The sequence below is a fragment of the Hypanus sabinus genome, chromosome 14, assembly GCF_030144855.1.
Source record: "Hypanus sabinus isolate sHypSab1 chromosome 14, sHypSab1.hap1, whole genome shotgun sequence".
In the NCBI taxonomy this organism is placed as follows: Eukaryota; Metazoa; Chordata; class Chondrichthyes; order Myliobatiformes; family Dasyatidae; genus Hypanus; species Hypanus sabinus.
Genome location: NC_082719.1, coordinates 44,643,209 through 44,710,397, shown reverse-complemented (window position 1 = coordinate 44,710,397; position 67,189 = coordinate 44,643,209). Strand labels below are relative to the sequence as shown.

General features: G+C 41.1%; 1 protein-coding gene across 4 annotated transcripts; it reads right to left on the bottom strand.

Moving 5' to 3' along the window:
• Positions 1–7,285: 7,285 nt before the first annotated feature.
• rhoh (ras homolog family member H) lies at positions 7,286–56,280 on the bottom strand. Of its 4 annotated transcripts, none has more exons than XM_059988532.1 (2): positions 56,262–56,280; positions 7,286–8,830 (listed from the first exon to the last, which is right to left on the bottom strand). In XM_059988532.1, the coding sequence occupies exon 2, from the start codon at positions 8,703–8,705 to the stop codon at positions 8,139–8,141; it is 567 nt and encodes a 188-aa protein (XP_059844515.1). In that variant the 5' UTR covers positions 8,706–8,830; positions 56,262–56,280; the 3' UTR covers positions 7,286–8,138. The 4 variants fall into 4 exon arrangements, with proteins under 4 accessions (XP_059844515.1, XP_059844513.1, XP_059844516.1 ...); XM_059988530.1 differs by lacking the exon at positions 56,262–56,280 and adding an exon at positions 50,006–50,239; XM_059988533.1 differs by lacking the exon at positions 56,262–56,280 and adding an exon at positions 49,445–49,538.
• Between the last annotated feature and the right edge of the window lie 10,909 nt (positions 56,281–67,189).

The window sequence follows — 67,189 nt, the reverse complement described above, 5'->3', positions numbered from 1 at the left end:
AGGACCAAAGGACACAGTCTCCGAATGGGATATCCGCTTAGAACAGAGATGAGGAGGAAGTTCTTTAGCCAGAGGGTGGTGAATCTGTGGGATTAATTACCACGTATGGCTGTAGAGGCCAGCTCATTTAGAGGGGCAGCTCCAGGGGACTTCGGCTTTATTTGCTGCCTTCTACCTTGTCTGGCAGTCACCCATTTGTTTCCTGCTTTTGGGCTTGTTTGCTATGCACTTGTGTGGTTGTTAGACACTACACTGAATGTTTTTTTAAATAGCTTCAATTGTGTGCGTTTGTGTTCAAAAAGCAGTGATTCGTGTCACTGATAGTTGATGAGAAATAAGCAGCAAGGTAGTTAAGAACTGTTTTGTTCACTGCAGTTTCAAGCATTGAAGCTTGGAGTTGCCAGAAACAGACAGGAGTGAAAATGAAACAATGTCACCACTTCAAGTCAGGAACTACAAAGAATTGGGAGGTATCCACAATCATCTTGAATGTTATCATGACAATAAAGATTTGGAGAATGCAATCGTCAAAAGCATGGTGTGAGGCAGTCCATGATCTGCACTGACTTTGTTCATTTCCACTTAATCAAAGGCACTTCAGCAGGCTTGAATCAGCATGAGAGGTCGTTCATTGGTGACACTGAATGAGGTTTACAAAGAGTTCGGGTGCTTTTTGGCTCTTGTTCAGCAGGCTGCAAACTGCGCTCGGCCAATAAAAAGAAAGATGGTATAAGGTTGCAGCTGAGGTCATTGTGTTAGCAGGACAGTGTAAGAGTAGTCTGGCTTTGGCTCAACAGGCTTAGGCGAGAACAGGTATGGGCAAGCACAGGCAGAGGCTCTAAGTAAGTTTCCCCCTGTTATTACATAGCTAGTGTGCTGAGAATGGGCCCGGAGATACTGTTCTTTGTGCGAGATGTGGGAACACTGGGAGACTTCCACTTTCCCTGATAACTATATCTGTATGATGTGCATCAAACTGCAGCTCCTTTGAGATTCTGTTAAGGAGGTGGACCTGTACCTTGATGACCTTTGGCTCATATGGGAAAATGACAGGACCTCCAGGGAGGTAGTCATCCCTAAGTTGCAGGAGGCAGATAACTGAGTGACTGTTAGGAGAGAAGGGAATAGACAGGCAGCACAAAGTAGACCTGTGGCTATTTCCCTCAGTAATAAGCATTGGATGCTGTTTGGTGGACAACCTGCTAGGGGGAAGCCACAACAACTGCGTCCCTGGCACCCAGTCTAGCTCTGAGGTTCAGAGGGAAGTAGGGAGAAAAGGAGTACAGTAATGATAAGGGAATCCAATATTAGAAGAGCAGGAAGCAGATTCTGGAATGTGAAAGAGACACCAAGATAGTATATTGCCTCCTTGGTGCCAGGGTCAGGGATGTCTCGGAATGGGTCTACAGCATTCTAAGGAGTGAAGGTGAACAGTCAGAAGTCACGTTACTTATTGGTAACAAAAACATAGGTCTGAAAAGGGAAGAAGTCCCTAAGAGAAAATATAGGGAGTTGGGTAGAAAGCTGAAAAGCAGGACCTCCAGGGTAGTAATCTCTGGATTTCTGCCTGTGCCATGTGCCAGTGAGGGGGGAAAAATAGAATGATTTGACAGTCGACTACTTGGCTGAAGGATTGGTGCAGGGCAGGATTCCAGAGTTCTGGACCATTGAGATCTCTTCTGCGAAGTTATGACCTGTTCAAAAAGTTCAGTTTACACCCGAACCCAAGGGGGAGCAATATCCCTGCGGGCAGCTTTGCTAGCGCTGTTGGGGAGGTTTAGCAGGGGGATGGGAACCAGAACGACAGGGCTGAAGATGAGCCAATTAGCATGTAACTATATGCAGTGTGTAGTGAGAATGCGAAGGACAGGCAGATGAGCAGGCAAAATTGCAGTCAGTAGGATGAATTAAAATGTAATGGGGGGGTCAAAATCAAAACAGGTGATGAATACAGGATTAAAGGAGTTTTATTTGAATACATGCAGTATACGGATTAAGGTAGATGATGTTGTAGTGCAGCTAGACTTCCTTAGGTATGATTATGTGGGCATCAGAGATGTGACTGAAAGAAGATCACAGTTGGGAGCTTAACATCCAAGGATACACATTGTATCGAAAGGACAGGCAAGTAGGCAGAGGCGCAGGCTGGCTCTGTTGGTAAAAAAAAAATGAAACCAAATCCTTAGAAAGAGGTGACATAAGATCAGAAGATATAGAATCCCTGTTGGTAAAGTTAAGAAATTGCAATGGTAGAAAGACCATAATGGGATTTGTATACTGGTCTCCCGACAGTAGCCAGGATGTGGCTACAAATTACAATGTGAGATAGAAAAGGCATGTGAAAAGAGCAATGTTGCAATAATCATTAGAAATTTCAATATGCAGGTAGATTGGGAAAATCCATTTGCTGATGGATCCCAGGAGAGGGAATTGGTAGATTGCCCATAAGATAGCTTTTTAGAGCAGCTTGTGGTTGAGCCCACTAGGGGAACAGCAAATCCAGGTTGGGTGTCATGTTGTGATCCAGATTTGATTAGGGAGCTTAAGGTAAAGAAAACTTTAGGAGACAGTGATCATAATATGACAGAATTCGCCGTGCAGTTTGAGGAAGAGAAGCTTAAATTGGATGTATCAGTGTTACAGTGGAGTAAAGGTAACTACACAAGTATGAGAGGTGAGCTGGCCAATGTTGATTGGGAGGGGATACTAGCAGGAAAGATTGCAGAACTGTAATGGCTGGGGTTAACTTGCAGGTTGAATCTGTGGTAAGGAAGGCAAATACAATGTTAGTACTCATTTTGAGAGGATTAGAATACAAAAGCAAGGATGTAATGCTGAGGCTTTATTAGGCATTGGTCAGACCACACGTGGAGTATTGTGAGCAGTTTTGGACCCCTCATCTAAGAAAAAATATGCTGGCACAGGAGAGGGTCCAGAGGAAATTCACGAGAATAATCCCAGGAATGAAAGGGTTAACATATGAGGAGCGTTTGAAGGCTCTGAGCCTGTATTCCCTGGGAGTTCATAAGAATGAGTGAGGATCTCATCGAAACATATCAAGTGGTGAAAGGCTTTAGATAGAGGGGATGTGGGGCGGATGTTCCCACAGTGGGGGAGTCTAGAACCTGAGGGCACAGCATTGGAATAGAGAGACATCCATTTAGAATAGTGATGAGCAAAAATGTCTTTGAGGGCAGTGATTTTTCATCAAGAAACACAGAAAGCAATGGGTAATAAGGAAACCTGATGGAACTTTAGTTCAAGAGCCCTGGAGTGTAAATGTAGGGAGGTCATGACACAACTCTAAAGTGCTGGAAAGGACATATTATACAGTTCTGATTTTAGGAAAATTACATTATTATTGGAGGCGGTCCAGAAAGTTTCATTTGGAAAATGCCAGCTGCAGGATAACTGCCCCACAAGTTAAGCTTTAAAGTTGGGTCTGTGTCATTGGATTTTAGATGAATGAGAGACAACCCTACCAAAACATTTAAAATTCTATAAGGGCCTTGATGCTGGTAGGTGTCCACTCCCACTTTCCCCCCGGAGAATTCGGAACCATAGGGCATAGTCTCAGAATTAAGGTGATACCCATTTAAAAATGAATGAGACAAGATTTCTCCTCTCAAAGTGTTGTGAGTCTTTGAAATGTTTTTATATCTGGCTAATCAATTGAATATATTTAAAGCTAAGATGGACACACATTTAATCAGTAGGGTTAAATTCAGAATCAGCATGTTTATTATCACCAGCATGTTTCATGAAATGTTGCGAGGGAGCAGAAAAGTGGGCTTTTGGAGAAAAAAAATTAATGGTGGACCTGGCTCAAGGGCCTGAATCCTGTTCCTTGGATTATGCCCTTAAATTTCTGGCACGTACTCAGACTTCAGCCAAATGAAAATCCATCATGTCTTCTTTCACTCCAGACTCACCCATTCCAATCTCCCTCTTGCTGACCCTCGCCATCATTAACAGTTTGTCTATACACATCCTTCTCATGTTCATGAGCTCTGATCCTGCCGCAATTTATTTTTTAAAATCTGATTTAACTAACTTAATTCCTCTATGGCAGGCATGGGCAAACTATGGCCCGCGGGCCATATGCGGCCCGTTAAACTTTTTAATCTGGCCCACAGAACTTGATGAAATTATATTAATAAACCTTGTTAACGTTTTTTCCCCGCAATTCTGGCGTTTTCCCAATAGATGACGCACTCTATATACATTGACCTTTGTTGAGGTGCAGCGTATTACTCCACATTTGCGCTTTACTCTTTGTTCGGCTTGACCTATTTGTGTGAACAGACGTTCAGCGTCATGAACGTCAACAAAGCCAGCCACAGATCCAAGTTAACTGACCAACACCTCAGATCCATCCTGAGAATCGCCACAACAAAACTAAATCCAGACTTTGATGCGCTGGCTAAAAAGGGAGACCAACAACACTGTTCCCACTGAAATTAAAAATAAGTTTCTTCATTGTGTTATGTAAAAAATGCATTTGAAAATATTTTTTTCAATAAGCCTTACATGTTACATGTCATTTCTGTTAAGTGATGGACATGAGTAGCGCGCAGGTACACGTACGTTCTCAAAATAAATAACGCGCTCCGCATACTGGCGCGCTGTCACTGTTCTGTCCTTGTGCTGGTCGTTGTTGAGTTTTGGCACAGGGGACAATTGAATAAGAAGGAGCAGGACAAGTAGACCTGCATCTCCTACCGTTTTTGAAATAAAGACAGTCAGGAGGAGAGTGATGATGATAATATCTTGAAGGATAACAGAATTTTCAGTGCTTTAAAATAATAACTGTTACTATTTTAAAAAGCTGTATTTTATTCATTTAATTTTCAGTGTTTTAAAAGTCATTTCAATAAATAGCTAAATACCATGGGACTTCAAAGACAGATATTTTGTTGTAATGCATTTGTTCATTTTCAATTGAAATTAAAGCACATGTTTTCTACATATCCCATGATATTTTATTTTCTCTTATGAGGTGTATTACCAAAACACTCCGTCCATCTGCTCCTGGTCCGGCCCCCCTGTCAAATTTTAGAACCCTTTGTGGCCCACAAGTCAAAAAGTTTGCCCACCCCTGGTCTATGGACTTTCCATGCCTCATCTCCTTAGTCATCACAATTTGTGCATCCTCCATTCTTTTCACCTTGTCATTTGTGGCATTTTGTCAGCTACCCAGGCCAAAAAGTATTTCTTGGCTCACTGGAATTAATCACACTTTATGCTGAGAGAATTGTTAAGCACTATAGCCGCTAGATTTTAGATGTAGGTTTTAATCGTACTGGATTTGTGGATGATTCCACATTAGAGCATAGAACAGTACAGCACTGGACCAGCCTAATTATGCTATGATGCTTAATTAAATTAATCCCTTCTGCTTTCACATGGTCCATATCCCTCCCACTTTCTGCATATTCATGTGCCTAAGAGCCTGTTAAATGTCTGTTTGATCTCTCTCCAGCACATTCTGAGCACCCTCCACACTCTGATTAATAAAAAAAACTTGTCCTGCACATCTCCTTCCCTACTCTAATCTTAGATGCACATCCTCTACTACTAAACACTTCAACCTTGGGGAAAAGATGTTAGATGTTTACTCTATCCATGTCTCTCATAATTACTAAACGTTTTTCAGATCTCCCCTCTGCCTTCACTGCTTCACGTTTGTCCTTTTTCATTATAGCACATGACCTTTAATCCAGGCAATGATGACTTTAGGATTATAGTGAGATATTTTGTTTCAGTAACATGCCCTTAGAATAGCACTGTCACCTACGAAACTTAAACTTCCTTATTTTGCTCCAGTAACTTAACTGCCTTGTTATTTCTAGAATCCTTTTGCAGAAGGGAAGTGGATTGCAAAATATATACAAGTAAAAGGTTGTTTTGTGCAAGATGATCCTTTTCAACTTTTTTCATTCTGATTTTTTTAGCTATTTGTTTTGAATATAAGGATTTGTCTACAGGTTTTACTGTTTGTATAACCTTTTTTCCAAGTTAAGCCTGTATTGATCCAAAACTGAAGATAACACTTCACTGGGAATATAATCAATTTTGCTTTGAGATGCCCACTCGGTCATTATTAACAGCTGCAGAATTATTGATACAAATACAGATATTGTTACTTCCCTTCATTTGAATATGGAAATTTCCTGTTGGAAAACAACTTCAACTCATATTTTGGATGTCTCCACTTTAACCCCAGCTTCCCATCTACATTTATTGACTCATGTTTCTATTCTGCAAACTTCATACAAAGCAAAAGTCTGCCACCCGCATAAAGCTCACTTCATTCAGCTACTCACCTTCACTGCAATTTCATTCTCCCAATCACATTAGTATTTTAATTCAATCTTTTATTCCTTTTGCAGCTTGTCAGGTTTAGCACTGAAACTTTCCTGCACCCTGCATCCCACTGGGGGGACAGCATTCAAATGACCCCTTCCCATTGCTGTCTTCTTCCTGCAATCCTCAGCTTTTCTATCCTTACTGACGCTACCCCCACCTTTCAAGCCCTGCAAAATCAATTCTCGCCAAAATCATTTTGCATTGGTTGAGAACCACTTTTGTTTCTTTGCCCCCCGCCCCCCCCCAAGAAAGGTTAGGGCAGTTACTGGGCTCTATTTAAATGCATATTGTTGTTGATGCTATAACAGTCTTACTCTGGATTTAGTGACCAAGCTGTTAACTAAGTAGACTTACTTCAGCTTTACATGCACATGATGTGCAGCGTCTAACACTTCATGTAAAAATTAACTTGGCAAACAGATATAAAGCCCATCATTCTCTTTTGGAAGAAAGTCTGCCAAGTGCTCAGAAACGCTTGATTTCTGTCGTCTGCCAAGCACCAGCATTGAACTCCCATACCCTAGCGTTTTATTCACATATGCTGCAATCATGACAAATTATAACCCAACTCCTACTACAAATATCCTCTGCATTATTTAACCAGATCCTTATGCTCAGTTTATCTCTAATGCCCACCAAAGTTAATTTGAAGGAAATGTTGCTAAATTAATTCCCCAGGGACCTGACAATCAAATTGAACCTTATCACTAAAAACCACACAGATGCATCTCCTAGTATGGATCAGTTTTTATATCATCCAAAGTCATTTCCCATCTAATTTCCCAGCTCTAATCCAGTAGGGTGCAAAGGAGAGCAACTACCTAATGTAGAATTCAGTGCTTATCTTCTTGGTTTGCACAACCTCGCATTAGTACTAAATCCAACTTACTAATATAGAAATCAGTGGAACAAACTATTAGCTAAAATCAATTAATTTATTCATGTGTATTCTGTAAACAGATGGAATAGCATTACAAAGTAAATGATAAACCAGTAATTCTATTTCCAAAGATCAGAGAAAAAAGATGAAGTATAAAATTATTAAATATTAGTCAACAAAAATGAACAGTTAACCAGTAGTTCAGTATGGATTTCTACTATCGGCGCACTTTACAGAAAGTGCTAAGTATAGTCTTATATAAAATGCTTTTGTAGGTATTTCTTCACAAGTTGTGAGTATCACTGGCAATGCTGACATTTACCGTCCATCTCTTACTGTCCGTGAACTGAGGCAGCTAGATTGATGGGCCTGGATGGCAGACTGTCTCCAATAGGCATTAGTGAACCAGAAGGGTTTTATGATAATCCAGTCATTTCATAACTCCTGATACTGAGACTACTTCCAGATTAAATTCCCTGTGTGCACAGTGGGATTTCATCCGACTGCTGGTTAGCAAGTCATTAATACACTATCTTCGTCCTTAAGATGTCAGGCATGGTGCTCTGTATAGTTCAAATTAAATGCAGTTTATAATTCAAAATGAGATTGCCAGACATCTTTCCATAGCGATTAACTACCACGTCAGTCAAATCTGAAGTTTGTTCCTCTCAGATATATTGTTCATGAGCTTTCCTAATGGATTTAGGAACTCCAGCAGATGTTAATCAGAGCCTTACTACTAAGGATCATAAATGGACAAGATACAAAATAAGCCCAGATACCACGATGAGTGCAGCCAGCTTGAATGTTTTGTTGATGACAGTTTGCAACTGTTGGAAGACTTGGCAATCAAACAATTAAAATTACTGTATCAGACAAGTCGAAGTAGTCAGGCTATCACACAGTTATTGAGGTCTATGATCTTCTTCCTGCTTTGCTTTTTTATATATCTAACAGCAGTCCTCACTCCGCATTCAAACACTTCTTGGACTCCTCTATTAGTAATGGCTGAACACTCTAGGTAATGCTGTGCTCTAATCTCTTTTGCCAGCCTCTTACCATCAACAGTTGTGATGGTGCGAAAAGTCGCCACGTCTCGTTGGTCTATTTGTGTGGCCACCACCAATATTGGGGTCTTTGGTAGAAAGTTTCTGACTTCTGGCACCCATTTATTCCTAACATTCAAGTATGACAGGGGGTTTGCTACAGAATAGCAGATTAACACCACATCGGCTTGCTGGTAAGAAAGAGGTCGGATCCCTTGAAATGAGTCATTTCCTGATGTGTCCCAGAGTCCCAGGCTGATCTGAGTTCCATCCATAAACACATCCACTCCGGTGTTATCATAAACTGTGGGCTTGTAAACATCTGGATAAGTCTCTGAAGTAAACCTCACCAGCAATGCTGTTTTCCCCACCTTTACATCACCCACAAGAACACATTTTATGGAGCTCATTGTGTCTTCAATGCAGGAAGTGTGTTGAACAAGTCCTCACAAATTCTCACAGCAAGGTTCTTCAAGCGTATTCAGCACAGCAGTTAATAAAAGTATTCGTACAGAGTGGTCACACTTTCTTCTACCTGTTGAAGAGAAAAAGAAACATTGAAAAATGTTCCAGAAAATTGTGATATTCAAATGATACTTCACTTTCAATATGCAAATGTTTAGGATAGACATATTTGACTGTTGTTACAAAAAATTAATACTAAAGTCTACAGAAGTAGGAAAGAAGACAATTTTCAAACTAATGAAAAACCAGCGCAAAAGACAGGCCAGTAAAATTTGTAATATGAAAAAAATAAAGATGGCAACTTAATAAATTCAACTACTCGGTTAAAAATCCTATTATGAGAAAGCTTCACTGTACACATCGATTAAAAGCTTCTATGCTGTACATTATCATTAACAGAAATCTAAGTTTACAGAAATTTAAATTTTAACAAAATCACTGGTTACTAAACGCAACTAAATCGTGTTTCTTCAGTTTTTACCTCTGATAAACCACAAGGATCTCCACGACAGGCTCTGGCAATAGAGCTACGTACAGCATGTTCTTCTGTTAATGTATTGAAGCTTTCACACTTTAGCGCTCCTACTCGTTACTTCTATATATACGTGCTCTTCCTTCCTGGTAAACTTGGTAACAGACAGAGCAGAATATTCAGCTCTGACGTACCAGGTTCTGAGGCAATCAACTTACACAGTTCCTTTTATACGCCGGCTGTATTGCTCCATTTTGAAAAGTTTGCTTTTCACAGAAAGACATATCACGATCAGGATCCTCTACAGATTTCTGGAAATTTGGCAATGAGAATTAAATCTTAGGTAGAGTTCCACTGCAGAGGAAAAGGATTCAGAACCAATTCCCCCACCTCCTCCTGGTATGATGAAGAAAGTTGAAATCATTCACCAGAAAAGAATCCCTATTTGACACATCAGGAAGATGATGATACAAGAGGTATCACTCACACATGTACTATGCTTCTCCTCTGATACCCTAACATAAAGATCAACTGTAAGAAGTGACAGTGTCGGCCCTAGAAGTAACTTCCTTCCGAAAAGATCTATAATGTTGAATTGTCTGCTCCTATCAAGACCGTCTGGTTATTTCCGCCGTCCCTAACACGCAGTCTTGGCAACAAACACGGTAACCACTCCTATCTAGGCCAAATGAGAGGCAGATTCAGTACTTTTAATGTGATGCTATCTTTCAATAGTTAACATTGCTTTAAATTTGATTTACTCCGTGTTCTCTTATTAAGATTCTCAAGATTGCTGTTGAGGTTATACTAAAGCGTTGACAATTGAATTCAATGCACTTTCTACACACCTCCCACACCGTGACCGTGTTAATCTTTCAAAAGTAAATTATAAAATGAGAAATGTAAAATCTTACAAATCTACTAAGAATTGATCTCTGGGTAACTGCTTACTTTACTAACAATAACTGTTTCTTCAGAATATTTCTGGGAGGTAAAAAGACATCAGAGGAATTAAGATTTTGTTTCAAATTATGACTAGAATATCTTTGTAGTTTTCTACAAAATGTTTCAGCGTAATTTGTATATACGTTAATGTCTGAGCATTACAAACCGATAAATTCCTTTTATTGTTCCAACAACTAAGTTTTAAAAGGAGTGTAAAATATAGTAATTTCTTTAAAAATTACTAAATATAGTAACAGCAAGAATCGTAATCAAAACGTATCCAATAAAATCTTGGGTTTTTCCAATGGAAAAAGCAATACGGAAATAGCACTAGTAAAATGTATCTTGGCTAAGCGCCAAGTTAGCTGAGCTGCAATACCAGAGGCTCACTCAACATAACTGGAGCTTTCTCTCCAAAGAGTCACCTGCCCACCAATGAGGAACTGGCTTTTCAGAAGAGCAAAGCACCTTCTATTTTAAGGAAGTGCCAGAAAACACTGATTAACTCCAATACAGGCTATAGGAAACAAAGTCATTCTGAATGAAGCACGAGATCTGTTGGGAACTGATGCTCAAAATGAGACATTTGATTTTTCTGCATGAACTACAAGCGATAGGAAAATGTCTGTCAGGGTATGGACAGCAAAACAAATCTCAGAAATCAAAATAAATTTATTATCAAAGTACATAATGCACCATATAAAACATGAGACTCATTTTCTTGTGGGCAATCTCAGTTAATACAAGAAACACAATAGAATCAATGAAGGACCGCATCCAACTGAACAAACAACATGCAAAAGAAACCTAGGCAAATAAATAAAGAAAGAAAGAAAAAGAATTAAACAAGTAAGCAGCAACAACTATCAAGAACATGAGATGAAAAGTCCTTGAAAGTGAGTCGATAGGTTGTGGGAAAAGATCAGAGATGGGGTGAGTGAAGTTACACACACACCGCCCCACCCCCACCGGGAGGAACTCAGCAGGCCAGGCAGCATCAATGGAAAAGAGTACCATCGACGATTTGGGCTGAGACTCTTCAGCAGGATTCTAAAGTTATCTGAGTGAAGTTATTCCCTTTGGGTTCAAGAGCCTGATGGCTGGGGGGGTCATAACTGTTTCCTGAACCTGATGGTGCAGGTTTTGAGGCTCCTGTACTTTCTTCCTAATGGCTGCAATGAGAAGATTGCAATGCCTGGCTGGTGAGGATCCTTGATGAAGGATGTTGCTTTCCTGCAACAGCGCTCCATGTAGATGTGCTCAATGGTTGGGAGGGCTCTACCTGTGATGGGCTGTGCCATATCCACTACTTTTTGTAGGTTTTCCATACAAGGGCATTGGTGTTTCCATACCAGGCTGTGATGCAACCACACTTAATCTCCCTCCTATATGCTGACTAGTCATCACCTTTGATTTGGCCAAAAACAGTGGTGTTGTCTGCAAACTTAAGTATGACATTAGAGCTGTGCTTAGTCTCACAATCATTATTATAAAGCAAGAAAAGTAGGGGGCAAAGAACAGAGCCTTGTAGAGCACCTGTGCTGGTGGAGACATTGTTGCCAATCCAAACTGACTGAGGTCTGCAAGTGAGGAAATCAAAGATCCAGTTGCAGAAGGAGGTATTGAGACCTAGGACTTGAAGCTGATTGATTAGTTTCGAGGAGATGACAGTATTGAATGCAGAGCCGTAGTCAATGAGGAAGTGCTATAAGGATCAGATGAAGAATGCTTTGAGGAAGTGCAAGATCAGACACGAGGACCTGGAGGATGTTGCTGCTGACCGTAACACTTGGCGACAGCTGTGTAGGGATGGGATTCATATTCTGGAGATGGAAAGAACAACCAGAAGACAGCAGAAGAGAGCCGGGAGAAATGCAGCCATGGTTGCCATCACTACCACCACTACCACATATACATGTCCCACCTGCAATAGAGCTTGTGGGTCCAGGATAGGACTGTATAGTCATCAAAGATCTCACTGTTAAAGGACTGGACATCGTCATCGGATTCCGACGGACAACCAAAAAAGTAAATGAAGAGCATCTTGATGTATACATCTTTGCCTCCAGATGTTCCAGTATTGAATGAAGAGTTAATGGCATCTGTTGTTGCCCTGTTGTGGCAGTAGGCAAATTGGAGTGAATCCAAATTACTTCTCAGACAGGAGTTGATATTTCATCACCACTTCATCACAATGGATGTAAATGCTACTGGATGATAGTTATTGAGACAGGTTCTTCTGAGGCACCAGTGTAACTGAAGCACATTTCAGGCAGTTGGATATCTCAGTCTTCCAAAGTGAGAGGTTAAAGATATCGGAGAGCACTCCAGTCGGTTGATCAGCATAGGTTTTCAGAACTCGATCAGGTTTCCCACCTGGGCCGAATGCTTTCCGTGGATTCACCCTCCAGAAGGATGCTCTCATGTCACCCTCAGAGACTGAAATCATAAGGTCATCAGATGCTGTGGAAGTTTGTGAGGGTACCTCCAACATTTTGATGCATAGAAGGCATTGAGCTCATCTAGGAAGGAACCCTTGTTGTCACCAACTCTATGTTGCTTGGTTTTACTATGTCGGAGATTATAGCATTCAAGCCCTGCCTCAGCTGTTGAGCATCCTTCAGTTTGGTCCGGAATTGCCACTTTACATGTGAGATGGCTTTCCGAGGATTGTACTGTACCTGGACCTCTTGTGTACAACTTTGTCGCCAAACTTGAATGTCAATGATCTTTGCCTCAGCAGACTGTGGAACTCATAGTTGATCTGGGGTGTCTGGTTAAGGAATGGTTCTGTGGGGATACACTCCTCTACGTTCATTGTGGCTCAAGATCCTTTAGGGTAAAGACAAACCTGACCAAATAGAACCATAATCCTCAAAAGAAATAATCTCAAGAGGTGCTATACCCATTCCAGCCCTAAAGAAATGCTATAAATTGCGGCAGAAGTTTTACGAGCTGTTTGAATCACAGTGCTCTTTGCACATGCAACTATGGCAGGAATCACTGATATAATAATACGATTTTCCTGCATCCAGAGGATCCACATGGATATCATTGAGGTAAAAGAAAGAGGTTAGTTGAATCTATTATCAGGTTTGTTGAGCCTGGTTAGATTTTCTGTGAACTTGTGGTTTGTGCTGTGCATCAGGAAGTAGTCCAAGAGAGGCATTTGAAAGTCAGTCTAAGCTTCAAAAGAGAAATTATTTCTAATTTTAAGGCCTGAAAATGATATTCTGCATTTTTCAGCCAGTAGATTAGGGAAGAAAGACATTGATCGTGACAGAGAAAACCAGCTAAGCACATTTCTGCACATGCTACTAAGTCAGGCCTGTTATACATAATAAACACACAATGTGCCAAATGGCCACAAACAATGGTGCTATAAAGTTTGCGAACCCTGTAGAATTTTCTCTATTTATGCATAAACATGACCTAAAATGTGCAAGTCTGAAAACTAAATAAAGAGAACCCAATTAAATAAAAAAGCATATATCTGTTCATGTATTTATTGATGTAACCCTTAGGTTCAGCCAGCTGGTGTTCGTCTAAGGGAGGACAGCCTCTGGCCCCACCAAACTGAGAAATCGCATTAGTGTGGATGCAGCATGGTGTCTTGCCCAGTTACAAATCCACACCACAAAATAGCAGACTGTACACCATATGCAATTAAATGACTGAACTTTATAAATCTTAATCTGAGTATAAGGTTAGCGAGGAAAATTTAAAAAGGGCCCATTTTAAAGAAAAAGTCAAATGTGCACGTTGGAGCTTATTAATTCAGCCATTCGTCCACCATCGACCTCCTCCGAGCATCGCTGACCTTTGGGCGCTCGCTCCACGTGCATCTCTCTGCATCTCTCGCCGACAAAGGACCGCGAAATCCCTTCTCCCAGACCCACAGAAAGAACAACATCCCACTCATTGGCTAACATACAAAGGTCCCATTATCTCTAGTCATAACCCAAATATTGTTGCTACAGAGAAACCATTACCTTAGCAGTAGAACATTACAGAGTAGCCATTACATTAGCAGTGAAACTTTACAGTGCATTACATTGAGTAAAATTAATCCAATATTACATGTATTTGTTGAAAAAAGTATGTGAATCTTTGATTTCAGTAACTGGTGTGACCCCCTTGTACAGGAATAACTTCAACCAGATGGTCCCGGTAACTGTTACTACTAGTCCTGCACATGAGCATAGAGAAATTTTAGATCATTCCTCCTTACAAAACTGCTTTAACTCTGGGAGGTTGGTGGGTTTCCTTGCATGAACTGCTTGCTTCAGGTCCTTCCACAACATTTCTATAGGATTAAGGTCAAGACTTTGACTGAGCCATTCCAAAACATGAATTTTCTTCTTTTTAAACCCTTCTGTTGATTTATTCATTTTTAAGATCATTGCCTTGTTGTATTATCCAATTTTATTAAGCTTCAAGTGACGGACCACTACCCTGACATTCTCCTGCAAAGCATCGATACAATTTTGAATTCATTGTTCCCTCAATGATTGCAAGCTGTCTAGCACCTGAAGCAGTAAAGCAGCCTCAAACCACGATGCTCCTTCTACCATGCCTCACAGTTAGGATGAGGTTTGGTGTTGGTGTGCAGTGCCCTTTTCCCACCAAACATAGCAATGTGCATTTCTGCCAAAGAGTTCAACTTTTGTCTCATCTGTCCACAAAATATCGGCGCAGAAGAGTTGTTGATCATCCAGGTGGTCTTTTGAAAACATGAGAATTGCAGTAGTTTTTTTTTGGGAGAGCAGTGGTTTCCTCTGTGGTGTCCTTGCATGAACACCATTCTTGTTCAGTGTTTTTCTTATAGTGGACACGTGAACAGAGACTTTAGCAAGTTCAAGAGATTTCTCCAGGTCTTTTGCTGTTACCCTTGAGCTCTTAAAAATGCTTTTGTAGCCTTTTCCAGCTTCATGCATCTCTGCATCTCTATAATTTTCTTCTAAGGTCCTCTGAAAGTTGTTTTGATCAGGGCATGGTGCACACAAACAGATCTTTCTTGAGAAGAGCAGGCTCTGTCAGTAACCTGGCTTTGTGTGACTTTTTGCTAATAGGGCAGGGCACCTCTACAACCAAAACTCCAATATCATCTCATAGGTTGGAACACCTGACTCCAAACAGCTTTTGTAGAAGGCATTACCCCAGAGGATCACATACTTTTTCCAATAAATACATGTAATATTGGATTTTTTTTCAATAAATAAAAATAAATACAATAATAAAAAGCAATAAATATCGAGGGCATGAGTTGTAGAGTCGTTGAAAGTGAGTCCACAGGTTCAGCGTTGTGATGAGTGAAGTTGAGTGGAATTGCCTCTCTGATTCAAGAGCCTGATGGTTGAGGGATAATAACTGTTGCTGAACCTGGTGGTGTAGGACCGGAGGCTCCTGTACCTAATATAAAAACTGGAACACCCTTCAAATGCTAACTACTTTTTGAAGAAATATAAACTGTGCAGTGCATTGCTTGTCTACGTGACAGCATCACCACATCTTCAATTAATTCACTGAAGTCTGTATGTTATTTTGGTATTATTTGCATTCTCTTTATCTACTTTTAGGACTTATGAGAAGATCTGATCACATTTTAGGTCATACTTATGCAGAAGTAGAGAAAATCTGACAGAGTTCACTAACTCTCTCACACCACTCTACAGTTATCCTCTCAGTTCATAAGGCTGAGCAAAGCCGCATGTCGAATCTGCAGCTGACACTTCCGTTACAATACTGACAGGAAACAGTAATCACCATTAATCCAATTGATGTTCAAAGTAAATTTATTGTCAAAGTACATATCCAGGTGTCCTCCGCTTTGCGAATGTTCGCTTTACGCCATTTCGCTTTTACAAAAGACCTACATTCGTAACCTGTTTTTACATTACAAAGAGGATTTTCGCTTTTACGAGAATTTTTCCCATATAAATTAATGGTTCTTTGGTTTAAGCCATTTCAGCTTAAGAAAGGTTTCATAGGAATGCTCTACCTTTGTAAAGGGGCAGACACCTGTATGTCACCATATACAAGCCTGGGAATCAATCATTTTCTTGTGGGCATACTCAGTAAATCCAAGAACCAGAACAGAATCAATGAAAGACTGCACACAACAAAGATAGACAACAATGTGCAAAAAACAACAAACTGAGCAAAATACAAAAAAGAAAAATACAATAATAAAATGCAATAAATATCAAGGGCATGAGTTGTAGAGTCGTTGAAAGTGAGTCCACAGGTTCAGCGTTGTGGTGAGTGAAGTTGAGTTGAATTGCCCCTCTGATTCAAGAGCCTGATGGTTGAGGGATAATAACTGTTGCTGAACCTGGTGGTGTTGAACCGGAGGCTCCTGTACCTAATATAAAAACTGGAACACCCTTCAAATGCTAACTACTTTTTGAAAAAATAAACTGTGCAGCATTTTGCTGATTCACCTTAAGTGAAGCACTTTACTGAAGTCTGTTAGGTTTTCTTTCAAGATCATAAAGGTGCATTTGTAAAGTTTTTTCTGCAACAGCCAAACAAACTGCTACAACATCAACTGCTACACATGGTCCTTTGTTGTTACGGAACTGTTACCTTCCATATCATAATTTGGCAAAATGTCACTTAAAAGATTGTCTTGTTAGTTTTCAAAAGGGATCTCTTAAGTGCCCTCTACCCATCCCAACCACCACATGAACCAGTAACCGTAGTACTGTAGCGCGCCCAGAAGCTCAGCAGTTTCAACGAAACCGCATGAACAGGTGCGGTATCGGTCATCTCCAGTCCAAAATTCGGGGCCACCAATTGTAGCGCTGTGCTACACGCAGCGCTAAAATAACGACACGGAGTCGGTAAACTGCAATTAAAGATGATTTTATTCAAACTTCACAGCCTTGCTTTAAAGCCTCCCTCATCCCGCCCTCCCCAGGCGTGGATGCTATAAGGGACACGTACTCGCAAACCCCTGCAGGCTTTTTTTCTTTGTTGGTGAAGCAGACCAGGTGCCCTTTTGGGACTGGCCTTTGTGCCGGCGCGCTGGCTATTTGTGAGCCGGTTCGAGTACGCTAGGAAGTGGTATCATTACTATCATTAGTACCACAGTACTATCATTACTGCCGAGAGGAAAAAATCCTGACGGAGTGAACCTCCACTTCTAACATTGGAGTTAATGGGAAATAGGGTTTTGCATTACTGTGTTTGGAGACACAAGTGTCTGCAGTTGCTGCAATCTGCAAGTGGATCTCTCTTGTGTCTCCACGTGTCATCTTTCAACCTTCAGTCTGAATGGATACATACAATTTTAAAGGCATGTTAAATATATTTAAGATATTTTTATGATTTAATTTGTAACAAAATAGTGATCATTTAGATTTACAACTTGTAATTAAACTAAACTTGGTGGAATATAACATGGAAAATTCTCAGGGAAAAAAGAACAAAATTAACGTAGCACACAAGACAAAATGGTACATTATCTGCCAATCCTTAAGAAATGCCAGTTGAGAAAAACAAAATAGACAAAATCTGTTGTTTATTTCAAGGGCGCTGGGTTTGAGTCGCTATTCTCGGAAAGACTGCCGGGTTGAAAAGGTTGGTCTCCTCGATGCTCTCGGAGATATTATCGAAATTCTGTGATTTATGGATTGGACTGTAGTTCAAAATGGCCTCTTTCAGTTCTATGTTTTTTTTTGTGTTCTTGCCCATTCTTTCTTGTTGCTGATTGACAGGCAGCAGTTTGGGATTTGATTTTCTTGTTCCTGTTTCTCCGTGTGGGTGATATATTAGCTTTTTTGTGTAAGGAAGGGGTTTGGGGTTTGATGTTCTTGTTGCTGTTTCTCAGTCTGCGAAATATTAGATTTTTTTCTGTGAGGGAGGAGTTGGGGGTTGCGAATTTTTGTTTCTTTTTCATTTCGTGGGGGGGTGATGTCTTTTCTTTCAACTACTATGGTGTTTCTGTATTTTATGGCTATCTGAAGAAGGCAAGTCTCAGTTGTATTCTGCGTACATCGATAATAAAATGAACCTTTGAACCAAGGTACAACCAGTATATGGTATGGAAAGTTTTGAATTTCACTTGAACCAATGATGACTTTTGGACAGCAGTGTTGTATGGTCACAAAAATATATGGTCAGCCAGTAGAGGGTTACTGTAGTCAAGCATTGAGAGTATCAGGAACAAAACTGAATCAGAACTGGAGGTGGGCAATGCAGGGATTAGAAGTCGTGAAGTTGACATGTAGTGGGTAGCTACAATTATGAATGGCACTTATGGACTTTACTTTTGATAGAATATGATATGGCATCATCAGCAGTTTTAATGAATAAGTGCAGCATGCTGGATAGTATAGAGAAAACACCAAGATTTGATCTTTGTTCATGGTTGAATTATTTTATATCTTTCACAATAATATATATTTGGGCTCAGTGCTTCTGAGCTGCAGCAAGAAATAGGAAATATGAGCAGCAGTAGGCCATCTGGCCCGTCTCTCAACAAGATCATGGCCTCACTGGGGAGCCTGTGCAGAAGGAAAGGTGCTAGAGGTAGGGTATCCCAATTAGAGATGTTGTGGCAAACTGCTTATGTAATAGAGGAGTAGGAATTACACTACTATGTCAAAACCTGCAATATACATGTTAAGAGCAAACACGAGGAAATCTGCAGATGCTGGAAATTCAAACAACACACATAAAATGCTGGTGGAACACAGCAGGCCAGGCAGCATCTATAAGGAGAAGCACTGTCGACTTTTCGGGCCGAGACCCTTCGTCAGGACTAACTGAAAGGCAACATACTAAGAGATTTGAAAGTAGTGGGGGGGAGGGGGAAATGCGAAATGATAGGAGAAGACCAGAGGGGGTGGGATGAAGCTAAGAGCTGGAAAGGTGATTGGTGAAAGTGATACAGAGCTGGAGAAGGGAAAGGATCATGGGACGGGAGGCCTCAGGAGAAAGAAAGGGGGAGGGGGGAAAGCACCAGAGGGAGATGGAGAACAGGCAGAGTGATGGGCAGAGAGAGAGAAAGAAAAAACAAACAACTAAACATGTCAGGGATGGGGTAAGAAGGGAAGGAGGGGCATTAACGGAATTAATATACATGTTACTGAGCTAATTATTGGTATGCTACATTTTGTAGTATTGATTGTATCGAGTGTAGAGACGGTCAATTCAGATTCAGTTTATTGTCATTTAGAAACCACAAATGCAATGCAGTTAAAAAATGAGACAACGTTCCTCCAGAATGATATCACAAAAGCATATGACAAAACAGACTACACCAGAAAATCCACATAACGTTTGGCAATCCCCAATCCAGAGTCCGGAGAGGCTGCTGCGTATTAATATCGCGCTACCGTCTAGCATGTTCCCCGGAAAGGAGCTCCAAATCCACCAGACAAAAACAAGACTAAAAACTAAAGCTACAAGACCCGCACAAAACCACATAGTTACAACATATAGTTACAACAGTGCAAACAATAGCATAATTGATATAAAAAAAACAGACTATGGGCACAGTAAAAATAGTTCAAGATGTTAAAGGAATGTAAGTTCAAAAGAAATCACCACAGTTTCCACAAGTCCCCAGGGTCCCGACAGACTCGCCATCCCACGCCGGCGGCAGAAGGGAATACCCCCGCTATGATTGCACCGCCATCTTGGATCACAATGATGCTTACATTGAAGACAATGGTTTTGCAAATTTGTCAAAGGTGTCTTCCTATCATTGAATCCCTTCTATCCTGTTCAGACAATGCTTTCCGCATTTGCACATCTTGATGAGAAGGCAAAAAAATGTTAGATGAGAGAATCTCCTGTCGGTCTTCCTCCTTTTTTATAGCCCTCTTGCTTCTGTTATTCTTCAGTCTCCATTTCATGGCCATTGATTTCCAAGTCATTTTGTTGCTCACCTTCTGGCACCAGAGTGCAGTCTGTTTTACACAAGGTAGGCCAGTACACAGTGCAGAGCGATGAAGTCTCCACAGTTGGGCCGAGTGCCTCGAAACTAATGCAACAACGGAATCTCATCTTGGGACAATCATTGGTATTTTCAATTACTACACTGGAACTTTAAGGGATCTCATTAAATCTACTTTCAGCTGCTGTGCTTGGGATGGGGGTGCATTGGTGTGAATGCATTCAGGAATATATAAGGTAGCATATACCTTCTGTTCATAGCACATATGTTCTGATGCTGTTCATAGACTTCAGTTCAGCATTCAACACAATCATCCCTCAGAAACTGATTGGAAAGCTGAGCCTACTGGGCCGGAACACCTCCCTCTGCAACTGGATCCTAGACTTCCTGACTGGGAGACCTCAGTCAGTCCGGATCGGGAGCAGCATCTCCAACACTATCACACTGAGAACAGGGGCCCCCCAGGGTTGCGTGCTCAGTCCACTGCTGTTCACTCTGCTGACCCACGACTGTGCTGCAACACCCAGCTCGAACCACATCATCAAGTTCATCGATGACACGACCGTGTTAGGTCTCAGCAGCAAGAACAACGAGTCAGCTTACAGAGAGGAGGTGCAGCAGCTAACAGACTGGTGCAGAGCCAACAACCTGTCTCTGAATGTGAACAAAAGAGATGGTTGTTGACTTCAGGAGGGCATGGAGTGACCACTCCCCGCTGAACATCGACGGCTCCTCAGTAGAGATCGTTGAGAGCACCAAATTTCTTGGTGTTCACCAGGCGGAGAATCTCACCTGGTCCCTCAACACCAGCTCCATAGCAAAGAAAGCCCAGCAGTGTCTCTACTTTTTGCGAAGGCTGAGGAAAGTCCATCTCCCACCCCCCATCCTCATCACATTCTACAGGGATTGTATTAAGAGCATCCTGAGCAACTGCATCACTGCCTGGTTTGGAAATTGCACCATCTCGGATCGCAAGACCCTGCAGCAGATAGTGAGGTCAGCTGAGAAGATCATCAGGGTCTCTCTTCCCGCCAGTACAGACATTTACACCACACTCTGCATCCGCAAAGCAGACAGCATTATGAAGGACCCCACACACCCCTCATACAAACTCTTCTCCTTCCTGCCGTCTGGGAAAAGGCACTGAAGCATTCAGGCTCTCACGACCAGACTATGTAACAGTTTCTTCCCCCAAGCTATCAAACTCCTCAATACCCAGAGCCTGGACTGACACCTTACTGCCCTATTGTCTTGTTTATTATTTAATGTAATGCCTGCACTGTTTTGTGCACTTTATGCAGTCCTTGGTAGGTGGGTAGTCTAGTGTAGTTTTTTTTCTGTGTTGTTTTTACGTAGTTCGGTGTAGTTTTTGTACTGTTTCATGTAGCACCATGGTCCTGAAAAAATTGTCTTATTTTCACTATGTACTGTACCAGCAGTTATGGTCAAAATGACAATAAAAAGTGACTTGACTTGAGCCTTTCCAGCAAATCCATTCCTCTGATCAGTAAAAAATACATCCAGAATAAATGTAGTATATTAATGTGTTTTTTTTTGTTTTGTTTTTTTTAAACACATAAATAATAAAGCAAAATAACAGAAAGTACAAGTCCATTAAACACCAAAAGGAGATCTCCATGTAGACTAGGTGAAGCACTAAATAAGTCATACCGCCAACAAAATGTAAACTGAGAGGTAGAACGTGATAGCTGAACTTCTGATCTAGCCAAAAGAATATTAATATGGAAGAAACGGAAAGGCTCTCAGTACTTAAACTCAATAAATCACCTCACCAAAGATATGATCCAGGCTTGTTTGATAAAACCACTTGGTAAGGGGATTGCAGAAGCTCTGGACATATTGGGACAATATGATTCAGGAGTAGTGCCTAACAGCTGGAATATTGCAGATGTTCTTGTTTTGTTTAGAAAGAATGTTTAGGTAAACAAGCTAATATCACTTGGCGGTTCTAGAAAAAAAATTGGGGACAGAATCGGCAATCATTTGAACTTGTCCTGGATTAAATAAAGAAAGGCAATATGCATTTGATTTTTTTTTTGAAGAAGCAGCCAAGAGAAACGACATAGAAAATGCGGCCGATACAGTAAATATGATCTTTCAAAGGTGTTTGATAAAATGCCATGCAGAAGGTTTCATAATTCAGATTTAAGCTCATGGGGGAGAAAAAGATGTGGCTGTTGTTGCATGGATAGAAAATTAGTTAAGTAACAGGAAGCAAGAGTGGTGGTGTTAGTAGTAAAATGCTGTTTTTTCAGACCAAAGGGAAGTGATCTGTGGAGTCTTCCCGTGGTCAGTTCAAGGCTTTTCTTCGTACATCTTCATGATTTGGACTTGGGTGTACAGAACATAATTTCTAAGACACAGAACTTAAAGGTAGAAAGAACGTTCAGAAGGCTAGCAGGATCAGCAGGAGATGAAATGTAATGCTGGCAATTTTACATTTCTAACTAGGAGAGTAAGAGGCAATATAAAGGAAGAGCACAGTTCTAAAGGGATACGAAGTTCAAAGTGCCATGCAACCGGATGGCAAGAACAGAGGAGTACACATCGATGTTTCTTGTAAGCGGCATGGCAGGTTGAAAACAGTTTAAAGCATGATGGGATCCTGGATTTTATAAACACAAACAGACTGCAAGGGTTATGAAAAATCTTTTTGGCCGTGGTTAATGTTCTGGGCACCATACATTAGTTTCAAGAGGATGCTGAAAAGAATTACATAAATGATCGCTGCTATTGATGAAGCTAGGTTTTTCTCCATGTAGATATTTAAAAATCACTGACAGTATAGATAAAGAGAGAAGCCACTCCCCCTGACAGAACCAGAGAAGAAATGAAGGTAACAGGCAAAGGAAAAGGAAAGTAGACAAATATTTTGTCTTTACACAGCAAGAGGTTTGTCTGCTCTTCTGTTAGAGAGGTCTGCTCTTCACCTGTAGAAAATCAGGTGGGGGTAGATAGAGCTGCCGAGCCCAAAAGGGAGCTGGATGAATATCTGAAAACAAAGAACTTGCAGAGCTACGGGAAAAGGGTCGGAGTCTCAAACAACCTGGACTGCTCTTACACACAGTCAAATTGCCACCCCTGTCCAGTAATCATTCTGTGATCTGTGCTTTAAAATAAACAATGGAATAGCACTTTCATTCAAACTGATATCTGGGGTTCACCTCTAGAAAGAGTGGTAGAGGCAGAGTTCCTCAGTACCACTTCCCCGAGGGAACTCAGGGAAGTAAAAGAATAGTATTTTGAAGGGAGTCCACATTACCGAAGACATGGTGCTGGAGTAGTTAAAATGCGTAAAAGCAGAGAAATCCATGGAGCCCTATCAGGAACATTCTAGGAAGTCGTGAGAAACAAAGGAAAAAATTGTGGGTCCCCTGGTAGAGATATTTGTGTCACTGATAGCCACAAGCAAGCTGCTAGATGACCAGAGAGTGGCTAATGTTGCACCTTTATCTAAAAAAAGGCTGCGAGGAAAACCTGTTAAATACAAACTGGTGAACCTAATTGTCTGCGATAGTTAAGTCACTGATTCTGAAGTGACGAAGGGGCTCTGGGAGACAAAATTAAATGGTTTTAGAAGGCAAGGACTGATTAGAGATAGTCAGGATGGCTTTGCACATGGGAAATTGTACCTTACAAACTTGGTTGAGTGTTTTTTAAAGTAGCATTCAAAACGACAGAGGAGGGAGGTGCAGTGGACATTATCTATATGGACTTTTGGAAGGGCTTTGACAAGGTTAGTCTGGAAATTAGAACACATGGGATCTAGGGCAAGCTAGCCAACTGGATTCAAAATTGGTTGAGTGGTAGGAAACAGTGGTGGTGGGTTACATTTCCAATTTGAGGCCTGAGATCAGCAGTATTCCATAAGGATATGTGCTGAATCCTCTGTTTTTACAGTCATTTGTATGAACAATCTGGATGAGAAAGTCGGTGGTGTGATTAGTCAGCTAGCAGATTACACTAAAATTGGTGGTACAGTGGACAGTGAGGAAGGTTTTCTAATATTACAGAGGGTTCTTTATCAACTGAGCCAGTGGGCCAAGGAATTGCAGGCAGAGTTTAATCCAGATAAAGACAAGGGTATTTTGGTTAGACAAAGCAGGGCAGGACTTGCACAGTAAATATTAAGACCCTGGATCGAGCGATGTCCATTTTGTGGAACATCCCGCGATCGAGCGACGTCCATTTTGCTGATCATCTCGCAATCGATTAACATCCATTTTGTGGAACATCTTGCATTCGAGCGACGTCCATTTTGTGGAACATCTCATGATCGAGCTTCATCCATTTTATCTGGCGTGGGAGTTTTCAGCCATCATCTTGGGACCAATGCACATTCCACCTCAGGCCTGTGACAAACAGGCTCCAGTCCAGGGTTTCCCAATCATTTTTATGCCATGAACTCCAGGATGGGAACCCCTGCTCTAGATGAACTGAGCAACATAATCAACAGGCATGTAACAGCGTACCCTGATGCATTCCCCATTATTTTGGGGGATTTAAACCATGCCAGCTTGAAAAAGTCTCTAAATAATTATTATCAACATATCCCTTGTGGAACCAGAGGAACCAAAGCAGTGGACCACTGTGATACTACCACCATGAGTGTTTACCATGCCATCCCACGCCCACACTCTGGAAAGTCTGATCATCTGGCTGTACTTCTACTCTGACTATAGGCAGAGACTGAAGACCCCAGCAGCAGTAGAGAGAACCAAGAAGGTATGAACAAGTGAGGCAGAGGAGCACCTACAGGACTACTCAGAGTCAGTGGACTGGACTGTACTCAGGGATTCAACTTTGAGCCCGAATGAATACACCACAGTTGTCACTGACTTAATTAAAACCTGTGTGGATGAGTGTGTGCCTACAAGGACATATCATACATACCTGAACCAAAAGCCGCAGATGAACCAAGGGATTAGTAGTCTGCTGAAGGACAGGTCGGTGGCGTTCAAGTGTGGCGATCCAGGACTTTCCAAGAAGGCCAGATACGACTTAAGGAGAGATATCTCAAGAGCAAATTCCTACTGAGGTTAAAGGCAGAATTGGATGCACGTCAACTCTGGCAGAGTTTGTAGGCCAATACTTCCTACAAAGTGAAATCTAACATCATGAATCACAGTGATACTTCACTCCCAGATGAGAGCACCTATTATGCACACTTCAAAAGGGAGAATAAACTAGAGCTATGAGGATCCTTGCAGCATCCAGTGACCCTGTGATCTCTGCTTCGGAGGCCAGCGGCAGACTGCAATTCGCCTATTGCCACATTGGGTCTACAGCACATGCAATCTTGTTGGCTCTTCATACAGTCTTGGATCACCTGGACAATATTAACACTTACGTCAGCTTGCTATTTATTGACTACAGCTCAGCGTTTAACAGCATCATTCCTACAGTTCTGATCAAAAAGCTCCAAAACCTGGGCCGCCCTCTGCAACTGGATCCTTGATTTCCTCATCAGAAGACCACAGTCTGTGCAAATTAGAAATAACATCTCCACCTCGCTGAGCTCTACTCTCTCTACACCCGTGACTGTGTGGCTCGGCACAGCTCAAATGCCATCTATAAATTTGCTGATGATACAATTATTGTTGGCAGAATCTCAGATGGTGACAAGGAGGTGTACAGGAATGAGGAAGATCAGCTGGTTGAGTGGTGCTGCAGCAACAACCTTTCACTCAACGTCAATAAGACCAAAGAATTGATTGTGGACTTCTGAAAGAGTAAGACGAGGGAACACACACCCATCCTCAGGAAGTACCAGAAATGGAAAGGGTGAGCAATTTCAAGTTCCTGCATGTCAATGTCTCTGCGGATCTATCCGAGGCTCAACATGCAGTTACAAAGAAGGCACAACATCAGCTATATTTCATTAGGAGTTTGAGGAGGCTTGGTATGTCACCAAAGACTCTCGCAAATTTCTACAGATATACAGTGGAGAGCATTCTAACTGATTGCATCACTGTCTGGTGTGGGGAGGGGGTGAGGGCACTGCACAGGACAGAAATAAACTGCAGAAAGTTGTAAACTCTATCAGCTCCATCATGGGCACAAGTCTCCCCAGCACCCAGGGCATCTTCAAGGAGCAATGCCTCAAAAAGGTGGCATCCATTATTAAGGATCTCCATCACCCAGGATATGCCCCCTTCTCATTGCTACCATCAGGGAGGAGGTACAGGAGCCTGAAGGCACACACTCAATGATTCAGAAATAGCTTCTTCCCTTCTGATATCAAATTTCTGAATGGACATTGAACCCATGAATACCACCCACTACTGTTTCTTTTCCTCTTTTTGCACTACTTATTTGACTTTTTTAATGCATGTCTACTTAATTTACAGTTGTTATTACGCATTGCAAGGTATGCTGCCGCTAAACAGTGACTCCTTTGCTTGCATCTTTGGAAACAACTCTATTTCTATCTTTGATACCTCTTTTTTTGCCTTTCCAAGGTTCTTTTGAAGACCCTGACCTGGAGTTGCACTCTTCAGTTCTTTGCGGAAATGGGACCCACTATCAGGGCCTCACGACCAGCCACCTTTTGATATCCCAAGAACGCGGCCCGGAATATTAGCGCACTTTCAGAGTGCCCGTTTTTCATGGCTCTAGAGACGAGCTGATTCAAGGCCGGTACCCCTGACTGAGGCGTCACGGGAGAACGCGGAATATCGGGAGCAGTGGGTTAACTGCCGTGGACAGTGCATCCAGAGACCTGAGCCCTGGTGCTGACTCTCTGGGCGCAGAGCTCGGAAAAAGCGACGCAACAGACTTTTAACATGATAAATCAGTGAGGTGTTTGTTATGCTCCCCCTTTTGCTGTGCAACTGGGACATTTTTTTCCCCTTATTAGGAAGGGAGAGCGTCTATGGTATTTCAAATGACTGGTTGAACAGTCTTTCGAGTACTGCAAGTCTGTGTCTTTATTGAAGCTTTGCTGCACGCTTGAGTGCTCAATGCTTTTTTGCTGGTGGAGGGGTGGTATTGTTGCCTTACTGCTGCTTGTGCGTGGGAGGGGGAGCTGGGGGTGGCTTTGGGGTTCTAACGTTTGTCATTTACTCATTTATTTATTGTGTTTTATTTTATTTATTATTTTCTCTCTCTGCTAGATTATGTATTGCATTGAACTGCTGCTGCAAGTTAACAAATTTCACATCACATGCCGGTGATAATAAACCTGATTCTGGTTCTTTAGGGCACCGTTCTGATTTCATGGATGTTTGTGAAGAAAAAGAATTTCAGGACATATGTTGTGTACCTTTCTCTGACATTAAATATACCTACTGAACCTACTGAATTTCACGACATATGCCAGTGATATTGCACCCAACTCAGAAATCCCTTTTTGTCCAAAAGGGTTCTTCTCAAGGGTAACAGATATTTCACTGGATGATATAAAAAAGACCTTAAATTAACATTCCACAGCAAATTGTAAGCATACCCAAAATGTCGACTGTTTACTCTTTTCCATAGATGCTGCCTGACCTGCTGAGTTCCTCCAGCATTTTGTGTGTGTTGCTCTAGATTTCCAGCATCTGCATTTTCTCATGTTTATGATTTACTCAGGTACTGTGCTTTGAGTCCCTGATGAAATGTTTTTAGATACAACTGTAAAATTGCCTTATGTTGCAGCTATGCAGAACTACTTGCCCAAGACTAACAGATCGAATATAATCAGACTTAAAGCTATTCCTTGTGTAAGGAAATAAAGCCACCTATTACTGCTTAATAATTTATATAGGACAATAAAAGTTTCTTAAAACAATTTCAGGTTAAAAAGTGCCCAGGATGTCCCACAGGATCGTTTGTAAGCAGTATGATGTGTCCACTTTATTTTCCATTCCAAATTCCAAAATTCAATGCAGAATTTATCTGGGTTGTATCCTCACTCTACACTCCATCATAAACACAAGAGATTCTGCAGGTGCTGGAAATTCAGAGTAATACATACAAAAAGCTGGAGGAACTCAGCAGTTCAGGGAACACCTATGGAAAGGAGTAACCAGTTGATGTTGCAGGCCGAGACCTTTCATCAGTTCGCAGTAAATTTATTATCGAAGTACATATATGTCACTAAATACAACCCTGAGGTTAATTTTGCTGTAGGCACATTCAATAAATACAATAACCATCATAGAAGCAATGAAAGACCACTCCAATGGGGTGGACAACCTGTGTGCAAAAGACACAAACAGTTTAAATACAAAAAGAATGAAGAAAAGAATAATAATAAAGCAGCAATAAATATTGAGAACGAGATGACAAGTCCTTGAAAGTGTCCATAGGTTGTGGGAACAGCTCCGTTATCAGACAAGTGAAGTTATCCCCACTGCTTGAGGGTTAATAACTGTTCCTGAACCTGGTGTTGAGAGTCCTGAGGCTCCTGTACCTTCTTTTTGGTGGCAGTAGCAAAAAGGGAGCATAACCTGGGCAACAGGGATCCCTTAAGCTGAATGCTGCTTTCCTGTGATGGGCAGAGCATTACCTGTGGTGGGCTGAGCCATATCCACTACTTTTTGCAGGATTTTCTGTTCAAGGCATTGATGTGCTAGGACAGATCCTCTGATATAACACCATTACAGTTACTTACCCTCTCCAACTCTGATGTTCCGATGAGGACTGGTTCATGGACCTGTGGTTTCCTCCTCAAATCAATACTCAGTACTTGGTTTGAGTAAGAATGTTGTTGTGACACCACTCCACTAGATTTTCAGTCTCCTTCCTATATGCTAATTCATCACCACCTTTGACTCAGCCAATGACAGAGGTGTCATCAGCAAACTGGAATATGGCATTGGAGCTGTGCTTAGCCTCACAGTCACAAGCACGAAGTGAGTAGAATGGAGAATAAGCACACAGCCTTGTGGTGTCCTTGTGCTGAAAAGATTGTGGAGGAGATGTTGTTGCCAATTCTAACTGGCTAGCGTCTGCAAGAGATAAAATCGAGGATCCAATTGTACAAGAAGATATTCAGACCAAGGTCTTGAAGCCTATTGATTAGTTTTGAGGGGTTGATAGTATTGAATGCTGAGCTCTAGTTGATAAAGAGCATCCTGGTTTATACATCTTCACTGTCCAAATGTTTCAGGTTTGAGTGAAAAGCTAATGAAATAGCATCTGCTGTGGACCTGTTGTGTTGGTAGGCAAATTAGAGTGGATCCAGTTTGCTTCTCAGGCAGGAATTGATATGTTTCATCACCAACCTCTCAAAGTACTTCATTACCATAGATGTAAGTGCTACTGATAGTCATTGAGACAAACTACCAGGTCGATCTTAGGCACTGGTATAATTGAAGCCTGTCTAAAGCAGGTGAGTACCTCAGACTGCCAAAGCTGAAGGGTAAAGATCTCAGTGAACACTGCTGCACAGGTCTTTAGTACTTGACCAAGTACCCCATCTGGGCTGGAGGCTTTCTGTGGGCTCACTGTTCTGAAGGATGCCTTCACATGGGCTTCAGAGACTGAAATCACAGTATCTGTGATTTCCAATATCCAACCATTTTCACTCCAATCTCCATTCCCATTCCAACATGCCCGTCCATGGTCTCCTCTACTGCCACGATGCCACCACTATCAGATGGGAGACTGGAGGAGCAACACCTCATATTTCAACTGGATAGCCTCCAACCAGATAGCATGAACATCAATTTCTCTAATTTCTGGTAATCTTTCTCCTTCCCCCTTCTCTCATCTTCTGTTCATCACTATGGCTCCCCTCTTACCTCCTACCTCTTCTCTTCACCTCACTGCCCAACACATCCACCTGGTGCCCTCCTCCTCGCTTTTCTCCCATGGTCCACTCCCCACTTGGACTCCTTCCTCAGCCTTTTACCTTCTCCACCTACCACCGCTTCCCAGCTTGTCACATCATCAACCCTCCCCCACCCATCTTCACCTCACCTGGCTTCACCCATCACCAAGCTTGACCTCCTCTCCCTCCCCCCCCACACCACTTTCTTATTCTGGCTTCCTCCCCACTCCTAATAAAGGGTCTCAGCCCCAAATGTCAACAGTTAATTCCTTTCCGTAGATGCTGCCTGACCTGCTGAGTTCCTCCAAAGTTTCAAATGTGTGACTTTACACTCCAACACTGGATGTGGTACTATACAAACATACTGATGCTATGAGATATCTATTTTAATTGATTCACCATGAGCTTGTTCTCAAATTTTATGTCCGGCTTACATGCTTCAGAAACAGTTACTTGAAATGCCACGTATTTCTGAATTTGAAGACAAGAAAAGTAGTTTTTTTGTCATGCAGATATTTTAAGAAAGCTTTGTTTAAAGAAAGGCAATGTTTATGAAGCTAATCTGAATCCTAATGTGCTTTTGAGTATATTTTGTTCATTGTAAAAACTGTCTTTGTGGGAATTATCTTACTAAATTTTGCTAATCCTTCACTCTGTAATAGTCTTATATTACTTTATTGTTAATGACTTGAGTTATTTAAATTACTTTAGTGAACATTGAAAGTAACAAGGTTATTTGTAATCACGGACGACCCGTGTAGCTGCCAGCAGGCCAAAAGCTGACTTTCACTGAATGAGTAATATCACAGTATCACTCTACCAATGTACTTTAATTGAAAAATCAAAAATCTGAAGATGCTATAAATCTGAAATACAAACAGGATCCTGTTGTTGTTGGCAGTATCTATTTCAGAGTAACATTACTGGTCTGATACAGTTGCTTTCCAATGAATGGCCCTGGACTTATAAAGTTAATGGTTTCTCTTTCCTCATAAGCTGTCTGAACATTTCCAGCACTGTCCATCTAAAAGTATTTTTTTCATTTATTTACCAATATTCTATAAATAGATTGTTTAATTACTTTAAAATCTGGCAAGAGGGGAAGGTTTGACAAAATGGAAAATGAGTGAATTTCCAACCCTTCACAGGAGGTGTCTTTACCTCTTGGAAATTCAGTGAGCTAGTGAATTGATGGACATTGCACAACATGATCCTTGTAGAAATATGTCCAGTCATCAGAATTAGACTGCTGGTTTTAATTCTGATCTTATCCCTGTAGAAACATGTCCGGGCATGATGCAGCATATGATTATGCAATGAATTCTGAAAACCGTAATAAAATCATAATTGAAACCTACAGTTGTGAAATTGGAGTGAATGAATTTAAAGCGACACTTCAAATTACAGTTAAAATAAAGCAAACATGCACACTGTTGGCTATCACCAAATTCTGAGAGGGGAAGAAAATTCAAATTCACAGTATTCTTATTTGTTTCTGAGCATTCAGTCACAGCAACATTTGAAGCAGTTATGCACCTATTGAAAGGAGGGTTCCAATTAAGGAATGAGAAAAAAATGTTGGATTTCTTCCCACTCAAATAATAAATCAATATGAATGTACCATGTATAAACATTGAAATATTTTTTCACATTTCTAAAATACAGGCATTACAGTTGTAGCTTTTTGGAGTAATGATCTAAATTGGCAGTGCCATTATTTTTTAATTATCACAATGTTCTACACTCTCTGAAATCATGCTTTAACCTGATGAAATAGTATGGGAAAATTCTTCTAGGACATGCAATACAGCTGGAAAATGATAGAGCATCCTAATCAGAGCCACATTGTGATATCTTTACACAATTGTAGTCATCTGCCAGATCAGCATGAAATTTTTGAAAATCACCATGACCAGCCGCTGCTTTTGTATACAAAAGAAAATCAATTGTGTTTGAGATGAATACTATCCAGAGGTGTGTTTAAAAACAAAGACATTTCTTATTTAAAACTTAACTGTGCCTGGTGTAAAAGCAAGTCACGTTCAACAACATGAATTTTCGAAAAAGGGACTACAGCCAACAGTGAGTAGTGTATGAACAGGTTGTCACCTTCTAGAATCCTACAGATTATGGAATATTTCACGCAGATTGGTGAATGGCAACTGTAATCTCATTTACTGCAAAGGAGTGAGAGAGAAAACAGGGAACTACAGAGTGGTTAGCCTAAAGTTAAAAATAGAGAAAATGCAAGAATTTGCAAGTGGCACAGTGATTAACATTATGCCATTATGCTACCTCAAGGTTCCTAAGGTTATCATAGCCAGGGGTGCTGGGGGTAACAGGATAAACTCCCTCGACCTATTAAATGCATCTAGTAGCATGTTTCAAATAGTCTCTGACAACCAAATCCAGCTCCTGGTCTTCATGTGTGGTTTAGCTACTAAACCCAGTAGAACCGTTTCTACTGACAGGAGAAGGGGCAAAGGTAGGTCACAGGTGCCTTAAAACCTGTCATTTGGATTCTGTGGAAGTTGTATTCCGATAATTTGTTCCAATAAAACTCTTAAATTTGTCCAAAAGGGTTGAATTTTAGAACAAGACCAAGTAGAGTGTAAAAAAGTACCAATTTCTTGATTACATCGAAAACATTGATCAGATAAATTTGAGTTTAATCTATTTATTTTTTGTGGTGTAATATATATTTGATCTAAAAAGTTATATTGTACTAATCTTAGTCGAACATTTATTGTATTTGTCATACTGTCAAGACATAATCTTGACCAATTTGTTTCATCAATTTTAATATTCAAATCAGTTTCCCATTTTTGTCTTGACTTGTTTAATTGTCTGTTTTTGAATCAAATTATACATACCAGAAATAATTTTTTTAAATTTTTCCTTTATGAATTAAAGTTTCTATTTCATTAGGTTTCGGCAATAACATTGTTTGACCCAGTTTATCTCTTAAATAAGCCCTTAATTGGAAATAACAGAAAAGAGTGTTATTTGATATTTTATATATAATTGGTCAAATGACATTAGTATACCTCCTTCAAAACAGTCTCCTATATATCTAATCCCTTTGTGAAACCAGTTATATAAAAGTTGATTATCCATTATAAAAGGGATAAGTTTATTTTGAATTAAAGGTCTCTTTGCTAATAAAGATTTCTTAATCTCATCATCAACATTTATTTTATTCCATAAATCAATCAAATGTTTTAGTATAGGAGATTCTTTCTTTTCCCGTATCCATTTAGATTCCCATTTATATATAAACTCTTCTGGTATATTTTCCTGACGAAGGGTCTCAGCCCGAAACGTCGACAGCGCTTCTCCCTATAGATGACGCCTAGCCTGCTGTGTTCTACCAGCATTTTGAGTGCGCTGGTATGTTTTCTCCTATTTTGTCTAATTCTATTCTAATCCATGCTGGTTTATCTTCATCAAAAAAAGATGCAATAAATCTAAGTTGATTTGCTTTGTAATAATTCTTAAAATTTGGTAATTGTAACCCTCCTAGGTCAAATTTCCATGTCAACTTTTCCAACGATATTCTTGACTTCTTACCTTTCCAAAGGAATTTCCTCACACATTTATTTAACTCTTGAAAAAACTTCTGTGGTAATTGTATTGGTAATGTTTGGAATAAATATTGTAATCTAGGGAATATATTCCTTTTTACAGCATTGACTCTACCTATTAATGTTATTGGTAACATCATCCATTTATCAAGATCCTCTTGAATTTTTTTCAATAATGGCAAATAATTTAATTTATATAAATTCTTTATATCATTAGCAACTCTTATACCCAAATACTTTATACCATTTATCAGCCATCTAAATTGAGTTATTAATCGACATTGACTATAATCTCCTTTAGTAAGGGATAGAATTTCACTTTTATCCCAATTTATTTTGTACCCTGTACCCAATATTATTTTTACTAGGCAATATTGAAGGAATAAAATCAAAATCCAAACTGAATAAATATCAGAAAGAATTCATAAAAATTGCATTGGCAGTAGCCAAAAAGGCTATTGCAGTTACTTGGAAATCGGATTCATACATAAGTATAGATCATTGGAAGAATGAAATTTTTAGCTGCATTCCACTTGAAAAAATTACTTGTAATTTAAGAGATAAATATGAAATATTTCTGAAAATTTGGCACCCTTATTTTCAAAAAATAGGATTAAATATATAGATGCTCCGAAGATAAAATTATTGGTTATTTGGGGAAAGAAATAAATATATATACTAAAGTTATTATGAACTCCATGGAGCATGTGGGGATCTTCCGATATCCAGGCACTCTTTCTTTCTTTTTTCTTTCTTTCTTTCTTTTTTCTTCTTTTTTTTTCTATAGGGATATGCAAGGGTAAAGGGGAGGGGGGAAGGGTCGATAATTTTCTTTTTTCTTTCTGTAACCTATTAGAAAATTCAATTAAAACAATTTTTTAAAGCCTGTCATTTCAGGCAGACTGGGCTCATCAGCCAAAGCTGGCAAGTCATAAAAGCGTAAGATAGAGGAGCAGAATTAAGCCAATTGGCCCATCAAGTCTGCTCTGCCCTGACTAATCAAGAATCTATCAACCTCTGCCTTATTCACCAGTCTCTAGCTAACGAAATTCCTCCTCACCTCAGTTTTAAAAGGATGCCCCTCTATTCTGTGGTTGTGGTCTGGGGTCCTAGTCTTCCCTACCATAAGAAAAATCCTTTTCACATCCACTCTGAGGCACTTCAACAATGATTCAATGGCTTCATTTGATATCAGAGAATACATATACAACATGAAATCCTTACTCTCCGCAGACATCCAAAAATAGAAGAAAAACTCCAAATGATGAATGACAAAAAAATTGCAAGAACTCCACAGCTTCAACCCCCATGCACAAGCTGCAACAAGGGCATCAACCGTCACCTTCCCTCTCTCTCATTCCAGCAGGAAGCATCACCGCTCACCACGCAAGCAATAGCAAAGCCCCCTGAGAGACCATCATCTGCAGTCCATCAAAAACCAGCGTTCACTCAACAATTCGACATGCCACTGGCTCTTCCTCTCTCACTAACAAGGGAGAGCACAGTATCTGCCCCTCCACAGCAAAAGGGGAGACAAGTAGCTCACTGTTTCAATAGGTTTCATGAGGTGATACCTGATTCTTCTGAATTCCAGTGCGTATAGGCCCAAGGTCATTAAATGTTCTTCATATGACACGCCTTTCAATCTCAGAATCATTTTCGTGAACCTCTTTGAAACCTCTCCAATGTCAGCATGACCTTTCTTCAAAAAGGGGCCCAAAACTGCTCACGATACACCAAGGGAGGCCTCGCCGGTGCTTTATAAACATCACATCCTTGATTTTGTATTCTAGTCCTCTTGAAATGAATGCTAACATTGCAATTGCCTTCTTCACCACTGACTCAACCTTGAAAGAATCCTGCACAAGGACTCTCAAGTCCCTTTGCACCCCAGATTTTTGAAGTTTCTCTTCACTGAGTAAGTAGTTTATCCTTTTACTCCTTATACCAAAGTGCATCAGCATACACTCCCCAACATCTGCCACTTCTTTGCCTCATCTAGAAGGAAAACTCTGATCCCAAGCCTCCACTGCTTTGTGGCTAAACCCATTCATGAGGAAGGCTTCAAAGTTCAATTTATATTTATTATCAAAGTACATACTATATATATCACCAGTTACAACCATGAGATTCATTTTCTTGCCAGCAATGACAGTAAATATAAAAAACGCAATAGAATCAATTAAAGACCTCAACCAATAGGACAGATAACAACCAATGTGCAAAATCAACAAAACGTACAGGTAAGAGAAAGACAAAAACAAAAATACAGAGAAAAAAATTATGATAAATAAACAAGCAAAATTATTGAGAATATGAGATGAAGAGTCCTTGAAAGTGAGCCCATAGATTGTGGGAACAGTTCAGTGATGGAGTGAATGAAGTTGAGTATCTCCACTGGTTCAAGAGCTTGATGATTGAGTAGTAATAACTGTTCCTGAACCTGGAGGTGTGGGTACTGAGGCTCCTTTACCTTCCCCTCGAGACCAGAGCAAGTCCTGGGTGGCAGGGGTCCTTGATGATGGATGCTGCTTTCCTGGGGCAACTTTACCCATGATAGATTGTGCCATATCCACTACATTTTGTAAGCTTTTCTGTACCAGGGCAATAGTGATTCCATACCTGATTTTGATGCAACCAATCAATATATACTCATCTACAGAAGTTTATAAAAAATTTAGATGACATTGCAAGTCTTTGCAATCCTCTAAGAATGTAGATGTGCTGCCATGCTTTGATCGTAATGGCACTTGCCCAGGACAGATCCGCTAAAATTCTAACACCAAGCAATTTAAAGTTGCTGGCCCTCTCCACCTCTGATCCCCCGAGGAGTACTGACTCAGGGACCTCTCGCTTCCTCCTCCTGATGTCAATAACCATCTCCTTGGTCTTGCCAACATTGAGTGAGAGGTTGTTGTGGCACCTCTCAGCCAGATTTTCAATCTTCCTCCTAAATACTAATTCATCACCTCCTTTGATTCAGACAATGACAGTGGTGTCATCAACAAACTTAAATATGGTATTGGAGCTGCGCTCAGCCTCACAGACATAACTATAAAGTAAGCAGAGCAGGGGGCTAAGCGCACAGCTTTGTGGTGCACCTGTGCTGAGAGAGATTGTGGAGGAGATGTTGTCTCCAACCTGAACTGACTGGGGTCTGCAATTCAGGAAATTAAGAATCCACTTGCACTCAGAAGTACTGAGGTCTAGGACTTGAAGCTTATTGATGAGTTTTGAAGTGATGATAGTATTTAATGTTGGATATTTCCTAGGGGATTAAATCCAGTGGAAAAATCTAGAGCTGGAGTCCCTAAGGCAGTCTTTTGTTGAGTTTAATGCTGCCTGGCAACTCCTGCGATGCTGCTGGTGCCAAGCTGTATTGGTTTCTGCCGTTCCTCTGGGTTCATCCACAGCATGAAGAGAAGGAGCTGGCTGCATGAACAAACCTTGTTCTCCATATCATGTTGCCCCTGCTTGTGTATATAATCAGCTAGTCAGCTAGGATGCAACATTCATGGTCAACTGACCAATGAAGCATCTTGTTATTACACCACCAATGACTAGGGTTCCATTCTGCTGCTATCTGTAAAGAGTTTATATGTTCTCCCTTGACCACATGGGGAAGATGTGTGGTTTAAGAGGGCAATTCGTCACATGAATGTAACTTGGCAACACAGGCTCATTGGGCCAGAAGGTCCTATTACTATGCTGACTCTCTAAATAAATTCTTAATAAAACAAATCTATTCTAAAGGACAAGATTAAAAGACATTTAGAAACTATCAACGGGATTAGGCAAAGTCAAAATAGATTTTTTTCTCCAGTCCTGCTAAAGGGTCTTGGCCCAAAACGTCAACTGTACTCCTTTCCATAGATGCTGCCAGGCTTGCTGAGCTCCTCCACCATTTTGTTGTTTTATTAAGAAAGGAAGTTGTGTTTGACAAACCTACTGCAGTCTTTCGAGGATGTACCTGGCAGAATGGATACAGGAGAACCAGGAAATGTGGTGTACAGTATTTTGATTTTCAGAAGGCCAATGGTGAAGTTGCACTAACGAATTGCTGTACAAAATGAAGGCACATTGGGCCAGGTGTAACATACTGCCATGGATTGAAATCTTTGTGAGGCCCTCCGCTGGCCAGGGTCAACCATGGATATTGTGTGCCAGCTGTCTACATGACAGGCAAGCCAGGGCGGTACCATATGGAGAGCAAGCTTTTGCCCGTGTAGCAGACTCCTCTTTTCCACGCAGCTGATGAATCCAAAGGAATGGCAGAGAGTGACACGGTTTGGCAGCAGTGGCATCGCAAGAGTTAAATTCAATGTAGAACTGCCTTAAGGAATCCAGTTCTACATTTTTCACCTCGGGGTTTACTTCCAAAGTCTTCCCCGTGAGTGGATTTCACAGCAAGGCAGCGGAGTTTTCCTTCTCCTACACGAGTGGCCTACCACAGCAGACAAACTCCATCTACCCAAAGCAACTGGTTTTAAGGCACCAGTAACCCAGCTGTATGGTTCCACTGGGTTTAGTAGCAAAGCCACACGTGAAGGCCAGAAGCTTCCCTGCACTTGGTTGTCAGAGGCTATTTGAGACACACACTACAGGGAGCATTTAATAAGTAGTGGGAACTTAACCCCACTACCACCCTTGTCTATAACAACCTTAAGAAACCAGTGAAAATTAGTTCACAGAAAATAGAGAAGGACACTGAGCAGGGAAGGTATGACTAGTGAAGTACTGCAGGCCCCAGCTATTAAAACATAGAACAGCACAGGTGCAAGCCCCTCGGCCCATGATGTTGAACTAATTAAACTATTAAGTACAGAGACAAAGACATTCTGTAGATGTTGGAAATCCTGAGCAATGCACACAAAATGCTCGAGAAGCTCAGCAAGTCAGGCAGCATCTATGGAGGGAAATGAACAATCAACATTTTGGGCCAAGACTCATTATCATCCTGAAACATTGACTATTTATTTCCCTCCATTAATGCTGCCTGGCCTGCTGAGTTCTTCTAGCATTGTGTGTGTTGTTAAACTAGTAAATAAAACTACTAAACTAGCTTCTTCTGTCTGTATGTAATATACATTATATATACACATACAGTACTGTGCAAAAATCTTAGACACGCAAACATTCTGTAAAGCAAAGATGCTTTCAAAAATAATGAAATAAAAGTTACTAAATATCAAAAAAAATTATAAAGAGCAGCAAACAATAAAAAAAATCAAATCAACATTTGGTATGAACACCCTAAGAATTTAAAATTGCATCGTATCTGTTAAATACACTGTCATGCAGCTTTGTAAGAAAATCAGCTGATAGGTTTTTCAAAAAATCGTGGAGAACTTGCCACAGTTCTTCTGCAGACTTTGGCTGTCTCACTTGGTTCTGTCTCTCCAGGTGATCCCAGACAGCCTGGATGATGTTGAGATCAGGGCTCTGTGGAGGCCACACCATCTGCTTCTTTTCTTTATGGCCTTGGCCACAAGTTTGAGATCATTCTCCTGCTGCAGAATGAAGTTGGGACGGATCAAACACCTCCCTGATGGCATCATGTGAAGAATGAGAATCTCCTTCTACTTCTGAACATTGAGAATTCCATTAATTCTGACAGATCACCAATTCGATTTGCAGAAGTGCAGCCCCAAACCTGCAGGAACCTCTGCCATGCTTCACCATTGGCTACAGACACTCACCAACATAGCACACTCCAGCTCCTCTTCGGACAAACTGCCTTCTGTTTGAGCCAAGAGTTTCAAATTCTGACTCATCAGTCAAGAGCACTTACTGCCATTGTTCAGCACCCCAGTCTGTGTTTTTGTGCATAGATGTATCTCTTGGCTTTGTTTCCACTTCAGAAGAATGGCTCTTTGGCAGCAGCTCTTCCATGAAGACCACTTCACTTCTGACAAGACTTCTCTGGACTGTAGGGGGATGTACTTGGGTTCCAATGGTTTCTGTAAGTTCAAAGCTGATAGCAGTTGGATAACAACACACACAAAATGCTGGTAGAACACAGCAGGCTAGGCTGCATCTATAGGGAGAAGCGCTGTCGACATTTCAGGCCGAGACCCTTCGTCAGGACTAACCGAAAGGAAAGATAGTAAGAGATTTGAAAGTAGTGGGGGGAGGGGGAAATGCGAAAAGATAGGAGAAGACCAGAGGGGGTGGGATGAAGCTAAGAGCTAGAAAGGTGATTGGTGAAGGTGATACAGAGCTGGAGAAGGGAAAGGATCATGGGACGGGAGGCCTCAGGAGAAGAAAGGTGGGGAGAGCACCAGAGGGAGATGGAGAACAGGCAAACAACTAAATATGTCGGGGATGGGGTAAGAAGCAGAGGAGGGGCATTAACGGAAGTTAGAGAAGTCAGTGTTCATGCCATCAGGTTGGAGGCTACCCAGCCGGTATATAAGGTGCTGTTCCTCCAACCTGAGTTTGGATTCACTTTGACAATAGAGGAGGCCATGGATAGACATATCAGAATGGGAATGGGACGTGGAGTTAAAATGTGTGGCCACTGGGAGATCCTGCTTTCTCTGGCAGACCGAGCGTAGGTGTTCAGCAAAACGGTCTCCCTGTCTGCATCGGGTCTCACCAATATATAAAAGGCCACACCTGGAGCATCGGACGCAGTATACCACACCAGCCAACTCGCAGGTGAAGTGTCGCCTCATCTGGAAGGACTGTCTGGGGCCCTGAATGGTGGTGAGGGAGGAAGTGTAAGGGCAGGTGTAGCACAAATTGGCTTCTTCCAATTCAGAAGCGATGTCAGTTTGATGTACCTTTCTTTTGCTGCACTCAGTCTCCATGGCCAGCCATTGAGTTTCTAGTCCCCAACCTTGCCTGTTTCTCTGTACTTCTTCAGAAGAGCTTGGACAACAAATCCTAAAACTCTCCTGTCTGCCATTAAACTTCTACTTGGGAGGGACCTTGCAGATGCAGGATGACCAGTTGTGTCTGGTTGCTTTGCTCACTCTTGCCATGGGGCACGACTTGATAATTTGAGGGTTAAACTGTCGCATCTGCCACACCCTCACTTCTTAGTTTGGTTGTCCTTCACCCAGTTTGATTCCCTCTATACCCGTTCCTGTTTCAGCTAATCAGTTCAGTTCAGTCAATTCATTCTGTCACAGATCATCAGCACTTGTCTGTTTAATCATGCCCATCAACTAATCGTGTTTTTATTTGAAAAATGGTCTATTACTAAATGCTCCCTTCTTTAATGGAGTGCTAAAATTTCTCTAACATTTAACTTTTTTTGAAAATTAACTTTTGGAAATCTAAAATTTGCTCTTTTGCACTGAACTAATGCAGAAGACAAACATCTGAAGCAAAATTTATATAGAAAATCTCGGGTGCCTAAAACTTTTGCACAATACAGTAGATATCACACAAACAGGTCTCTTATACAAACACCTACATAGCATCACTAGTCACAGAACTCCTGCCTCAGTAAGTCCCTTAGTTACCACTACTCTATACCTTCTATAAGCCAAATCTGAACTCAGGTGGCCATTTCACCATGGATTCCACACATCTCAATCTTATGGATGAGCCTGTCATATGGGACTTGTCAAACAACGCCTTGTTTTCATAGTCCTACCCTTATCAATCACCTCACTCAGGCTCAAAAGATCATTCCAAATGTACTTTAATGATTTTAAACAAAGGACCCAGATGCATACTTCTAATTTGACCAAGACATTAAAAAAAACAACGTGGGATTGTGAATTGTCAGAACACAGAGGGACTTCAAGATGAGATAACCAAGGTGAGTGGCTATGCAAACAGACGACAGATGTGGGGGTAATGTGGAGAAATGTGAACTTGGAGTGTTAATCAAACAGTAACAAACTGGAAATTGCTGATGCACTGAGGGATCCAGGTGCCATTGTACTGGAAGAAAACGTGCAGCTGCAGCAAATAATGAGAAGACAACTGGTAAGTTGGCCTTTGCTGCAAAAAGGTTTTGTGTACAGAAGGAAGGAAGTCTAACTTCAGCGGGCCATTTGATGACGAGCTTTGATGAGACCACACCTCGAGCACCATCGTAGTGTCACACAACACGGAAACAGGCCCTCTGACAATCGAATCCGCATCAATCATTTATACCAATCCCATTCTTCCTTAACTCGCATTTCCTCAACTTCTCCTGAGATTCTACCACTTTCGTGCACGCCAGGGATGATTTACATTTGGCCAATTAAACTACCGTGTATCTATAGGATGCATAAGGAAACCTGCCCCGTCACAGGGAAAAGGTGTAAACTCTGTGCAAGCAGCACTGAAAGTCACGATTGAACTTGAGTGGCTTCACTGGAATGGCAAGCCAGCAGTTCTGCTCACTGTGTCACTCCTATTGTGTGCTGCTCTGGTCTCCTTATCAAAAGATAACTTACTATAGAGAGAGTGCTGGAGAGATCAGGTCATCATATGATGAGAGATAGCGTCATCTAGGCCCGTATTCATGAGAAGTTAGAAAAATAAATGAGAACCTTATTGCATGAGCAAAATTCTGACAAAGCTTGACAGACTAGATCTTAGACATGTCTCAAACAACAGTCACAGTCTCAGGATTTGTGGCAAGACATTGGAATTGAGGTGAGGAAGAGAAATCTCTTCACTCAGAGAGTGGTGAGTCTATGGAATTCTCTCCCACAGAGGGCAATGGATGCTAGGTTGTTGAATTACTTAAAGGGAAGATAAATTTCTAGACAGAAAGTACATGAAGAGGTATGAGACAAGAGTAGGTATGGGAAAAAGTATGGTTTATAGAGAGCCTCACTCATTAAAGTACTATGTGGCAGAGCAAAAGGCTGAATGGCCTACTCCTGCAAATAGAGCACAGTTTGTTATGTTTCCCCTCTCGCTGTGAAACAGGGGCACCTCTTTTTCCCTTAGTAAGGAGAGAGAAAGCCTGTGGTATGTTGAATTACCGGGTGAACAAGTAGTCTTTGGGGTACTGCAAGTCTGTGTCTTTATTGATGTTTTGCTGCATGCTTGAGCGTTCAGTGAGGGGTGCCGATGCTTTTTTGCTGGTGGGGAGGGGAGTCATTGCTTTACTGCTGCTTATGCATGGGTGCGGGAAGCTGGGGGGGGGACTTTGGGGTTCTAACATTTATTCATTCCTTGGGGCACTCCTCTGTTTTCATGGATGGTTGTGAAGAAAAAGAATTTCAGGATGTATATTTAATACATTTCTCTGACATTGAATGTACCTTTGAAACCTTTAACAGTACAGCACATTATAGGTCCTTTGGCCCATGATGTCATGCCAACTCAAACTTACTCCACAATCAATCTAACCCTTTCCTCCTACGCAGCCCATAATCCTCTATTTTTCATGCCTTTCTAATGGTAAATATTTCAATGGTATCGGTCTCTCAAGTCAAGTTTATTGTCATTTCGCCCATAAACTGCTGGTACAGTACACAGTAAAAATGTAACAACGTTCCTCCAGGACCCTGGTGCTACATGAAACAACACAAAACCACATTAGACTATGTGAGACAGCACAAGGCTACACTAGACTACGTAAAACAACGTAAAAACTGCACTATACTACAGACCTACACAGGACTACATAAAGTGCACAAAACAGTGCAGGGCAGTACAATAATCATATAAACAAGACAATAGGCACAGTAGAGGACAAATTACAATATAATAATAAATGATGTAGATGTCAGTCTAGACTCTGGGTATTGAGGAGTCTGATGGCTTGGGGGAAGAAACTGTTGCACATTCTGATCATGAGAGCCCAAATGCTTTGGTACCTTTTGCCAGATGGCAGGAGGGAGAACAATTTGTATGAGGAGTGCATGGGGTCCTTCACAATACTGTTAGCTTTGTGGGTGCAGCGTGTGGTGTAAATGTCTGTAATGACAGGAACAGAGATTCCAATGATCCCTTCAGCTGTCCTCACTATCTGCTGCAGGGTCTTATGATCCAAGACGGTGCAATTTCCAAGCCAGGCAGTAATGCAGCTGCTCAGGATACACTCGATACATCCTCTGTAGAATGTGGTGAGGATGGGGGGTGGGAGATGGACTTTCCTCAGCCTTTGCAGAAAGTAGAGATGCTGCTGGGCTTTCTTGGCTATGGTGCTAGTGTTGAGGGACCAGGTGAGATTCTCTGCCAGGTGAACACGAAGAAATTTGGTGCTCTTAATGATCTCTACCAAGGAGCCGTCAATGTTCAGCAGGGAGTGGTCGCTCCATGCTCTCCTGAAGTCAACAACCATCTCTTTTGTTTTGTTCATATTCAGACAGGTTGTTGGCTCTGCACCAGTCTGTTAGCCGCTGCACCTCCTCTCTGTATACTGACTCGTCGTTCTTGCTGATGAGACCCACCACGGTCGTGTCATTGGCAAACTTGATGATGTGGTTCGAGCTGTGCCTTGCAGCACATTCGTGGGTCAGCAGAGTGAACAGCAGTGGACTGAGCACGCAACCCTGGGGAGCCCCGTGTTCAGTGTGATAGTGTTGAAGATGCTGCTCCCGATCCGGACTGACTGAGATCTCCCAGTCAGGAAGTCTAGGATCCAGTTGCAGAGGGAGGTGTTCAGGCCCAGTAGGCTCAGCTTTCCAATCAGTTTCTGAGGAATGATTGTGTTGAATACTGAACTGAAGTTTATGAACAGCATTCGAATGTACGTGTCTTTTTTGTCCAGGTGGGCTCGGGCTGGGTGGAGGGTGGTGGCAATGGCGTCATCTGTTGAGCAGTTGGGACGGTACGCAAACTGCAGGGGGTCCAGTGAATGGGGCAGCAGGGTCTTTATGTACCTCATGATGAGCCTTTCGAAACACTTCATGATGATGGATGTGAGTGCAACGGGACCGTAGTCATTTAGGCAGGACACCGAAGACTTCTTCGGCACGGGGACGATGGTGGCAGCCTTGAAGCACGTTGGAACGATGGCGCTGCTCAGGACGATGTTGAAGATGTCAGTAAGAACATCTGCTAGCTGGTCTGCACATCCTCTGAGCACTCTACCAGGAATATTGTCTGGTCCAGCAGCCTTCCGTGGGTTGGCCCTGCACAGGGTTTTTCTCACATCAGCCACAGTGAGACACAGACCTGGTCATTGGGAGGAGGGGTGGTCTTCCTTGCCACCACGTCATCACCTCTAGCACTAACCCAGGTTTTGTGTAAAAAAACTACCTCCAACATCTGCCCTGAACATTCCTCCACTCACCTTAAAAAGAGGTCTTCTGTTATTAGCCAGTGTTGCCTGGGAAAAAAATGCTGGCTCTGCATTCTATCTAAGCCTCTCATAATCTTACACACCTCAATCAAGTCAACTTTTCATCCTCCATCACTCCAAACAGAAAACAGCCTTACCATGCGCAACCTTTCCTCATACAACATGTTCTCTAATTCGGGCAACTTCAAGCTAAATCTCCTCTGTATCCTCTCTAAAACTTCCACATCCTTCCTATAAGGAGACAACAAGAACCGAACACAATACTACAAGTGTGATGCAATGAGAGTTTTATAGAGCTGCAACATTACTTTGCGGTTCTTAAACTCAATCCCCTTACAAATGAAGGCTAGCACACCACTAGGCTTCTTAACCACATATTGAATTGTGCAGCAACTTTGAGGGATCTATGGACTTAGATCCCAAGATTCCTGTTTCTCCACACTGCTAAGAATTCTGACATTTAATTTTGTACCCTGCCCTCAAGATCAATCTTCCGAAGTCCATCACTTCACACTTTTACAGGCGGAACTCCATCTCACTTCTCTCCCAACTCTGCGTCCTACCTACATCCCACTGTAACCAATGGCAACCTTCTTTCAACACCAACAACCTATGTGCAGACTCAACATACAAGTCATTTATAGAAAATCATAAAGGAAGTTCCAGAACAGTTCTTGGTAGAACACCTCCAGACAGAACATCTACTACCACCCTCTGCTTTCTGTGGGCGATACTAATGCTAATATACTGACAAAGTTGAGTAAATAACGGTATCCAAAAACAGAAGTGGCAGCATAAAAGCTAGGACCAACAGGCTCCGGGGACAGTTTCTTCCACCAGGCCATCAGACTGATTAATACATGCTGATAGAATTGTATTTCTATGTGATATTGACTGTACTGTTGTACATACTAGTCATTATAAGTTACTATAAATTGCTCATTTAGACAGAGACATAATGTAAAGATTTTTCCTCCTCATGCATATGAAGGATGTAAGTAATAAAGTCAATTCAATTCAAATATTTGGATCAAAAGATTAACTCATTATTTCTGTACTCTTTATATTTTCTTATGACATAGGCTATTCAACCATTTCACTTCTCCCAGAAACTCCAGTGATCTTATCCCTCACTTACCTACTCTCTCTCTAACATACCCAACTACAACCCAATTTTTTGACCATTCATCTACATTCAGGGAAGTTATAGCAGCCAATTAATCTATCAACAATACGGGTTACGGGAAGCAAGCAGAGCACCTTGAGGAAACTCCGTTACTTCTTTGTCCCCAATACCTGCAGATTAATTTTATCCGAACACCCACAACAATCTCAAAATTTACTCACAACACAAAGGAATGAGACTTGGTGAACAATAAAGACTGAACATTTTCATTAGAACCTGGACACCTCAGCAGAATTGAGCAACATATGCAGTGGAATGTACAATTTTATGTGTGATAGTGTGATTAATATATATTCCGATTGAAGCAAAGAATGAATCATGTACACAATAGAAACAATGTGATAAATATCCAATAATCAATGAATACAGTGGGACAAATATATTTAAATAAATCCTTCAAAAGTCAACTACAGGACCATAAAGCCTTAGAAGGGCTATAAGTGTTGATTCAGGGTCTATCTCATATAAAGTACAAAGCAAATTTATTATCAAAGTATATATATGTCACCGTATACAACCCTAAGATTACGTAATTTTCTTGCAGGCATACTCAGTAAATCCAAGAAACACAAGTCAATTTAAGACCGAACCCAACAGAATGGACAAACAGCCAATGTGTAAAAGACAGCAATCTGTTCAAATACAAAATAAATAATAATAATAATAATAAATATCAAGAACATGAGATGAAGAGTCCTTCAAAGTGAATCTACAGGCTCAAGAATTCAATGATGAGGCAAGTGAAGTTAAGTGAGGTTGAGTGAGGTTATCCCCACTGGCTCAAGAGCCTAATGGTCAAGGGGTAACACCTGCTCCTAAACCTAGTGGTGTGGATCTTTTGAGTGGCACAAGGGCACAGCTAGTAGAGTTGTTCCCACACGGCACCAACGATCCAGGTCTGACCCTAATTTCCAATTACATTTTTGTGGAGTTTGCATGTTCTCCCCACAAATTCCCTTTGGCTTCTTCCTACATTCCAAAAACATGTAGGTTTGGAGATCAATTAGCTCATAGTACTTTCAAATGAATTAACCCATATGAGTCAAAACATATAGCCTTTCTAAAGCTTTATGGTCCTGTAATTAGTGTTTGAAGGATTTATTTAAATATATTTGCCCTGACTATATTCATTTGTAAATTGTTTACAGCATGTAAATGAGTGGTAGAATCTACAAGTGTTAATGGGGCTGTGGGGAAAATAAAAAGAGATTAGTGTTGGACTAGTGTAAAAGAGCAGCTTAGTGGTTGGCATGTTCTAGTTCAGGCAAAGGGCCTGGCTCCATACTGTATCATTTTATAACTGAATGAAAAGTAAATTACTTTTTAAGTACAGGGCTAGTTTTGGAGGAACACAAATTCCCTGAAAAGCGAGTCAAAAGAGCACTGAAACATGTGAATAAAGTGGCAACAAAAAGCACAGATAACATTACAGAGATTCAATTGCTTCCTCGTTTTGCTTGTGAATTAGGTGCATTAACAATAAAGGAAGCAATATATTAATACCTATTCTAATTCATCTCAATTGTTCTTCAAAAATCACTATAGATCTACAAATCATGCTGTTGTATTAAAATAGCATCATCTCCATATAAAATGTGTTAGAGAAATTTTCCTGTACAGTTCCTGCCTGTGTATTTATGAGCTCAGGATCTTTTGTGCTACAGTTTATGGGACACATGGAGTTCATAATGAAAATTCAATTCTTTAAGATTAAAAAATACTACCATCCGGATTATATAATCATCCTCAATAATAAACTATAACAATAAGATGCAAATTAAACACTGTTCACTAGCCTAAATGGAAATGTAGCATTTGTACTCCTTTTCAGATATAAATACCCATTCCAATCAAATCCCAACAGGCTGTAAGCACAAATATTAATTTCTCCTCCAAAAGAATTTTAAAACCTAAACTATGAGCATGTAGTAGCTCATTCACTGTGGAAAAGGGGTTGAGAGGCTTGAAATTTATCAAAAATACTTTGCACAAACAACTCAGAATTTTACATCTACTGTCCAATATTAAGCCAAATTATGCTGTCATTATTAGACTAATCAGATGACACCATACACATCATCAGAAAGTATTTCTACAAAACATATACAATACTTCAGATCTGAAGCTATTCAATTTGCTTCAGCCTGATACGTTTGTAGACTGAAGAAATATGATACACCCTGAACCATGAGCTGGCAAAGACAAGTTGCTAAAACACAGCTGGAGACTTCTAATGAGATAGTTCTTTTAACAGATGTCTCCTTCAGTTATCATGAACAAAATGAATTTCCTGTCATGTATCAATGCACCCACAACAAATTTTCTTTTCCTTTTTGTTAACCAAAATATCTATCACACTTTAGACATCTTAACCCATTTTTGTCTTCTAGCTGCCTGGAAAAATCATTTATGTTAAACAACAGAGTACTGCGTGCCACCCACATGTCTGTGCATTTGCAGTGGCCATGGAATTTTATACGCAATAAGCCTCCTGCGCTAGTCATATCGACAACAAATATGATAAACACATCAAACCTTCTTACAGGCATCTGACTCTGCAAAGCACAGTCTTTAAGTGAAGTAAAATAAAATTCAGTAAAGCAGTTCATTTTAATATATATATAAACATTTGAAAAACACACTTCCTCTTTTCAGCTCTTAATGTTAGTTACCGCCTGTTTGGACTCAATAGTCTAGAATTCTATTTAAGTTACTAATATTCTTTTTAAAAAATGTTAATGTTATAAAACATCAAAAATAATCTCGTACTGGAAATTAAAAAGTTTAGATTAATTTATATTGTTCATTACTACACAAACCAAGCCTAAAAAAGTATCATTTTACATGCATTTATTGGCCAATAGACTAGTTCATGTGCAACAAGGCCTACTTGCACAAATGTCATGTTGTATTTAATCCTCTGTAATACATGAAAGTTCATGTGAGGTGAACAAAGATGCTGCCTTGGTCCACAAAAGAAGGTTGGCAATATTTATCTAATGATGTAGTGATTTTGGAGAAGGTTACATCTACAGTGTCATTGGGTAGGGAGGTGCAGGATTTAGTCCCAGGAATGATGATGGACCAGCACATATTTCCAAGTCAGGATGTTGAGGAACAAGCAGGTGATGGTGTTCCTTTGGCCTGCTTGGTGGAAATGAGCTTGGGAGGGGCACTGGAGTAACTGGAGCAGTAAATACAAAAACACTTTGTTAATGGTACACATGTAGGCATGCCACAGTAGTCGTGGTGGAAGGAATGAATATTTAGGGCATAGGAATTAACAAACATGTGTTCCTCCGACCAAAATGGGCTAATTTAGCAAAATGTTCAACAATAGCTGTATATATAATTACCGTTAGAAGATTTACCCAGTACTTATAAATCTCTTAAACATCTAAGAGATTTAAGTGTGGAATTAACTGGCTTGAGTTACTGGTGTGGGACACTATAACCTTAACGTATATCATAAAATCCAAATATGTATGATATACATTCTGCACCATATGATGCGCAATATGGACACATATTACACTCATCGGTGTTTCTTTACTGTTGTAAATTATCCCATCCGAGCAGATTATGACGGCGTTTTCTTCCTACCTGGTCTTTTCTTCTTGCCACACCTAATCTTTCCAGCTTTCCACGTTGACTTCCACCCCGGGAATTTGTAAACTGTCTCGAGCCTCGTCTACCCCGCCAGTTGGGAAGGAAGAGCACCTCAACGCCGCCACTGCCTGAGACAGAAGCCGGGCGCCGATCTACTCGGCTACCTCCTGATTGACTTCCCTGAGTATACAGAGCAGCAACTTCTTTCTGACTTCCGCTTCCCCCGCTCCATCCCAGCCGTACGAGTAATTATTTAGCAAATTTTAAAACCACCACGGTTAAATTAAGTCTCAATTCAGATTGTTTTTTTTAAATTCACATAAACAATTTACTTTTAGCCCCTAACCCTGAATTTGGAGTGCGTCTCATTAAACGTTACCGATAAAATCCAGGGAGCCGAAAGAAGGGCTTGGTTATTGATTCTGATTTGTGTCTCATTGTCTTATTCCACAGGCGTGTATAATTTATAAATTATATTCTGTATTTGTCAGTACTTCTGCAATTTTTTCACTATATCACCGTACTTGGCAGAATCAAACTCTTTCTCTGACTTACCTCCGCTGTCCTCTCCGCTAGCGTCGAACACCCCAGTCACCAAATCAAACTGGTGAAGCGAGCCTGAGTCTTTTCTCATTCACGGGGTGCCTGGCCCATCCTTCGTGCGGGACAACACAGAGCAGCGTGAGTGTTAGTTCCCAAAGAAAACCTAGCATCTCAACACCGAACAGGGCGCATCCATCCAAAGGCGCAGCCCCGCGTTACCATGTCGGAACAGGAGGCTGCCTTCTCTGCAAGCCTCCTCCACTCTTAGCTCAGTAGCGCATCCTGTATTGTAAACAATACAGCTGTAGGCAGCAGCTTCACAACACCCATTTTTTGTGGTTTGTGCTTCGCAGAAATGCTAAAAGACAACAGCTACTAGGTGAATGCCACTCAATAATGTCTCACGTTGCTTCAGCTCCAACATGTGACAAAACTGGTACCATTAGTTCGAAAATGAATGGAGTGATACACGACCCACGAAGCTCTCGACTGTCCGGACAATTCACTCGCGAGTCAGGCAGGAATCCAGTAATAGGAAACATCTTAAATAAAAATGCAGGAAATACTCAACAGATCTAACATTCTATGACGAAGGTAACTATGCACATTTACTGGGAAAACGCAAAATGGTGGAAACACTCTGCGGGTCAGGTGTCATCAGGGGAAAGAGAACATTTCAGATCAAAGACAATCAGAAATCGTATCGATCAGAAACACTTTGGAAATGTATTTGCTAAATAATATCATTAATACCATCTTAGTGACAAGCAACCAGCATCCCAAGCAAAGTACGACTATTTCCTCTTGACCTACATAGACATCAACGTCATAATCCGCATCTTCTAGACCAGGGTCACTACTCACCACAAACAGAGCTTAGATAATTAAAGGCTGGGTATTCCTTAATGACCGTTTCACATCCTGACCCATCAAATCCTCTGTCCTCTACAACCATGTTGTAAAATTTGCACTCTAAAGCACGTTTAAAGAGGTGAAACAGCCCAAAGTGCATCACTGGAGAGTGGTGGAATAAAATCTTCCAAGTCTCAAGTAAGTTGGACACAAAAATATTTAAAAAATATTCATTCGGATAGGTGAGGCCACAATAACATATAAAAAACTCAACACCATTGATGCCAGGATGATTGCCCACTTCAACCTTAACACTCACAGGAGTGACTTAACACACTTGCATTCATGTTTGCAACATACTTAAATAAACAGATACATAACGGTACAGAGGAACCGGTATGATTTACAGCATATACTGAACTCTGAACCTGGGAAACCAACAAAGCAATCATTAAAACATTCGCTTTCTGAAAATGGTTCTGTTTCGTCCTTCAGTGTCCCTTCTGTGAAAGGAGAGCAAGATGGAGATGGAAATACTGATAAATTAACATTGCACGTTAACAAGGACAGTGAAGATAGGGGCAATGGGATGCCAGTTACTTGGCTACCTTCGTTAGTGAAAAGTGATGAACCTCAAATCAAAGTTCAAAGTAAATGTATTATCAAAATACATATTCTGCATCATTTTGATTCAAATGTCAAATGAATAATACGAAGCCTCTTCGAGGATTCAGTGAGGAGTGACTTCAGTCAGAGAAAGAAAAAGCTGTAGGTAGATTTTTTCCCCCACAGATTATTTATTGTTTTCCCTTCTTTATATTTGCTCATTTAGAACAGTAGGAACACCAGTCAGGAAAGTTGAATGCTCCTCTTAAGGGATGGGGGAAGCAGGGAGACCTCCAGTGTCCCAGATGACCACAACTGCAAGAAGTGCATCCAGCTGCAGCTTCTAACCCTCTGCATTAAGAAGTGGGAGATGGAACTGGATGAACTCCAGATCATTTGGGAGGCTGAGGGATAGACAGGACATACAGAGAGGTAGTTACGCCTAAGGTGCAGTACACGGGAGACTGGGTGGCAGTCAGGAAGGGGAGAAGAGTTAACTAGGCAGTGCAGAGTCCCACCCCCCTCAACGACAGGTATATCACCTTGTATACTGTTGGGGGGTGATGACCTAGCAGAGGAAGGTCACAGTGGTCAGGTCTCTGGCACTGAGTCTGCCTCTGTGACTCAGAAGGGAATTGGGGAGAAGAGGTGAGCTGTGGGGATAGGGGATTTGTTAGTTGGGGAGAGGGTTTCAACTAGGATGGTAACCAGAGTGTCAGAACAGATGGAGGAGAGGTTATGGAGACAGATGTTGGTAAGACCTCTGACAAAGTCAGGAATGAAAAGATTGAGCATGTTGCAACTGGTGTCCTGAGCTGTGTATATTTCAATGCAAGAAGTATTGTAGGAAAGGCAGATGAACTCAGGGCATGGATCAACACCTGGAATTATAACTTTGAAGCCAGTAGAGAGACTTGGTTGCAGGACGGTAGGACTGGCAGCTCAATATTCTGTGGTTCCATTGTCTTAGATATGACAGAGCAGGAGGGATTAAAGCGGGAGGGGTGCCATTACTCGTCAGGGAACATGTCACAGCAGTGCTCCATCAGGATAGACTGAAGAACTTATCTAGTAAGGCATTATGGATGGAATTGAAGAATAAGAAAGGTATGACCATGTTAATGGTGTATATTACAGACCACCCACTGTCCATGGGATTGAGAGGAAGAAATTTGTAGAGTGATCACAGACTGCTACAAGAACAATAAGGTTGTTACAGTAGGTGATTTTAACTTTCCACATATTGACTGGGATTCCCTTACTGTAAAAGGACTGGATGGGATAGAGTTTGTTAAATGTGTTCAGGAAAGTTTCCTTCATCAGTATGTAGAAGTCCCAATGAGAGAGCATGCAATACTGGGTCTGCTGTTAGGGAATGAGACAGGGCAAGTGACAGACATTTTTGACAGGGATCACTTTGCACCTAGTGATCATAACATCATTAGTTTCAAAGTAAATATGCAAGAAGATCGGGCTGGTCCACGGGTTGAGAATCTAAATTGAATAAAGGACAATTTTGATGGTGTCAGAAATGATTTGTCAAGAGTGCATAGGCTGTTTATCTGCCAAAGGTGTACTTAGTATGTGGGAGGACTTCAAAAGTGAAGTTTTGAGAGTATAAAGCTTGTTTGTGCATGTCAGAATAAAAGGTACAGATAACATGTTTAGGGAAGCTTGTTTGTTTAAGAGATGTTGTGGCCCTGTTTAAGAAAAAATAAGAGGTGCATAGCAGGTATAGGCAGGTAGGAACAATTGAGGTACTTATGGAGTATAAGAAATGAAAGGGAACGCTCAGGAAATCAGGAGGGCTAAAAGAAGGCACAAGGTTGCCCAAGTAGACAAGATGAAGGAGAATCCTAATGGATTCTACAGTTATGTTAAGAGGGAAAGGATTGCAACGGATAAAATTGGTCCTCTGGGAGATCAGAATGGTAGTCCATGCGTGGAGACAAAAGAGATGGAGGAATGGATTTCTTTCATCTGTATTTAGTCAGGAGATGGGCACAGAGTCTATAGAAGTGAGGCAAAGCAGCAGTGAGGTCATGGACCCTATACAGATGACAGAGGAGGAGGTGCTTGCCGTCATGATGAAAATGAGGGTGGATAAATCCCCAGGGTCTGACCAGGTGTTCCCTCGGACCCTGTGGGAGGGAAGTGCAGAAATTGCTGGGGCCCTAGCAGAGATACTTAAATCATCCTTAGTGACGGATAAGGTACCAGAGGCTCATTTTCTTTTTAGCCTAGGTTACCTCCATTGCTCCTGCATCACAGTTGTCAACGATTAGTTCAATTACACTAAAATGAGCCTAGATCCCTACAGCTCAGTCAATAAGGATGATATTGTCACATGGATGATAGAAAAATGGAGGGCTACATAGAAAGGAAAGGTTAGATTGATCTTAGAATAGCTTTAAATATCAGCTTAATATTGTTCATTTAAGGAGGCTTGTACTGTGCTGTAATGTTCTATATGTTCTGATATGAAAATATAACATTTTAAGCCAAGTAATATTTTTTCTGTTTTTTACATGATATGGGTATTACTAACCTGAATTGGTTCAACATAGACTCGAAGGGCTGAAAGGCCTGTTTCTGTGTTGTAATGTTCTTTGATTGGAGGACAGCGAATGTTGTTCTGCTGTTTAAGAAAGGATCTGAAAATAAACCAGGCCGGTGAGCCTGATATCAGTAGTGGGAAAGCTATTGGAAGGTATTCTAAGGGAGCAGATATATGAGTATTTGGATAGACAGGGATTGATTAGGGAAAGTCAGCATGGCTTCAAGTGTGGTAGGTCATGTCTGACAAATTTTATAGAGCTTTTTGAGGAAGTTATTAGAAAAGTTGATGAAGGCACAGCAAGATGTCTACATGGACAAGGCCTTTGACAAGGGCCCACTTGGAAGGCTGGTCAAGAAGGTTCAGTTGCTCAGCATTCAGGATGAGGTAGTAAATTGGATTAGACATTGGCTTTGTGGGAGAATCCAGTCAGTGGTAGTAGTTGGTTGCCTCTCTAACTGGAGGCCTGTGACTAGCGGAGTGCCTCAGGGATTGGTGCTGGGTCCATTGTTTGTCATCTATATCAATGATCTTGATGATAATGTGGTTAACTGGATCAACAAATTTCCAAATGACACAGAGACTGGGGGTGCAGTGGACACCGAGGAAGACTATAAGAGCTTGCAGTGGGATCTGGACCTGCTGGAAAAATGGACTGCAAAATTGCAGGTGGAATTTAATGCAAACAATTGTGAGGTTTTGCACTTTGATAGGACCAACCAGGGTTGGTCTTACACACAGAACAGCAGGGCACTGAGGAGTGTGATAGAACAAAGGGGTCTGGGAATACAGGTTCATAGTCCATTGAAAATGGTGGACAGGATTGTAAAGTTGGCCTTCAGAAATCAAAGTACTGAGTACAAGAGATCGGGGGGATGTTATGTTGAAATTGTATAAGATGTTGGTGAGGCCTAGTTTGGAGTATTATGCAGTTTATTCTCCTGTCTACAGGAAAGAGGTAAATAAGGTTGAAAGAGTACAAAGATGTTGCCGGGACTGGAGGACCTGAGTTACAAGGAAAAATTGAATAGGCTAGGACTTTATTCCCTGGAACTTAGAGCAGTAAAGGGGGATTTGATAAAGGTATACAAAATTATGAAGGTATAGATAGTGGAAAAAGCCTGCTTGCATTTACCCTGAGGTTGAGCAGAACTATAACTAGGGGTCATGGGTTAAGGGTGAAAGGGGAGCATGAGGGGAAACCTCTTCACCCAGAGTGGTGTGAGAGTGTGGCATAAGTGGGGTATATGGGCTCGATTTCAACATTTAAAAGAAGTTTGGATAGGTAGATAGATGGTAGGGGTACAGAGGGCTATGGTACAGGTGCAGCTCAATTGGAGTAGGCAATTTAAAGGCTCAGCATTAGAGTAGGTGAGCTGAAGGGCCTGTTTCTGAGCTGTTGTTTTCTATGACTCTGAATAATCACTTTTGTAATAATTGAAATCTACAGAAGAGTTCTAGAAAAATCTTAATAAAATGACAGATGTAGTAGGCAGCCATCGATCCCAGGGAATTATGGATTTGCACCCTTGGTGGACTGTGTCCTCTCCAGGGAGCAAACCTGGACGGGAAGGTTTGAAGAACCGGCTGTTGCCCATACTGTGGGTTCCCACTCTCCACGTCACTGATGTAGTCCAGGAGAAGGGCATGCGCAGATGCAGCTTGGCACCAGTGTGTCGCAAAGGTTGCCAGAGTGAAGTTGTAAACAACATCAAACTGCCTTAGGGACCCCAGCTCTGAATTTCTGCCTTGCAGTTTATTCCTGAAGCTTTTCCCATGGCCATAAAAGGCAGCGGAGGTTTAAAATCAGAGTTTTCCTTCTCCTAGGTGGCTGCCAGCCAAGGCTGATGAGCTCACCTGGCCGACAGACATACAGACTTAAGTTATTAAAAACTCTGTGGGTGGATGCTACCTCATGATCTTTCTCTTAAAGAACACATCCAAGAACATTGTTAGAAGGCAAAATCAAGTTCACCTGCAATATCTACTATTGAAAAATAGGCCATTAACATAATAACCAACATTCACTCTCTTGGCACACATACAGTACATGGTAACTTGGTTTATGGTACTTCAGGCTCACTATTGGTGGAATTAGCTAAAAGGAATCACATTCATCAGAACATATTGAGACTCTTCTGTAATAATTATATTAAAGTCTCATAGCTAATTTTCCAGAGAATTAATATTTCTAGCTACTTATTGGTGCTTTGTTAGTAATCTGCACATACAGTACCTATAAAAAGTACTCACCTCCCCCCGACCCCTTGGAAGTTTTCATGTTTTACAAATCATCACTGGTGCAACCAATTGGTCTTAGAAATCTCAGAATTAGTTACTTATTTTTGAGACCTGTGTGTCAACTGCTGGTGAGTCAGCATCCTGCCAAAAACCACATCATGAAGACAAAAGGGCACACTCCAAGCAACTCCATGAAAAGGTTATTGAAAGCCCAAGTCAGGAGATGGATACAAAAACATTTCCAAGTCACTGAATATCCCTTGGAGTACAGTTAAGTCAATCATCAAGAAATGGAAAGAAAATGACACAGTTGTAAATCTGCCTAGAGCAGACCATCCTCAAAAACTGAGTGGCTGTGCAAGAAGGGGCCTAGTGAGGGAGGCCACCAAGAGACCTATGACAACTCTGAGGAGTTACAAGCTTCAGTGGCTGAGATGGGAGAGACTGCGCATACAACAACTGTTGCCCGGGTGCTTCACCAGTCATAGCTTTATGGGAGAGTGGCAAAGAGAGAGACACTGTTGAAAAAAACTCACATGAAATTTCAGCTAGAGTTCGCCAGAAGGCATGTGGGAGACTCTGAAGTCAGCTGAAAAAAGTTTTATGGCCTGATGAAACCAAAATTGAGCTTTTTGACTAAACAATATGTTTAGCTTAAACCAAACACCACACATCATCGGTAACACACCATCCCTACCATGAAGCATGCTGCTTCACTGTAGCAGGCCCTGGGAAGGCTTGTGAGGGTAGAGGGTACAATGAATGCAGCAAAATACAGGAAAATCATGGAGGAGAATCTGATGCAGTCTGCAAGAGAACTGTGACTTGGGAGAAAATTTGTTTTCCAGCAAGACAATGACCCCAAGCATAAAGCCAAAGCTATACAGGAACGGCTTAAAAATATCAAAGTTAATGTCCTGGAACAGCCAAGTCAGAGTCCAGACCTCAATCCAAATGAGAATTTTTGGTTGGACTTGAAAAGGGCTGTTCACTCACGATCCCCATGCAATCTGACAGGGCTTGAGCAGTTCTGTAAAGAAGGGGAAAAATTGCAGTGTCGGGATATGCTGACAGAGACCTATCTGATGCACCATCAATAACTCTCTGAGACATGAGGCGAGATATAGGCTTTTATTGACTGGAAGAAAGAACAAACAACAAACAGCAATTGACCATCATACTACATCCTGGAGACTGAGGGCAGGGCTCAGGCCCCAATTGCCAATATACCGGGGTCTGTGGGAGGAGCCATGGTCAGTGGGAGGAGCCACAGGAGCAGTCAGCGGGGTAGGGGGGCGGGGGGCGTGTCCAGACAGGTATATGTAGTTCACCACACTATCCACACAGACTCAAGGCTGTAACTTCTGCCAAAGGTGCATCTAATAAATACTGACTTGAAATAGGTGAAAACTTATGCAATAAATTATTTTGTGTTTTATATTTGTACTTAATTTAGATCCCTTTGAGAGATCTGTTTCTGCTTTGACATGAAAGAATATTTTCCTGTTGATCAGAGTCAGAAAAAGCAAAATTAAATCCACTGAAATTAAAACATGAAAACTTCCAGGGGGAGGGGGGGCAGTGAATACTTTTTTATAGGCACTGTAAATTTAGCAAAGAGAGTACAAACCTTAGATTGTCTTTTTGTTCCATTCACCAGATTGGGAACCGTCTTCCGATATTTCTTAAGAATTTCATTGATCACGTTGTAAACCCCAGTTAGATTCCCCTCACTTTTTTTTATATTCAAGGGTATAATGAACCACCACATTTTAATACTTCCTCAGCCAAAATTAATCTATGCTGCACCCATTCTAGGATTAGTAAATAAGGCTAATAAAGGTTCATGATATACAATACCCTGACCAGACAGTATTCTGAATGTCGCCTAACCAGAACACTATACAACCGCGATATAATTTCCACCTGAGATACATTTAAGCATTCTATTTGCATTTGCATTTTATTTCTTTTATACCAGTCCCCCTTCTTTCAATGATTTTTAAACTTGACCCCAAAATTCCGCTAATCATTCACAATGTCCTCTCGTTACATAGAAAGTCATCTCTACTCCTCGTTGTTAGGTCAAAAGTGGATGAACTTGTTCTTTCCACAAACAAGAGAAAATATGCAGGTGCTGGAAATCCGAGCAACAGACACAAAATGCTGGGGGAGCTCAGCAGGTCAGGCAGCGTCTGTGGGAAAATGTCCTGCCGAAGGGTTTCAGCCTGAAACGCCACGTGTACTTTTTTTCCATAGATGCTGCCTGGCCTCCTGAGTTCCTCCAGTATTTGGTGTGTGAGCTCATTCTTTCCTTACTTAGACACCATCTGTCATAGTTTTGTCAATATACTTTATTTATCAATACATAATTTCAAATCCTGCCTCCCAGCTATGCAACTTACATTACTTGCTGATGCCAGTCGTCCTGGATACAGAGCACTCTAATCCAAGCCACTTATACATCGAGAAAATCTGAAGCTCTGGCTCTAAATCCACTTGCTTACTTACACATAGGCTTTACTTCTGCTTCCTACATTCTAAATTAACCCTAACAAGATAACTAACTGCTTCCAATTCCATGGATTTCTTTGGACTGGATTTTGCAAGTTCAACTGAATGATTCCTTCAATACCAATGCACCCACTGGGCTACATTGGGCCTTGCAGTTTATGAATCCAGCCCCTTTAGCCCAGGCAGTCTAACCTACAGGTGACATCTGTGGTACAGTAAAGGTGTCAGGAATTGAGGAGGAGGCTTGACCCAAAAGCAGAGCAGCAGAAACAATTTGCAGTGAGTAATAACTTTAGTAATAGACCACAAAATAACAAGCCACCAGGAGCCACAAAACAAGAGAGAGCAGAAACTAAACACAACATGACAAGGTAAACTTCAGGCAGCAATAGTGAAAGCTAGAAGCAGCTGGCTGATTCAGTGGCTGTGAATGAGGACTGGGGTTAAATAGACTGCAGCTGATGAATCTGGAACGAGTGGAAGTGGAATCCTATTAGCGGGGCAACAACTGGGAAGTGCCTGCATGTGCAGGCTGGGAGGTGTCAGCAGGAGTAGGCCTAATAGAGGGAGGAATGCTTTCCCAGAAAACTGTCTGCTTCACAATTTTCCATGACACAAAGCCACATCATCAAGATATACAGGCTGAAAATTAAGTAAAAGTTGACCAATAAATTCAATGAGAGCATTTTTTTATTCTGCCACTCAGATTTTTTTGGGCGCTGATTTGTGAATTCCATTAGGACATATTTCTGCTACCTGAAATGCTGCAGCAAAGGGTGACCTGGATTTACACTTGGAGTCTTAATTCTTTTCTTGGTATTTAAATTTATTCCTTGGGAAGGACTTGGGAAGTTTCTCGCTGTTTTTTCTTAATCTGTGGATTTAATTTAAATCAAAAAAATATTTTATTATGGTGACTGTAGTTCAAGGAAAGTGAAAATGAATGGATGGTGGAAGTGAGTAAGTGAATGGTGTGTGCGGAATTGCACTAAGCATCTGATTTTCTCATCAGTGATGTCAGGGAAAATTACACAACCAGGAAGCCGCTCAAAATGTTGAAATAAATTATTTGAATGGCACTTTATGAGAAAATATTCACAGAATTTACTACAGGGACTTTTCTGTATGGAAAACTTTAATTTACAATTAATGCTACCTATGCACTCATGCACAAAAACCAGAATAATTGTCAGTTAAGATTTGTGGGAATGTATATATTTACCAAGAGTTATGTTACAGGTCGTTAATATTTTCTGTGTGGAAGTGAATAGATTACTGCTAATCCCAGCTTGAAAAACAACAAGTATTTTCATTAGGATAGAATATGCAGTGATGGTTAGAATATGGAATGCACTGCAGAGAAGCAATGAAGGCAGATTTGATATTAATGTTCAATGGGAAACTGGGAGAGCACCTAAGAGGAAGAGGAATGGGATAAAGTTTTGCATTGAGCTGGTACAAACTCAACAGGCCAACTGATGTGATTTAATTGTGATTCTGTGAAAGCAATAGAGTTTTGGAGGTGAAAGAATTATAGGTAAGAATTTGGGCTGCAGAGCAGGAAAGAGATATATAATTTCATGTTGGTAATTTCCTAATCAGTGTAAGAGAAAAATAATCAAAACATAATTCTCACATCTAACACAGAGGCTGTATACAAGAAGAGCTAGAGTCACCTCTACTTCCTGAGGAGACTGATGTCTTTTGGAGTGTGGAAGTCCCTCCTTCACATGTTCTACCAGTCTGTTGTCACCAGTACAGTCTTCTATGTGGTGGTGCACTGGGGCAGTGGCATCAACACAGGTGATGCCAACAGGCTCAATAAACTGGTTAGAAAGGCTGACTCTGTTATCGGAGTCAAACTGGACACACTGGAGGCTGTGGTAGAACAAAGGACCCTACGGAAAACCCTGGCAATTCTGGACAATGTTTCTCACCCTTGACTAAGTCAACTGCACTGCTCTAAAGAGCACTATATGAGATTATTCTTACCGTCGACCATTAGGCTCAGTAATGAGTCGACCTATAGCCAGGGAAGTGATGATACCCTCCCTTTAGGCTGCTTGTGGTAACTTTTTTTTTATTCTTTCTTACTTTTCTTCCAATAGTTATATCTGTGCACTTGTAATGCTACAGTGGCACTGTAATTTCCTTTGGGATCAATAAAATATCTATTTATCTATCAAATATCCCAAAGGAAACTTTTGCCAGAAAATATTTTGTTACTGATCAAGGACAAAACTGAACTACTCTGACTTTCTATATTTTTGGAAACGCTTAGTACCAAGGCACAAACTTGAAGGACGTCTCAAAGAACTAGAGGGCTGCCGTAGAACAAACCAAAGTGTTATTCCTTCTAAAGGAAGGGGAGAGAAAACTAGGAAGGAAGTCAATAAAATATAACAAGAATAAAATTATAATAATTTATTCAATTCTGTTTCTTGCTTCCTTATTTCATATATAATTTGCAACTGAAGATTTCTTCCCGTATCATGCTAAAGTCACATGTATGACAAAAAAGAAACAGTAAAGTTCCAGGCCATTTGTTGAAACAGTGACATTTAGCATGACTAACCCACTTCATTCTTGGATTTGAATATTATAATATTAATATAATAATTGTCACCAAAATGATACTGCAAATCTAATGTCAACAATAGGGAAGCTACTGGAAAAATGGACAGGATTAATTTACACTTGGAAAGGCAGAAAACAATTGAAGAAATTTCAATCTAAGTCAGTGAAAATAAAAATCTGATTCTGATCACATTTTTTTAATAGGGAAGATCCCAACTAATTAATATGATTGATTTTTGAAAGAGATAGCAAAATATATTGATGAGGACAGTGCGGTTAATGTAATATATATGGACTTCAAGTGAGGCCCTTGATAAGCTCCCAGATAACTATCAAAAGGCTCGAGTCCTTGGAATATGAAGCAAGTTGGAAAGCTTTGTCAAAGTCATCTTTGAATTAGGAGGTAATGTTGGAGATTTAGTTTTATTATTGGTAGCCTATGGCCTGTGATGTGGAACAAGATCTTTTTTGTTTAATTTGATATGAGTGTAGGAAAAATTATCACTTTAGTCTTGACATGAAAATTTCTTGTATTTTCAGAAGGCCATTCACAAGGTGCCGCTCAAGAAATATTACAGTAAAGATACTAGCTTGGACAGCAGATCAGCTGATTGGTAGAAGGCAAAGAGTGGAATAAAAGAGGCCTTTTTTTGGCTGGATACTAGTGACTAGTAGTGGTTGGCAAGGGTGGATTTTGGGACCACCTTACACATTACATGTCAGTGATTTGGATGATGGATTTAAAGGGTTCGTGACCAGGCTTGCAGATGATACAAAGATAAGTGGAGAGGCAGGCAGTGTTGAGGAAGTAGGTATTCTGCAGAGGACATGGACAAATTAGGAAAACGAGCAAAAACAACAGATAGATACCTTCTTTGGTAGAAGGAATAAGAACATAGACTACTTTAAATGGGGTTCATGTACATGGAGCAATTGATGGCCCTGGGCTTGTACTCACTGGAGTTTAGAAGAATGAGGGGGGAAATCTCATTGAAACCCATTGAATATTAAAAAGTCTAGATAGAATGTACGTGGAGAGGATGTTTCCTATAGTGGGGAGTCTAGGACCAGAGGGCACAGCCTCAGAATAAAGTAATGTCCATTTAGAACAGAGATGAGGAGGAATTTCTTTAGCCAGAAGGGTGATGAATCTGTGGAATTGATTGCAAGAATCGCTGTGGAAACCAAATCATTGGGCATTTTTAAAGTGGGGACTGATAGATTTTTAATTAGCCATGGTTTCTGGGAGAAGGCAGAAGAATGGGGTCGATAAGCAAAATAAATCAGTCATGATTGGATGCTGGAGAAGGCCTGATGAGTTGAACAACTTAATTCAATTTTTTGTCTTACGATCTTATGACTGGATTTGTTTTCCCTGAAGTAGAACAGTCTGAGCTGCAACCTGATAGAGGTATAGGAAATTTTGAGTGTCATAAATAAGGTAAATATGTAATAGGAAACGGTGACTAAATCAGAGCTGTCTACAACTGAAGGGCATTGGTTTAGGGTAAAGAATGAGTTGTTTAGACAGGAAGTGAGGAGGCATTTGGTCATCTATTTGGATTCTTCAATGCACTGCTTAGGTGGTTAACTGACAATATTTATCTAATATCTAGACGAACACTTGAATTTCTAACACACAGAAAGCAAAACATTACATGCTAGTAAATGTGATTAGTGTAGATAGGTCCAGCATGGATATGGGGGTTAATGGGCTATTTTCTGTGCTGTGTGACTCCACAACTCAATACGCAAGCCTTTGTTTATAACTGTTCAATGTGCACTTACCTACCACATTAATGATACATAAAACAATATTTTTACTATTAACTAAACTTCTCTAGTCCAAATAACCTTAAGCGACATGGATCATTTAAAAAGAATTGGTACCTGTTTTCTTTACAAATGCATGGCTGAGAATAAAAATATTCCTGTCTATTTTGGCAGATCGACTGGCATGCATGCACATTTTACCTTGATCAGAAAACAATGCGTCTATAGTAAAACAATATCACTTTGCTGGCATTGCAATTGAGTTCCTGTATTATTGCTTATTATTTCCAAATAATTTTCTATGAACCCAGTGAGTGAAACAAGTTTCACTGACTTCTGCTTGGACTGTTTCTTACATAGTTTTTTGCCTTATGTTTCCTTATAAGGATTCTATAAACATCCAATGATAAGAGTAGTCTTAAGTTTTGTCAATGCTAAGCAATGTGCTGGTGCCAGAATTCTACCCATCAGTGTCATAAGGTGGATGTTGGGAACAGACCCAAATTCAAGACACAGACACTGACGTACTAGGGAGAGGAATAGATGTATCAAGAAGCAAGGGAAGTGGGGAAGAAATGACATTGGACAAGACACAGGCCCTGGACAAGACTAGGAGACAGGGCATGGGCTAGGACTAGAGTAGGAAAGTGGGACCTGGATGAGGAACTAGGAACTGGGAACTAGGAACTAAGAACCTGGACAAGGACTCCAAGCCAGGGACTGGACAGGGACCCAGAACCTGGGTCTTGACTCGGGCTCAGACTCCAGATCCAGGAGAGGACTGGACGTGGCAAGACAAAAGGACTGGACATGGGGGCAGGATGTGGGACTCCAGAGCTGGACGAGGACATGAATCTCAGACTTGGTCTTGATCGAGGGAGAGAACGCAGAGCCTAGGTCAAGGGAGAGCAGGAATGCAGAAGCAGGGAGAGTCGTAGCTGGACACGGACACTAGCACTGAACAAGACCAGGACTCAAGGCCTAGGCTACGACTTGGACTTAGACACAGACTGGAACCTCCTCGGAGCCTTGAACTGGAGCACAGGAACACAGAACACAGAGCCGGGACCCCTCCTTGGGGACAGGACGTAGGGCCGGGGCTATACACAGAGTCAGGACCCCTCCTTGGGGACAGGACATAGGGCCGGGGCTATACACAGAGTCAGGACCCCTCCTTGGGGACAGGACATAGGGCCGGGGCTATACACAGAGTCAGGATTACTCCTTGGGGACAGGACATAGGGCCGGGGCTATACACAGAGTCAGGATTACTCCTTGGGGACAGGACGTAGGGCCAGGACTCATACACAGACACTAAACACAGGGACACAAAGAGACAGTTCCAAGCTCAACGATAGATAGTTCCTTCTGTTGGCGTGGCAAGACTCTGGTCTCACTCCATCAGCTGAGCTTGACAGCGATACAGGCGAGGACACAGGCATGGGTAGCCAGCAGGGCTTCAGGCCAGGCTTCTGAGGGAACAGTCCAGCCTCAGGGTAACAGGAAAGACGGCCTGACTTACCCAACAGAGGCAAGGACAAGAAGGGACAGATCCTACCATAGGGTAATACCAAGAACAGCCTGACTTACCCCACAGAGGCAAGAACAGGATACTGACAAGCCAAACCAGCCTCCACATTTGAACTCAGGGCCACTTATATTCCAGTCCCAATATGAGAATCAGGTGGCCGTGATTAAGCCCAACTGAAACAAGGGACAGCCAGAAGACCCGGAGTCCGGAGTCCACGGACCGGACCGTGAACCAGAACGCGGATTTCACGAACCGGACCATGACAGTCAGAGAATGAAACCACAACATTTACAAGAAATTAAGCAAACGGACAGCATCTAGATTAGCCCATTTATACTCCATTCAGTTCAGGAAAATGATTCTATGTTATTAATCACAGAAATTGCTTGTTACCTTTAATACCAATTCTTCCAAGATTTGTACTGTTTAAATGTCATTCAAAAAATCAGGTATTCATTGGATTTGCAGAAGACATATTACTTTCCTATTTCATAAATTGTCATGCATTAACAATGCTTATTTTCAATTTTAAACTTATATAGTCAAATTATACATTTCTTATAAAGTCACATACTTCCCTTTGGATTCAGCTGTAGGAAAGGTAAGACCACAATAATGCATCTACTAGAAGATCACTTTGAAGAATAGGATTAATTTGAGTATTGTCCTTTTCTGCCTCTATGAATATAGAACATAGAAATCTACAGCCATTACAGGCCCTTCGGCCCAAAATGTTGTGCCGACCATGTAACCTACTCGAGAAACTGCCTAGAATTTCCCTAGTGCATAGCCCTCATAGACATTCAGTGGTTCAATGGTTCCATTTAATATCAGAGAATGTAGACAGTATAAAACCTAGAATTCTTACTCTTCACCAACATTCATGAAACAGAAGAAAAACCCCCAAAGAATAAATGACAGATGAACATTAAAACCCCAAAGCTCCCCCTTCCCCCCTCCCACTACATCATACATGTTTACCGATCTACTGTCACATTCACTCAGGACTCCATAAGGTGTTGATTGACTGTGCCACCCCCCCCCCACCCCCGCCATTGTACCCTCCACACTGAAGTATCATGTTTATTCCAGCCATTTTCCTCTTTCTGGCCTCCTGTCATCGTGTATCTCTTGCCCATATCTATAGCCATCCCCTCAACCTCACCACCATTTGCCTACCTGCCACTTCTCTCCCCACCTCACTCCCTCATTCTCCCTAGTAGCCATTACTTTTCTGCGCTCCCTCTGCCCACAGCCCTCATTTCCTCGTAATCTGCTCTACCTTTTAATCCAGCTCTAAGGCGATTCCGTTACTACATTTACACTTGTTGAACATTTGCAAACCTCCCTACCTACATGAATCACTCTCAGTAAAATTTAAGGAACTGCTTTTATGTTTTAAAGAGTCTGAATAATTTCGGATCATTGAAGCGGCAAAACAAGAGCCATCTTTACAAGGCATTACACAAAGATTGCTTCCTGTCACATCCTTGTGCAATGTGCCAATACTTCGTGGTATGTATTAACATCAGCAGATGAATATCAAAGCCAGATGTCAAGAAACTTTTTAAGAATACTTGCACCGTATGTTATGTGCCACCATGCTTTTTCAAGCAACACACATACAATGAGCACAAACAAATAGGAAAAATGTGGAAATTATTTCCAAGGTATAGGTGTGGCTTATATAGTGATGGTAACTCCTGTGTAAGCAAGTAGCAGACAGTAGTCAGTCACATAATGAGTAAGTTGCATTTCAACACATCTGTGGTTGGGAGATTCTTTCGTTTTCCATTTGTGAAGGAGACAGGTGCACTTGTTGCATGATTTTGGAACTGATGAAGTGTTACCCATAAATGTCTGCACTAGGTAATTCCTGCAATAATTCTTCAGTTAAGTACTTGTTCAGGAGGTCACAGAATCCAATCAGCACACAAGCAAAAATAGTGAAACCATTTGTAGAAACAGGCATATTAAAAACCTCATCAATATTTTTAACATTTTGAAGTAAAATTTTTGTCAGAATAGTTGCCATTTTACTGTGGTCCCTATCATGTAATAAGTTTGCAACTAGAGATTGAGGAAACTCCACTTTGTCAGCCTAATACTAGAAATCTAAACTAACTATTTCATTCTCATCTGACTGAGGTGCTGGTTTTATTGTCTTACATGCAGAACCATGAAATCCTTTGTTTTTACTCAGATCATTCAGTCTGACCCTATACGAAGCATTATTTTTAGCTAACTTATAGTCATAGAGACATAGAGTAATACGGCACAGAAACAGGCCCCTTGGCCCAACTGATCTATGCCGACCACAGCATCCTTCCTTTAGCATCATCCCAGTAGCTTGCTTTCAGCCCATAATCCCCCAAGACGTTCCTCTCCACGTACCTATCCAAATGCAGTTTTACATGCTTTGACAATTTCCTCTGGCAGCTTGTTCCAGGCACTCACTATCCTCTGTTAAAGAAGTTACCTCTCCAGTCCTTTTTAGGTCTCTTATCTTGTACCTGTGCCCTCTAGTTTAAAGCTTCCCAACCCC

What these genes read in the sequence shown, in the direction of transcription:
- rhoh (XM_059988532.1), bottom strand. Translation starts at nt 8,705, where the DNA reads ATGAGCTCCATAAAATGTGTTCTTGTGGGTGATGTAAAGGTGGGGAAA.